Source organism: Panthera leo, chromosome F2 (assembly GCF_018350215.1).
Source record: "Panthera leo isolate Ple1 chromosome F2, P.leo_Ple1_pat1.1, whole genome shotgun sequence".
In the NCBI taxonomy this organism is placed as follows: Eukaryota; Metazoa; Chordata; class Mammalia; order Carnivora; family Felidae; genus Panthera; species Panthera leo.
In genome coordinates, this window is record NC_056695.1 from 62,782,725 (window position 1) to 62,854,813 (window position 72,089).

At 39.2% G+C, this 72,089-nt stretch overlaps 1 protein-coding gene across 1 annotated transcript; it reads left to right on the top strand.

Annotated features, from left to right (window-relative positions):
• Nucleotides 1-7,370: 7,370 nt before the first annotated feature.
• On the top strand, nt 7,371-46,521 carry COLEC10 (collectin subfamily member 10). The gene is made up of 6 exons (XM_042923670.1): nt 7,371-7,611; nt 28,861-28,932; nt 30,306-30,377; nt 40,146-40,199; nt 41,834-41,929; nt 43,773-46,521. Exons 1-6 carry the CDS (start codon nt 7,464-7,466, stop codon nt 44,162-44,164), a joined length of 834 nt encoding a protein of 277 aa, XP_042779604.1. The 5' UTR covers nt 7,371-7,463; the 3' UTR covers nt 44,165-46,521.
• The last annotated feature ends 25,568 nt before the right edge of the window (nt 46,522-72,089 follow it).

Consider the following 72,089-nt stretch of genomic DNA (forward strand, 5'->3'; position numbering starts at 1 on the left):
TTTCTATCTGTAAAATCTTGCTTTTTCTAGAAATGTAATGTAAAAAGAATCATCTCGTACGTAGTCATTTGTTTCTTAATTCTTTCACGTAGCATAATTTGGAGAGGAGATGTCATCCATGTTGCTGCATCTGTCAGTCGTTTTTCCCTTTTATTATTGAAGAGCATTCCATTGTACACATACACTACTTGACAGGCGAAATGCATTCACTGCCTGATGGACATGTGTATTGTTTCCAGTGTTTTACTACTATGAATAATACTATTATGAACATTCATGTACAAGTGCTTGTGTGGACACACTTTTTAATTTCTCTTGGTTAGATATCTAAGAGTTGAATTGCTGGGTTATATTTTAAGTTTATACTAACTTCTTAAGAAACTGCCAAACTGCTTTCTAAAGTGACTGTACCACTTTACATCCATACCAACAGTATATCAGAGTTCCAGTTTATTAGCCAACACTTACTCCTGTCACATTCTTCAGTATTCTGACTAGTCTTCTCTGTGTGTAGTGGTATCCCATTGTGATTTAATAAGTGATGACATAGGGCATCTTTTCCTACGTATATTAGCTATTCATCTTCTTTGTAGATGTGTCTGTTCAAGTACTTAGGTCATGTTTCTTAGTCATTAGTATTCTTATTATTGAGTTAGATAAAAGTCCTTTATTGGATGTATGATTTGCAAATATTTTCTTCCAGTCTGTGATTTGTCTGTTTTTTTTTTCCTTAAAGATGTGTGCGTGCATGTGTGTGTGTGTGTTCGAAGCATAAATATTTTACCTTTTGAATTGGTATGATTTATCAAATTTTTTTTACGAACCATGGTTTGGGTGCAATATCTAAGAAATTTTTCCCTAACCCAAGGTCACAACGATCTTCTATTATGTTTTCTTCTACAAGTTTTATTCTATACCCAGCCAAAATAGTCATAATTTGGAGGTACAGTTATCATATTTTCAGATGTGCACTATCTCAAAAATGTATATACAGCTACATGCTTTATAAGAAATTACTTATGCTACCATAAAATGAGAAAAGAAACCAACTATGAAACCAGGGAAAAAAAGAGGTGGATACAGGAAAAGGAGCTGTAACACATTGCTAGACAATGGCAAAGACCCATCCCAATTGAATAGCTCTACCAGAAGCCTAAAGAATATCCAGTCCAGATGCAGCAAAAAGCATGAGTGTTCCAGAATAAGTATTTCTTAGAAAAGCAATGAAAACTAATTGGACATTTTGCATTTTCCACGGAACTGACAAATCTCAAAGAATTAGTAGTTATTGTGGGATTGGTACATTGAAAGCTATGCAAAAGAAAACAACCCAATTATTAAACCTTGTGAAAACAAAATTAGTACAAGAAACAGAATGTAATCATAATGCACCATGTGATTCGGCATGAATAATTGTTATAGCATCCTTATGATATAAACATTGAATATTATATTAAATGATAACATTATTAAATTACCAAGAGAAAGAAAGGAAATGTGTATGGAGGGGGGTGTAGGGCTAAGAATGAAAGAGAAAAAAATCTCCATCTTCCATATTAAGAAGACAATGAGTATCCAAATTGAAACAAATAAAAATCAAGAACATTAGCATAAATTTATTTTAAAATATGGAAAAGATAAAAGAAGAAGCATTACAATTATTAAAATAATTTTCTTACAGAAGTAAGAATCAAGAATGGGATGGGAACAGTAGGAGGTTTCTATTTAATCTCAGAAGCCAGTTAAAACCATTTTTTAAAAATATGTTTTTATAAATATGAAATTTAAAAAGTGAATGATAATAAAATAATTTTATGAGTGTGTTTGTTAGCATGTTGTTTCCTAACTATATGTCATTTTAAAAGCTATTCAACTAATTCCCATTTTTTTTACAAACTGCATTCAATTGAATTAACTCACAAGAGAGAACCTGAGTCCAGTAAGATGCTTATGTGATTGGACACATACAAAACCAAGTCCAAAACGGAAGTATAGCAATTTGTCAGGAGATTCCTTCAGGAGAGGAGGGTGTCATTTTGTTGCCATCCTGAAGACAGCCTGAGTTCTGCCTAGGATGTGCTGGTTTCATATGTATTTCATCTCCCTCCAGATATCACATAAGCTGGATGCATGACAACTAAATGCACAAGAATAGATGTTGCTCGGTCTCTGTCAGGCACTGAGTAAATGTTTTGATGTGTCATTCCTTCCAGTAACTGTGCATGAATATCATAAGAATGGTGTATTAATTCCCTAGGGCTCCTGTAACAAATTACCACAAATGTGATGGCTTAAAACAAGAAAATTTGAGGGGCGCCTGGGTGGCTTGGTCGGTTAAGCGTCTGACTTCGGCTCAGGTCATGATCTCACGGTCCGTGAGTTCGAGCCCCGCGTCGGGCTCTGTGCTGACAGCTCAGAGCCTGGAGCCTGTTTCAGATTCTGTGTCTCCCTCTCTCTCTGCTCCTCACCTGTTCATGCTCTGTCTCTCTCTGTCTCAAAAATAAATAAACGTTAAAAAAAAAAAAATTTTTAAAACAAGAAAATTTGAGGGGGCACCTGGGTGGCTCAGTCAGTTGAGCATCCAGCTCTTTATTTCAGCTCAGGTCATGACCTCACAGTTCGTGGGTTCAAGCCCAACACCAGGCTGTGTGCTGACAGTGTGTGTGGAGCCTGCGTGGGATTCTCTGTCTCCCTCTCTCTCTCTCTCTGCCCCTCCCCCACTCATACTTGCTCTCTCTCTCTCTCTCTCCCCCCCCCAAATAATTAAACATTAAAAAAATTATTAAAAAGAAGAAAAATTTATGAACGCACAGTTCTGAAGGCCCGAGGTGAATCAAGGCATCAGCAGAGCTGCATTCCTTCTGAAGGTTCAAGAGGACCCTTCCTTGTCTCTTCTAGTTTCTGATAGCTCCCAGTGTTCCTCAGCTGCATAACTTCAGCCTCTCCAGACTCTGTCTTCACATGACCTTCTCCTTTTCTCCCTATGTCCCTCCTGTGGGTGTCTCCTAAGGACACTTGTCACCATCACCCAGATGATACAAGATTATTCCCTCTTGAGAGCCTTGGCTTAATTACATCTGCAAAGACCCTTTTGCCAACTAAGATCACATTTACAAGTTCTAGGGATTAAGTTGTGGGCGTATTTTTCGTGGGCTCACCATTCAACCCCATGAAAAATGGGTCAAAGAATAAGAGTGGGGAAATATCACATATCATTCACTTTAGTGGAATGTTGTATTCAGACAAGCACAAAACCAAGCCTGAAATTTCAATGCCTTGGGAAGAGGAAGAGAAAAACATTCAGGAAAATGTGGAATTACAGAGACAGTTTCATAAGCCAGTCACTAAGTCCTGTCTTTTTAGTTACCATTAACTTCTTCCAATTTTATACCTGCTGAAAACTTGATAGGTTTATTGTCTATTTCCAAACCATGTTTTTCTAAAAAGAAAACAATTGAATTGTTTTACATCTCAGTAGAAATTCTTTGGGGCATTAGGTATCTGTCTGGGCATTAGGTATATTATTCACACACTAAAATGAATACACTTAACATAATTTGACTACTTCTTTTCATTTATCCAATCACCTGACCTATTCTATTTTATTTATTTTTTAAAGGTTATTTATTTATTTATTTATTTATTTATTTTGAGAAAGAGAGAGCAGGGGAGGGGCAGAGGGAGAGAGAGAGAATCTTAAGCAGACTCCATGCTGCTCATGCCCCTTGCCTCAGGAGTAATATCTAGAAAGAGCTGTGATGGCTGATGTCAGAGAAATTACTGCCTGTGCTCTCTCGTAGGATTTTTATGGTTTCAAGTCTCACATGTATGTCTTTAATCCATTTTGCGTCTATTTTTGTATATGGTGTAAGAAAGTGGTCCAGTTTCATTCTTTTGCATGTAGCTGAGTAAGAGCTCATGAAATTGTGTCCCTCTGTTTTTCCTGCAAGTTCCCCATGCCTGGGGTGCCTGGGGTGGGATCTGGTCCTCCCCTCTTTTCACACCTGTGGTGTTCCTCCCTCTCACAGATAGTACCAAGGGTCTGTATGCCTTCTGACCATGTCTCTGCCCTTCCCACCCTCTTCAATGTTGCCTCTTCTCTACATCTAGCTGGAGAGAGTCTGTTCTACCAGTCTTTGGGTCATTTTCTGGGTTATTTAAACTGAGTGTATCTAGATGTATCTGTGGGATGAGTGAGTTTAGGGTCCTCCTACTCTGCCATCTTCTCTGGAAGTCTCTATGAATTGTTGAACTAAAAAAAAGGAGCGGGGTGGGGGGGAGGGAGAGGTTGGAAAAAATAGGCATAGGCTATCCCAAGGAAAAGTACTAAGAACTATTATTTGCTTCAAACTGCTACCAGTGGATTTCTACATATAAATGTAATGAATGTATTTCACTGTTTGCCAGGAAATGCTTGAAAAAAAATGAAATAGATTTAGAATAGTCTAAACAACTTAAATAACACCTCTTCTCAGAGTATCTTAGAATTAAGAAAATACATTATATATCAAGTCTAAACTCACTTTATATGCCTTATAGCAATTGAAATTGAGTGTTTTGCTCTATGTCATTTGTCTGGTTATGATAGATGTGGAATTTGAGGTTGCTCACACCATTCTATGGATTCCCACTATTATCCCATCACTGTTAATATGGCAAATGAAACTATTTTGACATTTTAAGAATATGTGAAAATTAATGCATCTTCAAAGCTTAAGCTTATTCACCTTTATGGAAGACAAGTAGCATTTTAAAAAGCAGGAATTTGGGGAAGTGATTTGTATTAGACTTATTTTGGTCCCTTTTTCATTTTTTTTTTTCGTTTTTTTAAATGTTTATTTATTTTTGAGAGATACAGAGAGAAACAGAGCACTAGCAGGGTAGGGGTAGAGAGAGAGGGAGACACAGAATCCGAAGCAGGCTCCAGGATCTGAGCTGTCAGCACAGAACCTGACATGGGGCTCCAACTCACGAACTGTGAGATCATGACCTGAGCTGAAGTCCAACGCTTAGCCGACTGAGCCACCCCGGCACTCCTTTTTTGGTCCCTTTTTCAATTGGTGACTATTAATCAGAGTTCTCCAAGGAAACAGAACCATCAAGATATGTCTGTATCGATATCCATATTCTGTATACATCAGTATTATCTCCAAATTGAGAGATGGAAGGATTTGTTATAAGACATTGGCTCACATGATTATGGAGGCTGAGAAGTCCCATGATCTGCCATCTGCTAGCTGGAGGCCTGAGAAAGCTGGTGGCATAGTTTCAGTCCAAGCCCAAAAGCCTGAGAATCAGGGAAGTAATGGTGTTAAGTTCAGTCTAGGTGCAAAGGCCCAAGACCCAGGGAGATGATGCTATGAGCTCCAATCCAAGTGCAGGAAAAGACCGAAATCTCAGTTTCACCAATGAGGCAGAGAGGGAATTCTTCCTTCCTCTACCTTTTTGTTCTAGTAAAACCCTCAGTGATGTGGATGAGGCCTACCTGGATTGGGGAGGGAAATCTGCTTGACACAGTCTACAGATTCCACTGCTAACCTCCTCTGGAAACAGTGACACATGCAGCCCAGAAACAATGTTTAGTCCAATACTTGGGCACTCTATGATGCAGTCAAGTTGATACATAAAATTAACCTTCACAGTGATGTTAAACAGAACGCTTATCTTTTTGAACCTCAAGTACTTTGTCTGCAAAATGGGCATTCCACAGGGCTATCTTAAGGCTTAAAAAAGATACACGTAAGAGATCAACCCTATTTTGCACGTAATGACTATTTGATTAATGCCAGTTCCCTTTCCTCTCTCTCCTCGTATTGCTAATAAAAAGGTCCAGTTATGTCATATGATAAACCTTTTGTTAGGGGTTGAATTGTGTCTTCCCAGACCAAAAAAAAAAAAAAAAAAAAAAATTCATATGTTGAAGTCCTAAATCCTAGTACCTTATAACATAACCATATTCAGAGATAGGATTATAAGAGGTATTCAAGTTAAAATGAGATCATTGGGGGGCAGCCCTAATCCACTAAGAATGGGTAGGCTTATAAAAAGGGAAACATTTTGACATTGAGAAACACACAGGGAGAAAGCTGTGAGAAGACTGGAGTTGTACTGTCACAAGCCAAGCAAATACCAGAAACTAGGAGAGGGGCTTGGATTAGATCCTTTTCTGGTGTCTTCAGAGCAAGCATGGCTTTGTCAACACCTTGGTCTTAGACTTCCAGCCTCCAGAACTATGAAAAAGTAAATTTTTGTTTGCTTAAGCCACTCAGCTTGCAGCACTTTGTTAGCAGCCCTAAAAAACGAATACACCTGTATTTCTTACATTGAGCATTACTTGTAATGACATCTCTTAGAAATAATTCTTCATTAGACCTTATCAGGATAAGGTCCTGATTTTTAAGCAACAATAATAGGGGCACTTGGTTGACTCAGTCGGTTAAGTGTCTGACTCGATTTCAGCTCAGGTTATGATCTCGCGGTTCATTAGTTCGAGCCCTACATTGAGCTCGGCGCTGACAGCATGGAGCTTGGGATTTTCTCTCTTTTCCCCCGCTCTCTCTCAAATAAATGAATAAACTTAAAAAAAAAAGAAATATAATAATATAGAATCCCCCTCATTTTAGCAAAAACTTACTACAAACATCATTTTAATAATGTTGTCAAATTGTCATGTCACACTCTCTCATATGTTTGTTATTTACTATGATTTGCCAGCCATAATGTATTGTTAGGCAATTGATGTCCCTTCCTCTTTTTGCCACATTTTCTCAAATAAAATACTGTCCACATTTCAGAACATTTTCTTAAAATAGTGTAACAGAAAGGCAATAACTGGACCAAAGGCTATAAACATTTTTAATATTCTTGGTACTTATTGCCAAATTGCTTTGTAGAAAAGCTGCTGTTCATTCCTTGGGGGTTTAATCCCAAGACAACTCTTTGTAATGAGAGAAGGAAATAAGGTCATGAAGAACACTGGGAGCCCTAGCTTTCAGCTGCCGCCAACAGGTAATGAATATTTCCTTAAGAAAAAGCTCAAAGCCCTGCATAGTGCTTCCATGTCATGCAGGTGATTCAAGCAGTCTCTGACACCACCTTTCTGGAACCCAACATATAAATGCAACATAGGATATTAAGTTGTCAGCTCATGTACTGAGCAGAAGGCATCTCTATCCTCTCTGCTCTCTAGGTTGTTTCTACTGACCTGCACACTAGAGTGTTTAGCTCAGAGATAATTTTCAGTAAACTGTTGTCACTTGAAAATAAACAGTCTGGATAATGTATGGTCCATTTGGAGCACTGAGAAAATAAACAACCTAGGATATGCTTTCTTCTTGTCTTTGTAGCCCTTTTTGGAATGTGTGCTCCAGATACACTACCTTCTTCCCCAAAGCACAAGTTTTATTTAAAATAAAGCTGCTTGTTTGGCACTTCTGGGCAATCATTTTTGAAGAACCACAGCCATGAGTGGCTTTGGAGCCCTACTTGGAAGAAAGCAGTTCATCCTTCTGGTGCTTTTTCTTTTGCAAATTCAGAGTCTGGGTCTGGACATGGAGAGTCGTCCTACCACTGAAGTCTGTGCCACACACACTATAGCACCAGGACCCAAAGGTGAGGAAAGAAAAACAAAATGTTCATATATAATAAGCGAACTCTCTTTTCTCCTCCCTCAACCCTACTGGAGCTCTCAATGACTTTCTTTTCTCCCTCTTCCTCCTTCTTTCCTTCTATTTTGCAAAACCTGTTATTTATTTTAAAACCTCCCTTCATGTTAGGCAGGAGAATGTGGGGAGGGGGCAGGACGCGCCCAGGGCAGGGGAAAATTCCCTCCTCTGTGCTAATTTTCCAGGGGAAAAATTGTGCTATCTTCCAGGGGAAGATACACAAGCCACAACTTTGGTCTTTCAGGGATACTTTCCTGAAGATCATCTCTATTCTTGGGCTGCTCTATTCCAATGCCTTTCTCAGTACTGATTTTGCTAAAGCTACCAGGCAAAAGCTCAGTAAAGAGAAAATTAAATATTTCATATATCTCATAAATTCGTGGGGTTCTGGCTTCCAAGGAGGAGGAAAATTTTTGTTGAAGATTGCAGGTAGTACATAAATGAACATTTCTTCATTGAAAGTGGAGTCTTCGGGGCCAAGTGCCTTCAGTAGAAGGAGGATAGACTATTGCAAAATTTTTTCAAGTAGAGCCAAGGTCTAAATGTGCTTCAAGCAACTGGTTGATAAAAAATGCTGCTGTTTTCCTGGTTTCAGTTCTGACCCTTTTGTTCTGAAAGTGGTCACTGCAGTGTAGATCGGTGCCCTTATTAGTAATTCCTGCTATGTTTCTCCAGGCTATAGGGTGGAAGAATCGCAGCTGCTTAAAATTTTAAGCAGAAAAAAAGGGTCTTTCAGAAAAAGCAGAAATACATCGCCCTATGCTTGTCTGTTATTTAAATGTGTATTGCTTAAAGTGCATTTTTCTTAATCAGTGAATTAATTTCCTCCTAAGATTGCAATCCAAGCTTTAACCTTTGATACCATAAAATAAATGCAGGGAAGAACAATGAGACCTTGGGGCTTCCAAATAATTTCTTGGGTGAATAAATGAATAATGTGAGGGCAAATGTTCAGAAAAGAAAGTTTTGATTAGAAATAAAAGTATTTACTTAGAACTATTAGTGGCCTTTCCATCAAGAGTATAAGAAACTTTGTGCCATTCCTGGGCTCTCATGGAAAATGCTGAAAATTAAGTTTTCTTTGTTCCTGCAAATGGGAGAGTCCATTTGAGAATAGCACTGTTGAACAATTTTCCTTGCAGAGAAACTACAATGTTCAAGCTATAAGAAGAATGGGCAAAGCTCTGCCAAAATAATATCCAAAATATAATGGATTCCTATTCAACAATTCTATTTATTCCAATCAGCCAACATATATTGAGTACCTATTAAGTTCCAAGCATTGTTTTAGGCATAATAGATGCATTCAATAACATACATCAGTGTCATGAACAGTAGAGAAAAAATTTAGGAGAGACGGAGGGCAATTAATATTTATTGCATAGCAGCAGCCTATTTGCCATGGTCTTCTTACCCTCATTTCTTAATGCAAAATTTCCCCCTTCCTCCTAGAAACCTTGCTAAGATTTCAAACAATGTAAATCTCCTTCACTCTCTTCCTGAGCCTTGTAGAAATTATGAGATGATTACAAGCAAAAATATGACAGAATGAAGAAGTAAGTCTTCCTGGGTGGAGATACTTGGAAAGGAGCCCTCTAGAACCCTGGGTTCCAGAACTAAGTCTATTAGGGACCTGGTATGATGTCTTCTTCTTTTCCCAGAGCCTGGGGACTTCGCATTAAAATGAATTTTAAGTCCCTTCTTATAAAAGAGATTCCCCAGGGGCACCTGGGTGGCTCAGTCGGTTGAGCGTCCGACTTCATCGGCTCAACTCGGCTCAGGTCATGATCTCGCAGTCCGTGGGTTCGAGCCCCGCGTCCGGCTCTGTGCTGACAGCTCAGAGCCTGGAGCCTGTTTCAGATTCTGTGTCTCCCTCTTTCTCTGACCCTCCCCTGTTCATGCTCTCTCTCTGTCTCAAAAATAAATAAATGTTAAAGAAAATTTAAATAAATAAATAAATAAATAAATAAATAAATAAAATAAAAGAGATTCCCCAATTCTGGAACGTACTGAATACCTATCACATCTCAGGCCTCATGTTAGATACTAAAGGTTTCAAATGAAAGCACTTGTCCTAGAACGTGTCTTCATTTCAAGCTATCAGATTGCAAACTCTTGGACTCAGGGCTCAATTAATTCCTTTTCTCTTTGCAAATTGCCTGTATGCACGCATATGGAGCAACTTATCCATGTTCATCCCTGCCTTTCTGCCACTCGAGGCCCTGTGCTGGATGCTGTGCTTACAGGGAAAAACAGGACTTAGTTTTTGTCTTCTCTCAAGGTGTAAACTGCCATCTACCCTACCTCATTCCTTAGTGAAAGTGAGCATAGCTCCTCCCCTCCCAACAAGGCAGATTTGCATATTTGTTTCCACCAAAGGAAGGAAGGAAGGAAGGAAGGAAGGAAGGAAGGAAAAAAGAAAAATAAAGAAACAAGCCTGATGGATAAAGAAACATCTTAAAGGACTGAACTATTGCTTCTGTTCAATATATCTTCCTACGAGCAAGCTGGTCTATATTTTTCTTCAAGGCTAATCACGTCAATACCATAGTCACTAGTATAGCACGCAGAAACTTCTCTAGATACCCTGAGAAACATTAAAAGGAGTTTTCCCTAAATTCATTTGGGAGACTGGGAGCTAAATACATCATTTAGAGTTGTACGTGGAAAACCAGTAATGCTAATGTGTCATATAATATGTTTTCCAACATACACTGATCATTTTTTACTGCATTATTTCCTGAGCATGACTTGGTGGTAAGAAAGACATTGAATTCAATCTGATCTTCAGTATGTTATTACACCTATTGAGTTTTTAGTTTCTTTATTTGCAAAGTGAGCTTCATCAGAGAACTGTTTGAAGAATAATATAAGGTAAACAACGTAAACTTTAAGCCATGTAGACATCATAAATAGATAATTAAATTCTACTTATCTTTCCTTCCTCTCCCTGTTTATCTAAGTCTGTTGAGTAACAATTTTGGGAATAAGCATTGTTCCAATTATCAAAACTTCTTTGTTGAAAGTCATCTTTTCTTTCTGTGCCTTAAGTTTACTATTGTATGCTGTTCGGCCAGAAAATGTTCTTTCTTTCCTACCTATGTTGTTTCTTTAAACAATTCGTGTAAAAGTCTGACCTCTAGTGGTTTTAATTGAAAACAGCAGGGGTGATAAATTTTAACAAGAAATGTTAAAAAGAAATGTAAAACAATAAATATTTGAGTGATGATTCACAATTTCCAAAGTATTTTCAAGTAGATTATCTTGTTTAATTCTCACAATTTCCCTAAGTGGTAGCAATTACTTTAAACTTAAAGATAAGGAAACAATCTCAATGAGGCCAAGAGGAACTCTCAAACTCTTTCACATACTTACAGAAAAGATATGCAATTTTAACTTTAGCCCTGGGCGTCTGGCTCTGGGTCCAGTGCCATTCCATGACATCTGCTGGTTTCTGTTAATTTCTTTAACATTGATGTATTTTTGAGACAGAGAGAGACAGAGCATGAACGGGGGAGGGTCAGAGAGAGAGGGAGACACAGAATCTGAAACAGGCTCCAGGCTCTGAGCTGTCAGCACAGAGCCCCACGCGGGGCTCAAACTCATGGACCACGAGATCATGACCTGAGCCGAAGTTGGACGCCCAACCGACTGAGCCACCCAGGCGCCCCCACTGGTTTCTATTAGAATCAGATTTGGAAGTATATTCCACTGACCCTTGCTGGTAAGAAATGGATGCAAGAATGCCTAAGAACACAGTGTTCATGCAACATCACAGCTCAACATTGTACCAGTATACGCTGAAAATAATGATTGCCTCCCGTTTGATAATCAACTCCATTACCTTATTAGTTTGCTTGGAAATTAAAGGTATTTTGCCTAACAGCTTATGTTGGCTTCCATTAGTTTTCTTTTCTTTCGGAGATTTTTGCTTTTCAATGACTTTTGTGTGTGTGGCCTAAAAGTTCCTTTGCGATCCATCTGGCTTCTCCCTACTTGTACCACATGAAACTGCTTCTTCACCTGTAGTCTGCTTCAGGCGCCATTGCTTTGTCTCTCATTCTTAATCCAGAACCTTTGTACTCAATGCTCCCCTCTGTCTGGCGCAACTTTACCCCAGTCCAGATTTTCCCAAAGATAGTTCCTTCTCCTCATTCAGGTTTTAGCTCAAATGCCATTTTCACAGGAGGCCCTACCTGATACCCTTCATTTTCTGGTCCTGGTAATTGGCACAAACTCGAGTTGTTTCCGGGAATCTTCTCAGTCTCTAGTGCAAACAAGCCTTCTTGTGGCTTCCCCAGACGGATGGCCAAATATGCCCAGAAATGTCAGGATCACTTTCACAGCCAAATTGGAAGTCTCACTACCTGTAATGTAACTATCAGAGGTAATTTGGTTTCATCCCAAATTACAAATTTTACATTCGTTAAAGCTGAAGCCCAGAGAGGTAGAATAACTTGGTCTAGGTCACACAGTGGTTAATTGGTGGCAGGGCTAGAACTGGAACTCATATTCCATTTGTCAGGCCAGTCATTGTTCCATTCTACCATGTTATATCATCATCCTCACATTCTGTCATTCTCATTAAGCATGAAATGATCCTTCCCTTAGTTTTATAAATTAACATTAGAAAAGGAGTTCTGTGAGGTCAATGTATAAACATGGTACAGAATTGTTTTAGCTCGGTCACCTTGATATAAATTAAGTTGCTAATTTCTTTCTGGTGACTTTATCAGAGAGGTTAAGCAAGTAGGTATTTTCCCAAGACCTTTATATTAACGGCTTTAATTCACTAGATTCTTTCATTGAGAGTTTTAATATGCATTCTACGCCTAAAGACAAACCAAAATTTTAAATGGTTTGGCCAGGTTGTTCTGAACGATTTTTCCTCTCCTTTTCCTTTTGGATAGTTACCAAGAAAGTACTTCAAGGTTAAACCAGAAAAAGAAGAGTAAAACTCCAGTCAATCAAAGTGTGGGCAAAGACGAGTCAGGAGGCCCTGAATGACAATGATTTAAAAAAATTAGCTTGTTTCGTTTTAATAAGGATGTGTCCTTTACTCATGCCCCCTCTTTCCCCAACTCTCTTGCACAGTAACTTGACCACCTATTTGTCACTGCTAGGGCCACAGTAGTAGGCACCTGCATGTTGGTAAAGATCATGGACTTTGAATTTGAGCTCCACCACTTACCTGCTCACGAGACCTTCAAGCCTCAGGGCCTTCATTTTTAAAATGGAGATAATGACATTGTCCATGTCAAATACTTCATTTGAAAATTAAAACATGTTCGGCATACAGCTTAGCCATCCTCCTTTTTGCCGTTAGCTTCCATTTTCGATTACCAGCCACCATAAGCTGCTTCTTTCCCCCATCCTGACAAAAGGCTCACAGACTGTAAAGTTGGCTCTATGAATAGAAACCACCCAGGAAATGCCACCGTCTTCCGCAGGTGGCTGCAATTTCCTGCCTAGTGTAGCCCCAAGGCAAAGTCCACTCTTGTTCATCAGGAGCTCACAAACTTGAGACCACCCTTACCCTTCACTAATGTTGCCTTCTTTCCGCAGTTGGCAGTTCTCCAACTGAGCCTGGTAATCTTTATCCATTAAATAGGAATCACAATAGTGTAAATACCCCTATGGATGGGATGGGATTAAATGAGTTAAAACCCACAAAACCAAAAGTCAGTTTTCTTTCCAGTAAGAAAAGATGGGATGATAATAGTGTACTCACACTATTAGTGGTGAGGAGAAATGAGTTAAGCCACACAAAGCACTTAGCACTGTCTCTCACATATTGCCAAGGACCCTTGAAATATTAGAAAACCGTGGATTAGCAAAACTCGAGAGAAAACAGGAATGTGTTTCTTGTGTTGGGGGTCTTTTTTTCTTCCTTTAAGGAATGTTTTCCCGTGACCCAGGCCGGCAGGTTTGTTCTCCTTGGATCTTGACCATATACGTAGGCCAGATACAAACTTAAGTCTCTCACTCTTTTTTTATGTTTATGGGATATACTTCTGTTAGAAATGGTGTGTTTTGGCCTTTTCGCATATTTTCAGGATATTCCAACCTATAACCAGTCTGGCTGGTTTTTGCACCACATACTTGATCTGCAATATTCTATACTTTCACAAAATTCGTTTGCAACATTCTCTGCTACAAATATGTGCAGTGAAAATACGACACTCAAAGGCTCAAGTGAAGTAGCGGCTAAATAATGTAATTGTTTGCAAATTATTTACTGTAATCATTCTTGATTTGAAAACTCTAGAACCATCGTTTCACGTCTCTTGTGGCCACTTGAAAACACTGGTATCTGTTAAATAAAGTATACGAATACGAGTCTTTAGAATTTACAAAGGTTTATCAATTATTTTTCATTGGCTGTAGTGACATACTACAGGAATCATTATTCCTATTTAAAGAGAAGAAACTAAAGCACACTACTCTTGCCTGTGACCCTTCTGAGGGTCATTTATTTGCTATCACCCAGGGGTGACTGTATGTGCAGACACTGCAGTCTTGAGTACAGTCAAAAATAGTTTAAATGATGTTGCTCTGCCTGGCTTGAGATGAACAAAAATCTAGAAAAGGATTTTGACAGGCAGCACCAAAGTTCCCCACCCCACCCACTCCTCAGACCACATGCTCTGTGACCAAACAGACCCTTATGTCCAATGGCAGATGGACAATATGCTCTAGTAAGTAAGCAAGTAAGACAATATGCTCTAGACCAAAGCAAAAGTCCCCAAAGAGATGGAGGGACTTTGACATATTACACAGGAGGTTCTCTGGAATGCATTTATCAGTGTTACCCTAGCACTTGAGGAGTAAGGCTGGGCCAGTGATCTTAAGGCAAAGTCAGTACTAGTCCATAGACACAGACCAAATACACTAAAATAATACTCACATAGAGTGTGCAAAAGCAAGGGAGATGACCTACTTTCCTAGGTTAGAGGACCATTAAGATAACATTTTATTTTTCAAATTAGAATGGGCTCGACATTTTGATTAATCTCTCTCTCTCTCTCTCTCTCTCTCTCTCTCTCTCCCTATCTCAACTGTCTCTATATTTTGTCTCCTCATGATCAAAGGAGGAAATATCATGTTAGCATGTTTTGAAGGTGACCCAATCATGCCAATGTGGAACTTTCTCCTGCTCCCTCTTCCTGATTCTCTAACATTTTAACTCTGCACAGATGAGTGTATGCAAAATTAAAACGCTCAGCATTCATTGATGCCAGGGTGTTTCTGCACCTGCCTATAAGGCTTTTCTATTGAGAACTGAATCTCCCAAATGCATCACTCTTACCCCCTGTTCTCCTGTATTCCTTCCTATCTTACTTTTTGGATTTAGAAACATGGGTGGGTGTGGGAGGTTAGGGTATAGTACTCTGCCATGTCAAAATGCATCACTAATGCAACAAAGTTATTGACTTAATTTTCTGGTCAGGGGCAACTTACTCTTGGAACAGGGGTGTCCACTCGAGGAGAAACTAAGTGTTATTCCATCTCCTTTTATTAAAATCAATCTTTTAATAAAGTAGAGCACAGAATGTTTTCCCTATTCCAGCTCCAAGGGCTTCATTGTAAATGGAAGCTCATTACATTTTGTTAACCTAATTTTCATTATACCTTGGGTTTTCTTTCTTCTTTTTTTTTCTTTTTTCAGTTTTCATGCTATTTTGTAGAAGTTGTAAGATTGTATCAGGTCTGACTAGCCAAATGATAGTTTAAACCAGAAGAGCCATTGGAAGTCTGAGTAGGAGAATGAAGCAACTTAGATTTTTTTTTCAGGTAGATGAATCTCTTGGCAAGGTTGAAGGTAGACTGAAACACTGAAGGATGTGAGAAGCTCCCAGTGGGATATGAACTAAAAGCAAGAGATTAATGAGGGCTATTGGGATAAGAAGAGAGGGGGAGATTAAAGAGAGATTTCAGAAGCAAAACTGGCAGGTTATAATGAGTTCTAAACAGTTTGGGCTGCCTCTGGACATTCAGATGGAAAAGTCCAGCAGACAGTTGAAAATAGATATCGCAAACATTTTTTAGGCATTTCTTCTCTACAAAAACAAATCACACTATTTGTCTTGACTCATGGTTTTTGTGACTTGTCTCATTTAGGGGAATCATCAGGGAGGAGGATACCGCCATTCTCACAGATAGGTGGGATGCCCATGGATTGGGATGCTGGGATATAATCGCACAGTTATTACTTACAATGCTACTCTTTTTCTTCAAATTAGTTTCTGCCCCACTTTGTACTGAAAAGAATTTTAGACAGAATGTTGTATGTTACATCTACAGAGTGTTGTGAACGTTTCAGTGCCAGTGGCATAAATCTCTGGAAGCAAAAATACACTTCAGCCAGGGAGTTGCAAATCTGCACAGCCAAGGAACGGGCTAAAAGAGGCACTGCTTGCCCTTGGCCTCTTCTTTGCATCCCTCTAATTTCTACTGGCTAGAAATTCTAGGTGGCTATTGGATGATACTGTTATAAATTTCTCCAGTGCTCACCTCATTCCAGGCGCCATTTGACCCTTCATGTGAATTATCACATTACTCCCCTCAACAACACTGTGAGGGAGATATTTCACTACTCTGATTTATAAACAACTTAGACTTGTACAATTTAAGTGGGTTGCCAGTGAGCCAGTGATGGATCGAGGACTTGAACTGAGCCCTTAGATCCCAGATCTTCCACTCCTAACTACCGCACTGCAGTGCAAAAGCACTCGCCACTTAGTCCTGGATGGATGGGATTTCTCCTTGCATTTGTTTCTACTGACATGGCTGTGAATGAATTTTAATAGTGAATGATATGTGCAGACAGGAGAAACCTGCCCAACAAACCTTGATATTGTATTTTTCATTAAGTACAATGTTAGTTGTTGTTGGGTTTTTTTCTTCCTGTTACTCAGACATGCAGTGACTACAAAAGACTTGGAGGTTCCAAGTAGTAATTCTTTTTAAACCAAGTAAACCTGAAAACAAGAGGAGGTGCTTTATAATCCAAGTAGGAAATATTGCAGGATATTTGAAATCTTCACTTTTCTTTGCCAGGTCACACAGGAATGAGCTGAAGGAGGAATACAGGTTTTTCGGTCTCTGAAACTGATGGGGCACAATAAGAGAACTGGTTGATATCATGGTCATGCACGTCAACAACCTGGGTTGGATCACAGGAAGCCCCCAGTAAACACAGTTGTTATCATTACTGACATTGATATTGTTATTAGATGACGTAATTATATGTCCTTATATATGTTATTTCCTTGCATTACTTAGCATATTAATATAGAAAAAGCACTTCTTTTCTGTTTCCTTATTTGACACATTATCTTGTCATCTGAGGAGAGAGCAGTAGAGTTGAATAAAAGCCAAATCTCCTTACTCCCATATCACCGATCTTTTCAAAATCGCACCCTGTTAGGTGCCAACAACACACATGACAATTTCCCTTTCGTAATACTCATGACATTTAGAAGACCTTGTTTGGTGTCTCCTTCCAACCAAACTTTTAGGCTTAGATCATGTCTAGTCTGAGACCGTGCCGTATGCCTAGGACTCAACACAGGACTTAGTAGTTAGTAGAGACTCAATAAATATTTGTTCAAGAATGAGTGAGCAAATTGTGAAGTTTTGAGCAGCTCTTGAGAACAAAGTGTAAAATATCTGCCCTCATCACAAGGAACTTACCCTCCAGTTAAGGAGTTGACATTAATACAAAAAGTTAAATAACAGTGCATTTTAAAATAATACTCCAAGGCAGCAATTATAGAGTAGTAACAGGGAAGCAGATGGTGAATTACCAAGGAAATAATTCTATCAATAAATTCAGAGAATTCAGAATTTGAGACAGACTGATGGGTAAAATTTACAAAGGAGAGAAGGGCCATAGTTTCTTTATATTATTAATGATTTATTTTTTAAATTGAAAGAGTATTTTATGCTTGTTAAACATATAGCATGTATAAATATATGCAGAATAAAGATGTGTAAAGAAAAAACTAATGATTTCACATTTCACTGTCACTCTTCCTTTTCCAGACCCACTTCTCCCATGTAATCATCATTAAGAGCTTGGTATTGGCACTTTTCTCTATATTTTTTCTGTTTATTATTCTTTCTTCTAAGTAAGATCATATGCATGTGACTCTCCAAGAGACATTCTTTATATACTATAACATGGAGCTCTTGCTTTCTCCAGAGGTCTCGCTCTGACTCATTATTTTTAGTAACTGCACAGTATTTCTCCTTGTATTTTCATCAGTTCCACGATGACAAACTTTCAGATTGTTTATGGTTTTTGTTTTTGCCACAGCAAACAAGTGTTTTCATATACGTAAATACACACACAACACACACACGTTCTTACAAGTAGTTTTTAGTTCTTACGGTTATTCCCGTAAAATAGGTTCCCTAAGGTAAAATAGATGGTTTGGATTCTTTATTTTAATCCTTATTGACAGACTAGCTTCCAGAAATGGTGTAGCAATTGATGTTGCCAGAAGCAATGACTGAGTGCTCTCTGCATCTGTGGCATCGTTTGATGCTGCTAGTCTTTTTAGATAATTACTAAATCTAAAGGCAAAGTACAATAAAGACATTTCCATAGGTACTATTGTTCTGACTGATAGTGAGTACGGGCACTTTTCATCTACCATTTATTACTTATATTTTTAGATCATCTTTTTATTTCACTTATTATCTTTTTGCAAAACCTTTTTGCATGTTAAGAATATTAATCATTTTCTGTATCTTAGTGCTTGATTTTTTTCCCTTGTCTGTCATATATTTGTTTATAAACTGTATATATTTACGAGGCATCTTTTATCATATAAAAACTTTTAATTTCTCATGTGGTCATATATGTTTTTCTTTTCCTTTATGACGTCTGTGGTTTTTTTCCTCTGAAGAGACGAACTTCAAACAGAGAGAAAAGTGTGTGGCACTCAATGGAGGCATGAATTGAAAGACATTTTAATAAAAAAAATGAATAACCAAGTTGAACAGGAATAGAAGGTTATGCAACTCAATGACAGAAAATAACACCAGAAATTTCCACCGATGCCAGTCTGTGAAAGTCCAAATGCTAGACTAACTAGTTTGGGCTTGGCCTATAAACACAGAGAAACTGCTGAAATGTTTTGAATGGGGCAGTTTTATAATGAAAATGCTATTTTATAAAGATTAATCTGCAAGATGGTTTGAAAAAGTGAAGTTCAGATCTAAGGAAACCAGTATTTAAACAATTATTCATTGAATAGACACTGTTCTAGGCCCTTGGAGTCACTGGTGAATAAAACACCATGCAGACCATTTAGGGACCACCCACAAGCAATAGGGATTATATGAGGACAGGAAGAGGTAGAATGATGGCAGTAGTGTTAGGAAGAAAAAGAAAGGACACATGTGAGAAAAAGTAAGAATCAAGGTGGAAGTTAGGAAGGAGGAATAGCCAAAGCCAATCTGGGTACTGAGCCTGGGAGATTAGAGCATGGTGGCAACACTGGGAGACACGGGCAAATTAGAAGAGGGAACAGGGATGCCTGGGTGTCTCAGTCGGTTGGGCATCTGACTCTTGATTTCAGCTCAGGTCATGATCTCATGGTTCATGAGTTCAACCTCTTGGGATTCTCTCTCTTCCCCTCTCTCTCTGCCTCTACCCCGCTTATGTGCATGCACTTACTCTCTTTCCCTCTCTCAAAATAAATGAATAAACTTAAAAAAAAAGAAGAGGGGAAAAAAATATGGGGTGGAGAGAGTAGTAGAGCCAGTCTGGCTGCCTTCCTAGATTACAAGCCATCACACAGACCTTTCTCAGCTGACTCCAGTCAATTCATTAATCAGCCATTTGAGAGAATGACATTTCAATCAATTACTAATTTATTTAACTGTATTCTCATTAAGCTCACATTTATCTATCTTAACTTTAAGGGTGTTATTCCCTTTCTTTTGAAAACCTTTGTTGAGAAAGCACCCATTACATCTGAGACGCTGTGCCAAGTGCTAGGGATACAGAGAAAATAGTGCATATCCCTGACCTGTCCCATCACGTGACACAGTGTGGTGGATGCTTTGAAGTAGGAGGGGTGTTCCCTTCAGAAAATGAGATGATCCTGACAGTTAAAGAGGGAGATGGCAGCAAGAAAGTCTGTACCAGGAAGACTCCTGGGGAAAGGATGTGACACGTGAGCGGAACCCATAGGATGCATGGTTTGGATGGAAAATAAAAATCCACATGAACTTTTATTGATGAGAACAGTGTAGTAACAGCCTGCCCTCATATAATGACAAATTTGTATTTTATCTTATTTTCTTTTTCACTTAAGTTATAAATTTATTCTGGTGGAGCCCAGTGCAAGGGATCCCATTTCTTCCGGAGAAAGAATAGGGGAGAGTTTCAGGTGTAAGCAGGTAAAGGCAGGTGTTTCCTCCATTGTGCTCCCATAACAGCTCCTCTTCTAGCATTTATCACACTAATTATATGCTTACATGCCTATCTTCTCCTGAGGTTTTGATTTCCTCATAGGAAGGCCCTTTTTTCCTGATCTGTGTCTAGTAGACACATAATATAAGTTTCCTTACATTAGTAAGGAAGTAAACTTAAACTGGTTAGTCAAACAAGCAAACAGAGGAGAGAAGGGGAATTCATAGACTCATGTAACAGGGAGGGATTCAAGCTGCACTAGATCCAGTCCGGAGTGAGGTGCTCAGGACTCAGTCTTCATACCTTGCTTCTGCTTTCCTCAATAATGACTTCACTTTAAAGAAGCTTCTCCCTTCGTGGTGGTCAAATAGATTCAGATATTTCAATAGTAGTTTATCCTCTCTGCAACCCTTGCAGTAAGAGCAAGTCTCCATTTTTGAAAGTGATAACTACTTGAGTTGTTGAGGAGACTTATCTACGAATTGAGACTCACTGGCTCTTGGTGAGTCACATGTCCATTGCTGAACCAATCACTGTGGGTTAGGTTTAAAACACATGGACGTAGAATAAGCAAGCGTGGTTTCCTATGGAAATTTGTGGGACTGGTACTAGAAGCACAGAAGAAGATACCAGGAAGGTAAAAGCAAGAGATCCCCACTATACACTCAACATTTAGTGGATCATTAAGGGCACACTCAATGCACAGGTATCCTCTGTGAAATTTGCCATCCATAATATCGTTTAATCTTCAAGCAACTCCGTAAGAAAAATGTAACTATCTCAACTTTCTAGTTTAGGAAACTGAAGCAGATAGAGTACGCACTATACTTATATTAGTATAATATGAAAGCGCTGTTAAGTGGAGATGTAGGAGTTGAGCCCAGGTCTCTGTGACTATGAATTAGTCTGCTAGGGCTACCATAACAAAATACCACAAACTGAGTGGCTTAAACATCAGGAAGTCATTGTCTTGCAGTTCTGGAGGCTGAAAGGCCAAGGTCAAGTTGTTGACAAATTTGGTCTCTCTTAGCTAAGACCTCTCTCCTTGGCTTGCAGATGGCCGCCTTCTCACTGTGTCCTCACATGGCCTTTGCAGGGATTTTTTTTTTTTTTTTACATTTGTCCTTGTATCCTTTTGTATGTCCAAATTTCCTCTTCTCATAAGGACACTGCCAGATTGGATTAGGACTGCCCAAACAGCCAGAATTTAACTTACTCATCTCGTTAAAGGCCTTATGTCTAAATACATTTGCCTTCTGAAGTACTGGGAGTAGGGCTTCAACATGAAGGGCTCCAATATGAATTTTGGAGATGAGGAAACAATTCAGCCCAAAACAGGCTATAAAACTCCTATTCTTCCCATTGCACCAAGCTTCCAAAGACCTGTGGTTCTGAAGGCTGAGACCCTTGCCAAATTGTATCTTGGTTAAGAGCTGCTTTCTTCCACGGAAGATTGTCCCTTGGACAGCTTTTCTCCTTAGAGGCAGGCAGCTTCCTATGGACTAAAATGAACTTAGTTCTTTTGTAATCATATCCCGACTGTAGGACCAAAATAAACATTTCGCAAATGCTTTAAATGTATTGGGAAAGATGTTAATTGTTTTACAAGGATGGTCTTATTTCATGCACATTCTTTATAACTGGGTGAGATAATGTTAGGGAGGAGCTCAGAAAAATCTCTTAGAGGACCCTTGCCCTACTGTCATGGAAAGATGTTTTTCCATTAATGAGAAAATTATTATTTTTATTTTTATTATTATTTATTATTTATTATTATTATTATTATTTTGCTGTTCTTCTTAAGCCAAGATGGCCAAGGTCTGGGTCTCCCTTGACCCACAGATAAGTTGCCTCATGGCAGTGAAGATGCAAAGTAATGTCTACACATCATTCTTCCTTTAAAAACTATGCTTGCTCATTTTTTCTGCTTTCATTAAAAGAAATATGAAGAAAACCCCCTCCATGTCTGAAATGGGGAAAGAGAGCTGTGATGAAATGTCACCAAGGGTCTGTAATCTCTCCACAGTTTATGACCACTATCTTTGAGGGTCAGTGAGCCATGCTTGCAGAAGCCTGATTTTAAATTACAGATCACCTTCTCCTGTTGGTTCCTGTTATCCGAGTGTTTGTTGCCAGTCCTAGGATATGAGACCATTTGGAGAGCTGAAAAATCCCAACTTCAAGGAATGGGCAGGTAACACTAGACATAACCTGGCAATACACTGGATAGGGGAAAAAGAAAATAAGAAACCTTTGTACTGATTTCTTCCTCTACCTGCAATTTCCATCACAAAGCTATTGAAATGAAAGAAAAATATCATGTGTTTCAGCATAAGGAAACAGCCCTCAATTCAGGAGACTAAACAGGTAGTTACTCTATTTATTTCCATTTACAGACAAAACAGAAACTTTGAGAGGTTAAATACCACACACACAAAGGGATATAATTAGAAATTGAATTCAAGATCTGTAAGAATGAAGCCCATGGATTTTATCAATATATCCTCCCAGCCTCACAGGGACTGCAGTCTTCTATGAATGACCAATGGAAATGTGTCTTCTCCCAGCCACTCTGGTCATGACAGTTTCTTGATTTATTAGGAGTCCTTTCAGAATTAAAAATGGAATTTTTGTCATGATTTGTTTTCAGTGAACCTAGGTTTATTCCTCTGAATGTCTGTCTTTCTTTCTAAGGGCTCACCTCTTTTTATTAGTTTATATGCAGCACAGTAGTACAGGCTCAAGATAAACGAGGTCACAGAACTCTATAAAGATGGCTTTAGCAAATCCCGGTAGTCAATTAAAATTTAAGATTGACATAATGATATTATGTGTACACAGGAGAATGTTCCTACCTTTTAGAGACCTGCTGAAGTATTTAAGGAAGATATGTCGTGATGTCCGTAATATACTTTTTTAAAAAAAATCAGTAAAAATACATAGATGAAGCAATGACAACATGTTAATTGTTAAACTTCAGTAATGGGTATATATATATTTCCATTTATCTTTAATTGTGTGAAAATTTACTTAGCACACATAGTTAAGTAAAAAAGTAAGTGACGATTGTAGGATAAGGATTGAGGTAGTGAATACAAAGGAAAGTTTAAAAGAAATGTCATTTCTGGTGGTGATGATGATGATGATAATCATTCTTACACCTCCCTTCTATTCTTGTTAAAAGAAGAACAGATGAGTTTGCCAAGCACTAGGCACTGTGCTGCACACTTTTTATGCATTGTCTCCATTAGTCTACAACAATCCTATGAAGTAACAATTATTTTCTCCATTTAATGGATGGCACTGGGATTCAGAAAAATGATATAATTTGTCCCAGAGCTCTCTTCACAAAAGGAGGGCAGTCCCTTTGCCTTAGGGAGAGCTGTGTAGGAGTGACTGAGTTGAAAGAATTCAGGATTAATGGGGAGATAAGTAAAGGCACAGAGGGACTGATAAACAGAGGGACTGGGGAGAAAGCAAAAGTAGTAGGTCCCAAGGATGGCTGAATATTTCGGTAAAAGGATGAGGTGGTGATCCAGGAGGTAAAAGTACTGGGAGATAGTCCATTTTATGACTGTACTAAGATATGTGGTGTATATGAGAGGTCCAGGGAATAATCGATATGACAACAGAGCTTTCCAAGAATGAGAATGTAATTGGCAAGAAGGTGTAGGTAGAGACGAGAAGGATATATTTTAGAGAAGAGTGCTGGCCCCGTTAATAAAGCACCCCATACCACCTCCTGCACTCAATTCAAAGGCTGAGCAGGAGGAGGATTGCTAACAACCTCCTCCTAGTCTATAAGACTATTTTGGCAGTGGGAAAAGTTCAGCTTCTAGTGATCTTTCTTTAGCATTTCCAAAACCAATTCGCTAATTTTTAATAATTGCTTCCTTTGAGCAGGGGGTACTGACCTAGGTTCAGCAATTTCAACTCAAACTAGACTTTAATTTTTAAAGACTTTTTGCTTGTTGGGGGAAAAAAACCTTTCCCTTTCCCTAAGAAAAATTAGTCAGCTGTGCGCTCTGCTGGAATTCTGGTGGAGAGATTATCACAGCAAGCTGGCGGCCTGGGGGGGCCAAAACAAATCATTTTTGTAAAATTGAAATTAGTTCATTTCAATTGATAGCTTTTCATTTAATTTTAAAATGTAAGTAGCTATTTTTAAAAGGAAAAAAGAAAGTCTAAATTGCACTACTAATCCAATGAAATATTGCCAAGAGGATGAAAGCAGACAACTGTGAGCCATGTGGGGGATCCTTTCCAAAGCTTGCTTTTATACCTCTCTTCTGTTCTCATTAAAGCAAGTCTTAAAGATCAAATGAACCCAGGGTTCAAGCTGAAGGCAAGGGCACGAGTTGTTTACTTCATCTCTGCCAGCAGCCTGCTCAGCACCGGGCTGGGATGCAGGCACACAGGTCAGAAGAATAATAATCCTATTTTCACCCTCCCAGGTCTCCATCAGGAGCCACCAGGGAGCAGTAGATGACTAAGTCCCTCATCTGGCTGCTTTCAGTTAGATACTTGCTTGAAAACGAATGGGAAAGCTCAGAGGAAGGTGGAAAAGAAGGAGAAGTAATAATGGCACCAATAATTTTTGTGGTTTCATGATTCACAAAGTGTATCACATACATCCCTGCCTTTGATCTCACTTTTTGGTGAGCAGGACACGTATCTTTGGTCCCATTGTACAGAATAGCAATCCAAAACCCAGAAATGTTAACAAGAATTTGTTCCCAATCAGACAGTTTGTTCAGAACATGGGCTTTGAAGGCAACTGCCCTGGTTTGAATCCTGGCTTTATTACTTACAAGCTCTGTGACCCTAGGAAGTTACTTAACCTTTCTTTGACCCATTTCTTCATCTGTAGAATGGAGCTAAGAATAATATCCATCTCAAAGTTGTTGTAGAGGCCAAATGATAAGATGTATATCAAGTGCTAGGTACCCTTTGGCCCATAGTATTCAATAAACACTATCATTACACTTGTAAAATGTTTTATGGCTCACAAAATATATCCAGCTCAACTGTATTTATTAGGCACCAGACACAAACAATGTGTTAATTTATGAAGATGCTACAATAAATCACCCATAACCCCAGCCATCCCACAGGTCACAGATGAGTGTAAGGAATAACACAGAAAAATGGACTCAGGATAAAGTGATATTTTCAACAATGAAGGTAATTAAAGGGAGGATTTAGCCCAGCCTGAAAGTGTTAGAAAGGGCTTCCTGAAGGAAAATACTTTTCTAATTTTACCTTGACTAAAACCCTCTGAAGCTCTGCAGAAGATAGTATTTTGTCCATTCTCCAAATCAGTGAATCAAGGCTCAACAAAGGTCAAGGACGTCCCAAGCTCCGTCAGCTAGTGAGTGGCAAAGCCAGGTCTCAATTATACTGAACTACCTCAAGGATACATTCCCTGTGGATTAAGTCATTGAGATGCTTGGCTGTTTTTTTTTTTTTCTTTTCTTCCCCACTGTTTCTTTTTTTAAAAAGGAACAAAAACAGCCATTCTTTCTGCATCTCTCCTTTTCCTCCCTGAAAAATTTGACACAATATCAAATTATTTAAAATCCACAATTTGCTAAGGGTCACAGAATCCTGGATTGGAAGGGATAAATGGAGGGATCTGGTAGGGATCTGGAGGCACAGAAATACACATGTTGAATCCTAGCTCTGCCATCCACAAGCTCTATGACACTAGGCAAGGAACTTAACCTCACTGAGTCTACTTTTCCATTCAAAAAATGGCACAATAATAGTTTTCACCTCCTAGAATTGGTATGATGATCAACAGTTCTGGCATACATTATAATAACTCAATAAACATTGGCTACTAACTTTATCTAAAGAAATGCCACTTTGTCCATCCACTTCACCCCTCTGGTCTGATCATACAAATCATCTGTTTGTTCTTTTTTGAAAGCTTCCCCGGAAGGAGATTTTAGAGCTTCACGTGGGAAGTGTTTTAATGCTTGACCCATCTCATGACCTGGAAACCCAACCGTTCCATACTTGGCTTTTTGACCTGGAAATCCAACGGTTCCATACTTGACTTAAGCTTTCATTTAAAATATTTACATTCTGCTGTCAGGAAAACATAGAGAATGGCTGAGCATGCTTTTTCTGGACAAGTAAATGACATCTCAACTTTCTCTCTCCCAAATTGTCTAATCTGAGGAGCTTCACTTTTGTCTTTAGAAGTTTTTTTTTATCTACTTCTTTCCATTAGTGATGGACAGGACTCCTTCATATCCTGAGATTGCTGTGGTGATAATTCAGGTAGCTGGTCATAATATCGTGTGTGTTGTGCTCTTTATTTTCAGAGCACAATTGCATACTTACCTTGTTGATGCTAAAACAACTGAGAGAGGTAGGGAAGGCAGGTATTAAGTCCACATTAAGGATGAGGACACTGAGATATAAAGAATAACAATATCCACCATTGCTAAGAACAGATTATGTTCCAGGTCTTTTATGTATTTGATCTTATTAAAGTTCTTATAAGGGCCCTTGTTTTGTAGGCATTATTAGCTCAATTTGTATGAGGGGAAATCGAGACTCAGAAAGGGAGATCACATACCTAACTTTCTCCAGATAATGAGTGGTCAAGTGATAAAGTCCAGATCTGCCTTATTCTAAAGCCAATAAACTCTATCACTGACTTTTGAAGGGTTGCTCAACCCATCAGAGACTAACATGACCTTAGAACCCAGGGCTCCTGATTTATGGTCCAGGACACTTTTCATTAAAACACTCATTCTGTCCTTGACTAGATGGGGTGTGAGAGCTAGATCCACCTATGACTAAGATAGTTGCTGCCCACCTGGGTGGCTCAGTTGGTTAAGGGTCCGACTTCAGCTCAGGTCATGATCTTGTGGTTTGTGAGTTCGAGCCCCACATCGGGCTCTGTGTGAACAGCTAAGAGCCTGGAGCCTGCTTTGTATTCTGTGTCTCCTCTTCTCTCTGCCCCTCCCATGCTCATGCTCTGTCTCTCAATAAATAATAAACGTTAAAAAAAAAATAGTTGCTGCCCACACAGAACTGCTTTGCAGCTGTTCCTGTTTCCTACCTGTCTTCTATTCTTAGCTTCCTGGTCTATGCCTACTACTTGGGGTCTCTCACACATGCAGTCCGAGAGCAAGAGTTTACAAAGTATAAGTTATAATTTATATATTTTATAATTTGTATATATTTATATAATTATATATAAGTATAGAATATTATTTATATATGTATTACACATCAATATACACGTTTGAACATGTACATGCTTCCAGAACTGGCCAAATTCACTATAAAAATAAAGACTTGTCATGCCAGATATGATACACACACACACACACACACACACACACACTCACACTGGAATATTACTCAGCCATAAGTAAGAGTGAGATCCTGCCATTTGCAACAACATGGATAGACCTAGAGAGAATTATGTTAAGTAAAATAAGTCAGACAGAAAAAGACAAATACCATATGATTTTACTTATATGTAGAACCTAAAAAGCAAAATAAATGAGCAAACAAAAAGCAGAAACAGATGTAAATATGGAGAACTAACTGGTAGTTCCCAGAAGGAAGGGAGGTGGGGAGATGGGAAAAATGGGTGAAGGGGAATAGGAGGTACAGGCTTCCAGTCATGAAATGAATAAATCACAGAGATGAAAGGTACAGCATAAGGAATATAGTCAATGGTATTGTAATAGTTTGTATGGTGATAGATGGTAGCTACACTTGTGGCAAGCGTAACATGACCTACAGACTTGTCGGATCAGACTTGTATACCTGAAACTTACATAAAATTGTCAACTATACTCAGTTAAAAAAAAAAAGAGGGGAGCGTGGGTGGCTCAGTTGGTTAAGCATCCAACTCTTGATTTGGACTCAAGTTATGATATCATGGTTTGTAAGATCGAGTTCCACATCTGACTCTACACGGACAGTGTGGAGCCTGCTTGGGATTCCCTCTCTGCCTCTCTCTCTCTCTCTGCCCCTACCCCACTCATGCACATTCTCTCTCTCAAAAATAAATTAACATTAAAAAAAAGATTTGCAAACTTCTCAGGAATTCACCAGCAAAGACATTTCTTCAAACATAAAGTTAGCTAGGTTTGCAAACTTGAGAATTTCTTGGGAAAAATTTGAAACTGCCCTCCTATCCTACCTATACTGAGAGCAAGGGGAGACGAAGGAAAGAGGCAGACCACTCCAGATCGGTAGGTGGTGATGTGAATAAGCAAGGGAAGTTACATATGAATCTTGGCTTCGGTGGTGGTAAGACAAGAAAGTTTCCACACCTGCCTGCCAGAATCTCAAAAGTTTATATAGATGCCTTTTCAGGGTTCAGTCACATATACCTGCCAGATGGTCGCAACAACACCTCACTCTGTCAAAGCTGCATCCTTGAAATGGCTCCCACTGTGGGAATGGTGGTCATACATTGCAAGATAGGGAAAGGGGTGAGTAGCTTTTAACTGATTTCCTGGGTCTGGTTCAGAGGTCAATGGGTGGTCACATCCCTTTAATGACCTCCCCCAACAGCGTGGGAAAAGTGAAAGAGTAAAGATACCAGAAGTGTCCTCTCCTTCCCTGACTGTCCAGTCTATGTGGGCCCATGAACATAGTCACATCAGAGTTATAAGGCAAGCCCTTGGCTGAGGAATGGATTCCAACCATGTTCACCACCATATCCTGGGGAGGATGTGCTATGTTATTATTCGAGCTGCTCCACTCATTCATTTTCCATTTCCAAAGGAGATGATGGCGAAAAGGGAGATCCAGGAGAGGAGGGGAAACATGGCAAAGTGGGACGCATGGGCCCGAAAGGTAAGTGCAATGATGTGAATGTGACACTGTAATATTAGAATTGCTTTCCTCTCTCTACTGGCCTTGTCCTGGAGATTGGCAGCTTTTGGAACACTCTCGGCTCCAAAGATGAATGAAAGGTACTTCAGATATGAATGTACTTGCTACCAGAGAGCTCCTATGACAGTGGCTGTCAATAAATCACCACACATTTCTCAGGCTGCCTCCTTAGGATGAGCAGGGGTGGGATATTCCAGGAGACCTAGGGAGGAGCAGTCTCCAGAAATATCTAAGAAACCACGAGTTTTAGAAACACAGCTGGGTTCATAGCTGTGTCTTTTCTCAGAATCCACTGCTAAGCAACTCCTTTTGGCTGACCTAGAGTGTAAGGAGGGGGATGAGAAGAACAGAAAGAGTTGACTGATCCGTTGGCTTACTCACCTTTCTAAGATCTGTCAGTAGATGATGGAGTGGGAGGAACAGGGCCAAGGAAGATGAGAATGACACAAAGGCCATTAGGGAGTGTTTTTACTCATAATGCCAAGAGTAGCTTCACCAATACATAGCTTGTGGATTGTGGTGTCTAAGCGTGTGTCTTCCAAGCACTGGACATATTCTCCGTCAACTGTTACAAGGTGGTGGCCCTAGATCACTGACTTCAAAATCTTTAGCAAGTTAAAGAGAAGAAAAGACTCACAAGCTTTTGAAACCTCAATTTGAGAAATGCTGATTTATACTCTTCCTATTCTATAAATATGTATAATATTCTATAATTATGTACAATCAGTTGCAAAATTATACAGCTTTATTACTGGTAAATGTTTTTTAGGTCATCATAGAAAAAAAACAAAACTGATAATTTTGGAGGAAATCATGATCCCGATCATATTTTTGGGGGGTAAAAACTCGGTAGGGCAATCTCTGATGTCCCCTTGATCATGAAGTTTTACGATTATACATTCTCTCCCCTTCTTAAAAATGGCTAAGATAGTCAAATCTTGTTTTGAAATAGGGAGGAAACAGAGTTCCCAAGTGAAGCCCAAAAGGATCTAGAAAGGAACAGAATTAGAATAAAACTCAAGAATTCTTCCACTCAGCCCCTTATTTGACCTCTAGATTAGACATCCTCTGCTATAGACCTTTTAGGAATATCGTATCAGGAAACATTTCAGTACCATTGGGTCCAGGATTTTCATTCTTACCCACATTTAGTTTTCGTATATACACTACAATGCTATTAAGATAGATAATAAAACATAGGATATATGTTCCATACCACAGACAGAAGAGTATGCTTTTTGGATTTCCTTCAAGCGGATATCATGTACTAGCCACATCTTCAAAGGGAATTTAAAACCTTAGGATGTAAAGATGACACATGCTTTGCTTTTCAGGAATTAAGGGGGAGCTGGGTGATGCAGGAGACCAGGGCAACATTGGCAAGACCGGGCCCATTGGCAAGAAGGGTAAGCTGCATTTTTCTTTCCTCCAGTGGTAATTTGAGGCAAATCAAACATACCCTTGATATATTCCAAAACGTTCTGTATCATGAAAATGACCCCTTGTCTTTCTTTTAAAATATGAGTTTTTTTCTTTCTTCATATCTTGGCTGTTCCTTCTTTACATAAACAATGTATCTAAAAAATAAATAAGGGGCTTGAACAAAACTAAACAGAAATTCAAGGACAGAATCACATATAAAGTTCTGGTAGCCTTGGGACGCCCGGGTGGCTCAGTCCGTTAAGCAGCTGACTCCTTGATTTCGACGCAGGTCATGAGCTCATGGTTCGTGAGTTCCAGCCCCGCGTCAGATTCTGCGCTGACAGCATGAAGCCTGCTTGGGATTCTCTCTCTGTCCCTCCCCTGCTTGTATGCATGCTCTCTCTCTCTCTCAAAATTAATTAATTAATTAATTACTTAATTAAAAAAATAGTATTGGTGGTCTCTACATTGAACTATTTCCTGGGATCTGCTGGTTGTAATCCTTGATACAGTTAAAATGGGTATCACCACCATGATGCATGTTCAGTAACAGAAAACAATTATTCCTAAAACTCAATGCAGTGAAGGGCAGTGGAATTTTCTTTGAAAAAATTTTTTAATGTTTATTTATTTTTGAGAGAGACAGAGACAGAGACAGAGAGACAGAGCATGAGCAGGGGAGGAGCAGAGGGAGAGGGAGACACAGAATCCGAAGCAGGCTCCAGGCTCTGAACTGTCAGCGCAGAGCCCAACGTAAGGCTTTAACCCATGAACGGTGAGATCACGACCTGAGGTGAAGTTGGATGCTTAACGGACTGAGCCACCCAGGCGCCCCTGGAATTTTCTTTCTTAAACTGAATGAAATAATAAAGATTCTTCATCTGGAATTTATTAACAGGTTAGAAGCTTTGAGTGTATGTATGTATTTTCTTTTGTTTTGCATCCTGTCCCCATCCTGCACAAAATTACTGCTTTCCTCTTATACAATAGGGGTGGCTTCCTCTTTATCATCTGAGCACTCCTCCCTCCTATCTTCTTATAAAGCCCCACAATGACAGCAGGTTCTAACTGTTCCTGATGGTCAGCAGTTCATGCTTTGTTCCACTTGGTTTGAAGATACCAAGCTGAATGAGAATCCCAATTTTCTTGCAAGAAGTTCATAGACTATTTGGGAGGACAGGACTTGCTCAGAAAGAATCATAATTCTGAATAACTAAAAGACTACTATAAGAGCCAGGTGGGAGAGGAAGGCCTGACTGATATAAAGAACCTACCTAGGTCTTGAGGAGCGGTGACGTGTATGGAAATGGAGGGAAAGACATTTGAAGGGGAGGCAAGAGATTCTAGTGCAAAGGTACAGATCCGGGGAAACTCAGTGCCACAGGCGACGGGACTCCGCAGCCTGGATGTGCACCCGGCAGCCTTCCTGCCATCCGCGTCCCCAGCAGCGGCATAGTCAATATTGTGCCCCCGGTCACCAGAGGTGCGTTCTTGAGCGGTGAACTGGCGCAGTGGGAGAGAGGCTGCGGTCCCTCTCCATTCATCCTGGAGCTTGGTTATCTCCTCTCTCCCATCCTTTTCCAACTCATTCCTTTGAGAATTTTCCCTCAGCCTGCATTTGAGGGCAGGGACAGAGGGTAGTGCCACTGAAAAGAAAGTGCTGTGCTTTTTTTTGATCCCGTGGCTTATAGTGTATGTTTGCCTGTGACTGAAATTCTCGTAGTTGGGGAAGAGCTACGTGGACTCCTCAGAGATTATGACTCTTCCCATTTTATGTATTTGGGGTGGTTTTACCATGAAACGAATGAAGCTTTGGCTTTGGAGCCCCACACTTATTTGGGTCCTTCCCAAGACCCTGACAAGGAGCCTTAGCAATGGGTACACATGTCCGTATGGCTTGGGAAAGTTTGCGAAGTAAGGCATTTATCCTCAATTGGTTAAAATAGTACCCCTCAACATAAAAACAAACAAACAAACAAACAAACAAACAAACAAAACAAAACTATTTCCTCCCTTACAAGCCTTTTTATGCGTATTTTTTTCTAATTGCCCTCCCCTATGAATTTTTAATACCATCCATGGACTATATATCTATTATGTATTATGTGTATATTTGTGCTTTATATATAAAAGAGAGCAAGATTTTTCACCCTTCTAGAACCGACTTTTATATCCTTGAACTGGTATTGTCCTTATCAAGAATGCGCAGGTTAACACTACTGTCTCCTTCCTTTTTTAAAAAAATAATAAAGTTTGTTTATTTACTTTGAGAGAGAGAAAGAGGGAGAGAGTCCCAACCAGGATCCACACTGTCAGCACAGAGCCTGATGCAGGGCTTGAACTCACAAACCATGAGATCATGACCTGAGCTGAAATCTAGGTCAGACTTAACTGACTGAGCCACACAGGTGCCCCTACTGTCTCCCTCTGCTCCAGCTTCCTTCCATCAGACTTCTCTTTGTATCAGCTGCTTATGGGAGTGGACACAAGTATTCAGGGAGCTCGCCAAGAGGAATCTGAGTGGGGGAAAGAAACATTTAGTTTGGACTTCATGGGATATACTTACATAGTGTGCAGTTACTTCCAGGTACAATTAAGTTATTGCTAACAATATCAGTGTAGGAATTGCTTCCAAGAATATTCCTACCACTTACTGCACAGATCTATCTGAAGTCATGATGAAAAAGTGCAGAGATCCAATCATCACAAGAATGTGTCTTGGGACCCCAGCACAAGAAATGTGTGAGTTGCAGAAAAGAAACAACATTTGAAATGTACAGGGCAAGAGACAGGCTGTGGAAAATTTTTCTAAATCCAACAGCTCCTATATGGACAAGACTTTACAGAGGTGTTCTCAAATTTGACAATATTCTTAATTTACATACATCATCAATAATAAGTTGTAAAGGTGAAAGAAATTTCTTACATTATTAATAATAAAACAAAAGCCAGATTTCTGCTATAAGTCATGAGAAATTCACTTGCATTAATTCTTTAAGAATGACTACCTAAGGGGCGCCCACGTGGCTCAGTCAGCTAAGCATCCGACTTTGGCTTAGGTCATGATCTCCCAGTTTGTGAGTTTGAGCCCCATGTAGGGCCCTGTGCTAACAGCTCAGAACATGGAGCCTGCTTCGGATTCTGTGTCACCCTCTCTCTCTGTCCCTCCCCTGCTTGCACTCTGTCTCTCTCTTTCTCTCTCAAAAGTAAGTAAACATTAAAAAAATCAAAAGGAGGGGCGCCTGGGTGGCTCAGTCGGTTAAGCGTCCGACTTCGACTCAGATCACGAATTGCGGTCCGTGAGTTCGAGCCCCGCGTCGGGCTCTGGGCTGATGGCTCGGAGCCTGGAGCCTGCTTCCGATTCTGTGTCTCCCTCTCTCTCTGCCCCTCCCCCGTTCATGCTCTGTCTCTCTCTGTCTCAAAATAAATAAATGTTAAAAAAAAATCAAAAAGAAAAAAAAGAATGACTACCTGAGTCAAAAAAAAAGGAAAAAAAAAAAAAGCAAACAACCACCACCAAAAAATTAAAAAAAGAAAAAAAGAAAAGAAAAAGAAAAAACCACAAGACAAAACAAACGGGAGAGGTACCAAATTGAATAGGACTTTAGGGTCTTGATCTGGAGGAGAAGGGAACCACACTAAGATGAGCTATGCATTCTATTCTAATTTTCCTTTCAAGTTGTTCATCAATTCATGAGCGAGGCAGCACTATGAGACTAAGAAGCTCAAGCAGAAAGTTGCTCAAACTGAGTTGGTATTCAAGGCCTGCCAAAGAAGGGTGGCCCAGGAAAATGGTACTCTTTTTCATTTCAAAAATCAACATTTTCAGTTAGAACTCCAGAAATTCTGAAAAACACTGAATTAAACATAAACCCATTCACGTTTCAAAAACTATTAGCAAGCTAGAAATAGAGGGTAACATATTCAATATGAAAGAGAACATCAAAAACAGCAACAAAAACCCATTAAAAATCATACTCAATAATGAAACCTCGAACACTTCTCTCCTGAGATCTGGAGCCCTCATCACCAATTTTAACCAGCATAATAGCAGTGGTTCTAGCTAGAGTAAAACTGCAAGCATGAGAGAGAAGAATCACAATCATTGGAAACAAAGAAACAAAAGGGTCATTATTTGCAGATGATGTGACCGCATGATCAGAAAATACAAAAGAATCTACAGATTGGGGTGCCTGGGGTGGCTCAGTTGGTTAAGTGTCTGACTTTGGTTCAGGTCTCAACCTCATGGTTCGTGGGTTCAAACCCTGAGTCAGGCTCTGTGCTGACAGTTCAGAGCCTGGAGCCTGCTTCGGAATTCTGTCTCCCTTTCTCTCTGCCCCTGCCCTGCTCTCTCTCTCTCTGTCTCAAAAATAAAATTTTAAAAATTAAAAAAAAAAAGAATCTACAGATTAACTATTTGTATTAAGTTTTTTACACAGTTTAGCCACACAAAAACCAATTTTGTTTCTATATACCAGAAACAGTTAAAAATGAAATTAAAATGATGCCACTTATTACAGCATTAAAATTCTCAAATATCTAGGAACAAAGCTAAAACAGAAGGTGCTTAGTCTTCTTCAACAAACAATACATAATGATAATGAGAGAAATTAATGAATGTTTGAAAAAATGGAACTAAAACTACATTCAGAGATTGAAACACTCAATATCGTTAAGATGATCAATATTGTTAAGTTGATCCCCAAATTTATGTATCGATCAATGTTATCTCCATCAACATCCCAGAAGCAGCTCTCTTGGAATTTAATAAGCCAATTCAAAGTTTATTTGGAAATGAAAGGCGCCAAGAATACCCAGAGACAATCTTAAAAAAGAAAAACAAAGCTGGGAGCCTGAATTTAAACATTTATTTTAAAGCTACATCCATCAAGATAGTGTTAATTTATGCAGAGATTGTTAAATACACCAATGAAAGGGAATGGAATATGCAGAAACAGACACCTAAATTTGGTTTATGCAAAGTTGACATTACTTGGCAATGGGAAATGACGCAGTTATCAATAAATAGTGCGAGGTCAATTGGATACTCATGAAAGCAGCCAAACATATGCAGGCCATAGGTATGAAAAAAGAATTATAGAGGCACAAATTTATTAATTAAAGTGTTATGATTATTAGTGAATTTTGTGGTGTTTGCCTACTTTTAAAGTTTAATGATTTGTTTTTATTTCTTATAAGTATTCATTTTTATACCACTTTTCTATTTGTAATTGTGTATTATTTTTCTTAAACAGGGCTCCCCAAATTGTATAAGTTTCAGATAAAATGAATCGTGGATCTGCCCCTGGCTATATCAGTTTCATGTAGCAACTAGTTAAGAGGAGGAAAGATGTAGCCAGAAAGTGGGATGCTGGACTTCAAGATTTCTGAGATATAGCCATGTTCAGTAAGGTTGAGATCCTAAGTATTTCCCTGGAGATGAGCAGAAGTGGAGGCGGAGGGAGAGTCACGCTCATGAACACGTCCAGAATTCAAGACTTCATTTTCCAGATTTAAGTGTGTCAAACACAGATGAGGCTCCAGCTAGGGGAATTGGAGTTCGTGATCTTGAATCAAGTCTTAAACCCTTCGTAGAATAAGACGATGTGTCTTGGGAGGGTGGTAGATAACAGAGATGATGAAGAGTCGAGTTCAGTATGATTATCTGAGCCTCAGTGGATGAATTTCCACAAATGTTGAATAAGTAACAGTCTGGAAATTATAGGGTTAACTAACCTTATCTTCTTCAAGCCAATTCCATACCTGCATACCATTATTACTTTATTCATTGTCATGGCTTATTAGCTTGTCTTTTTTGCCCCCTCTAGACTGTGAACTTCTGGAAGAACAAATGAATGAAAGATTTACTGGTTCTATTCACTTAAAGATCAGCTCTATGTGGGGACCCTACCTTTTAATCATTTTTATCCTAGTGCCTATTATACAGTGGAAACTTTCTAAATGTTTTTTGCATTAAGAATGAAAATGTGAATGATAAAATATTTTATTTCCTGTGATGTGGCCCTCTTTTTGACTCTTTGTTTCTATAAGTACTACTGTCCCTTAACATCAATTTCCACCATTCACTAATTTCTTTCTCTTCCAGAGATATGCCATCAAAATTTATGAGCATGTCTCGGAGTTTAAAAAAAATTGAGGTTTAGTGTTCTGGCTCACCTGGATTAATTTCATTTTTAATCTGTACTTTGAAATTTATTGTCCTCATTTTGTCAGGGGCTCTTCTAAATTTTTCACTGACTCAGATTAATCTCAACTTTCTGGGATGACCTTAATGTTGTCACTTGCATGGACAAGGTAGCTTTCTGGATGTCGATATTTCATTTTAGGAATAAGAGAGAATGATTTAGTACAGGCAAATTCAACCTCATAGCAAAATAAATGTTTTTACCTAAGGTCAATAATCCTTTTACAGTGGAAGCATTATGATTTTTTTTTTTTTTGTTTTTTAAATGCAACCTCTAATTCTTCAAGCTTAAGACAGTTATTACTGACACGTTCCCACTCATGGGCCAAAATAAGTTTTTGTGTATGGCCTTAAACCTGAATTCATTTTCAGGGAACAGGCATTGTAAGCTCACATCCTCCATGAACCAGCTAAGTATGTGGCAGAAGCTCACATTGGTTGAGCAGCCTCTATGGCTTAAGCACAGAGCTAATCCCATGATAAGACGACATTATCCAAGGAATCCTCCTTAATAATCTTCTGATTTTAGGTGCCATTATTTTCACTTAAAAAATGAAGAAACAAAGGCTTAAAGAAATTAAGTAACCTGGGCACATTTAGCTAGTGAGCGGCAGAGCCAGGATTGAAGCCCTGGTTTTTCAGACTGCCTTGGTTGTTCACTCTACCACACTGGTTTGACTTTCCCATCTGTCAAAAAAGGAAAGACATTCATGGGAAAATACTGGAAAGTAGTCACAGTGCTTACATCTGTAAACGTATATGCTTCCAAAAAATGCCATTTTTCAATTCAAAAATCCGTTTTCCACATTATTAGGATCCAGCTGAAGGCTCTTGCTTCAGTGAACATCTTCTCTGCCTGGATCCATGGCCATTTTGGCCGAAAACCCAGCAGGCATTTCCTTTATTTCATTCTGTGAGTAGGTAATAGTGATCGTGTCCCATTTCCTTGGTCTGCGATGTGTGCTTTGTTTTCCTTAAAACCCCATTACTTTTATAAAGCAAATACTCCATTTAGGCTTCTTTAATGTCCACCACTGGGTTTAGCCCAGAACTAGGATGATAGCAGGACTAGAGTCAACTTTCAGCCCATGTTGAATTGAAAGGGATCCACATATAAAGAAAACACACTGTTTTAAAAAGATAGCATATTAAACTATATTCATATGAACTTTTAAGTCCATATTGTGTCTCGTGGTGACAAGGACTTGGCACGCCTTTCAACTACTGAGAGCATTTTTTAAATACTTCACTTTCTTTCATTAAATCATTGGTTCACTCATTTGGGAAGCGCCATGAACTAGGGAGTCAGAAATGATTGGGTTTCAATGCCAGCACTGCCACTGAATTGCTAGATGTCCATGAACAAGTTATTTTGCCTCTAGGATCCTCCATTCTTTCAGCTGTAGAATAAAGATAATGATAATAGCTAGCTTAATGGATTTAACTTGATAATATCTCTAATAATATGAATATCTATAAAGTATCTGGAACAGTACTTACAAAATGATTGGCACTTAGCAAAGGCATATTCCTTTCTTCCATTAATATGTCCTCAAATTCTATTTTTACCTTTAACAATTTACATAAAAGAGAAATGGAGGCATTTGCAGGACACCACTTAGGTGTGAGCAGATCAGTCTTCCTCATCAGGGTGCATGGCATGTTTCCCATGCTTTTTCCAGTGTACCTCTGTTGGACATTGTCCCCTAACTTGCTCCCATCTTCACCTGCTGAAGTTCTTCAGAACCAAGCTCCAATGCTGTCTTCTTCATCCCTCCAGCTGAAGTACTGCCTCGTCTACCTCCCCCAACCAGAGGATGTTATCTCTGTCCAATGTTCAATGTCTCTCTTACAGCATTTATCACATTCTGTTGTCATGGATTTCATCATTGCCTTATTTCATTCAAGTGCAAGTTCTGAGGCTTCCTCCTACACACTTAAATTGCATTTTGGGTTTCAAGGACTGCTTTTTCTTTTTGGGGAGCCCATGACCATCTGGCATCCCTGTAAAAAGAAGTGTCCACATGGGTCAATTTGGAAATGTTCAGCAAATTCCTGGGGCCTGGGCAAGCGGGCTTTCCTGAAAGATCAACAGTCAATATGTACAGGACTCCTTTTAATCTTTGTTTTTGAGAGAGATAAAGAGACAGAGTGAGAGTGGGGAAAGGGCAGAGAGCAAGGGAGACACAGAATCTGAAGCAGGCTCCAGGCTCTGAGCTGTCAGCACAGAACCTGACACGGGGCTCGAACTCACCAACCATGAGATCAGGACCCAAGCCAAAGTGGGACGTTTAACGGACTGAGCCACTGAGGCGTCCCCAATATGTACAGGACTCTTAATGAAAGGCACTCAGCAGACAGTGATGAAAAGAATAGCTAATGAGCAGGCAACATGGGCCACCCTACGGGTTTTAGAGTGGCTCCCATTTTTTTCCCTTTTGCTGGTAAAGGATGGGGTTAGGTAGAACCTTCATGCTGACTCCATTTCCATTCATATTGCCCCTTTGGGGGACATAACTAATTCCCTGGACTCACCAAACTCCTACAGAGATAAGCCCCATACCCTTCTGGCCTGGATGACCTTCACCCTATATTCATCCTTCCCAAATTCCTTTTTTTTTTCTTTCTTTTTCTAGTTCACCATTGAAGCATAAACTCTATTTTACTTCTATCAGGGTCTTCTCTTTTGATTCTCAAGAACTTCAGCCAAACATTTCCTCTTGGAAATCAAAAGCTTTTGCTTTCAATTATTGTGTCTGATGTAGGCTTCAAGGGCTTGTTTTGAAGTTGAAAAAAAAATCAACATTTTTTTCCTCTCTGCTTTAATACTCCTGATTCTCTGAGAGTTATTTTGTGGATGCTTCTGACTGAATAAGAAAATGGACACATACAAAGAAGAGCAGAAGAGAAAATTATCAAGGTTGATATTTTGGCGTAATATATTTGACACAGCTTTATATTACAGATATTTGCATACATCACATCTTTTCCAAAATGTATAAACCCCTTCAAGTCAGAAGTTTAATCTTGTCTCTCTTTATACCTTCTCAAAGTACCAAGCCTTTTGTCTTGCACAGTGTAAGTAATAAATAGTAAATATTTGAATTAAATTGGAAAAGCACAATATATGTTTTTGAGAAGCCAAGGGTGAAGCCATATGGGAGAATTGGGGCACCACAATGTGCTAATCAACTGATCCAGGTATACAAAACAATGGTGCTTTTAAAGTTAAAAATATGCAGAGCATTGTATTAGCCTTTCTCAGAAGGCCACGTTAGTAGGGCAGGTGACACAAATTTAAATGTTCCCTAACCATTCTATCGGAATTCTACAATCTAAATAAAGGATGACTTGTTTGATTAGTCGTACCTGTGCAGCCAACGCAAAATCAAATTATTTACATAAAACCAAAGAATATTAGTTGGCGACACTACAAGTGGAATTCAAAAACTGTTTCCTATGATTTTAGGTGTATAAGATATTGTCTGCCAGAAGCAATCTGCCATTTTAGTTCATTGTTCTTTTCATGGTGATTGTTTTTATTCAGGTGACAAAGGGGAAAAGGGTTTGCCGGGGATCCCAGGAGGAAAAGGCAAAGCAGGTAAGGCTTGCTCATTTTTCTCTTCAATGTCTGGCATCATTCCAAATATATTCATCTTTAAAAATAAATACATTTTCATGAAAGAAAAAAATAGTCCTCTCGGTGCTTAATCTGGTTTTACTCGGGCTGGGGGAAAGGAAAGAAGGGAACTTTCCTCTCCATCTGCTGGTGACTTTCCAAGCCCTGGGGAAGGGAGTGATGGCACATTCCATCCCAGTCATGCTTAGTGGGAGAAGCAAACCCAGCACATCAGGAAGCAGCCCTCATTCTCCCAGAGCCAGAGGAAAATCCACGTTGGCCGTGGCAGTGGGACCGAAGCGGCGTTCCCTGCATTCCACCGGCATCTCAACCAAACGGAGGGGAGGCCCGCAGCAAACTGGCCTGATCTAGAGAGACCCCATGGGTACAGGACACACCTTCGGTGGCCAGAAAGAGTCTTCCTGAGTCCTGAAAGAGTTTTGTTTCCAATGCTCTGTGCAGGGAATGTAGGTAGATTGCTTCGAGGGGAGCTCACAGAGGTGCAGTGAAGACTAATTGTAAGAACTGTTTTAAATTCCTTATATTTAACTGTGAACACAGAGAGGTAAAGCCACAGATTTCCCCCCCTCTTTGGGTAATAAAATTTTTTTGCTTCTCAATTGCCAAAAAAGAAGGCAAAAGGAACTGATTACATGAAGCAGCCATTAAATAGAAAAAGGGAATCATTTGAATTTCACATCACTTCCCTTACAATTCTTTCTCTGCCTCGGCGTCAGCAGGTAGTTGAAAAGGTAAATGAGCAAAGCGGGAATGAATGGTGGAAATTAAAATCAGAGTTAATCCACAAATGGGGGGACTGGCTCTTGAAATTATAAGTTGAATCTATTCACAAGATTTAAATTTAGTCTTTGAAACATTCAAGGATCATTCAAGCTATACTTGAAATGGATAATCAAAATTACCATTGGATTTCATCATGAAAGTTTTCTCCTGTCTTGGGAGAGTTGTGTGAGCCAGTGAGCAATGCAGTAACAGAAGAGAAGACTGGCTAGAAATTTGTTTTAAGAAAGCTGTAAAGATTCTATTTTGAGATTGGATGGGCACATTCTGTGTTCAACAAAAATGCCAAGTGGTCCACAGTGTGTGTGCAGTGGTTTGCCACAATTTACTCTTCACTTTAAAAATCTGGCTTAGGGCTGTGTTTTAGCTCATCTAAAATACTTCAAAAGATACTCTGTAAATTCCTGAAGACAATGTTAATTGGAAACTTTGTTTTATTTATTTATTTATTTTTATTTTTTTATTTTTGAAACAGGGAGAGACAGAGCATGAACAGGGGAGGGTCAGAGAGAGGGAGACACAGAATCTGAAACAGGCTCCGGGCTCTGAGCGATCAGCACAGAGCCCGATGTGGGGCTCGAACTCACGGACCGCGAGATCATGACCCAAGCCGAAGTCAACTGCTTAACCGACTGAGCCACCCAGGCGCCCCTGGAAACTTTGTTTTAAATAAAAGACTAAAAGTATAGCCATTCACAGAAAGACACAGCCAGACTAGGAAAAGATGATAGTAAATATTGAGAAGAGAGTCATTGTCCTTTCCAACTGAACTATGTGTACTTCAACATGAATTCACAGTTTTTGTCATTTCAAAGGCACTGTCTGTGATTGTGGAAGATACCGGAAAGTTGTTGGACAACTGGATATTAGTGTTGCTCGCCTCAAGACATCTATGAAGTTTGTCAAGAATGGTGAGTATATCCTCTTTTGCTTTATGCTGACAATTCAACCTCTTTCAACACTAATTCCAGTATTCAAGAATACAATTCCAAAGTATTTCCAGTATTTTAGCGGCAAATACCTTGGGTCAGGCAAAGGCCTACTGAGATAGTGTCACCACTTTGCAGGTCTCTCAAATGCTAATTATCCCTTCAGACTCCAGGACACTACCTACATATATTCATACATAATACATTCATTTGCCTATGGATAGAAAAAGATACTTTTTGGAGAAAAGGGAATGGAGAAAAGGGCAGAGTTTAGCAAGCCATGCCTTAAGAATAAAAAAGGACAGGAAGAGTCCAACAGAGTTAGCATCTCAGAAAAGAGAAGTAATAGTAAAAACAATAGCTACTTTCTTGAGAATTTGAAATAGCGATCGCCATGTGGGTATTATGTTTACACTGAAGCTTAGAGAAATTACCTTGCCCATAGATACAGAGCTAATTAACAGGGGAGCGGGGATTTGACTGTGGGTTTCACTGATTCCTCTACCCTCAATACAAACCAACAGATCATTATGTGTTTCTCAGAACTGTGCAACTTCCCACGCTAGCCATTTTTGTTATCCCTGGTCCATTTCCCCATTGTAGTTAGCGGTGAAACCCTTAAAGTAGGGCCTATGTGTTCTCTTCCGAGACAGTATGAATGAAGAATCTATGGTAGTTATAGTTGAAATTGGCTTCCTTTGCTACACTTTTATTTACTGTAATCCAACTATGTTTGTTGTACATTATTAGAAACACACATATGCCATCTGTGTTCCTCTTCATCTTGTAAACTACTCTTAGAGATGTTGTCTCTGACATGGATTCTCATGAAAACCCCAGACCCTTGAGGTTCAACACAGAGCAACAGTTTTTGATCTATATTGGCATGGTCACAGATTTCTTGGCAAATTTTAATTTATAGACCCTAAGAAATATATGCAGATGTCCCTGAAACCTAAAACATATTTACCGTATTATGAGCTCAGGATGATTCTGAGTCCCCAATTCTGCCCTGAATCTTATATAGTAGCTCAGTACTTCATGTATCAGGAGTGAACTATGGACAATTTCAATCTATGTACACGTTCATAGCCCAGAAATTCGGCCCCAAACAGACACATTTCTGCATTATTCCGATATCTGCTTGATAAGCTTTTATCATCCTGGGCACTATTGCAGGCTCTGAGCCTACAGAGTGGTAAAGACACAGACATTGTCCTCAAGACACTCATAGTTTAGTACACGAGACATACAGACAAATCATTAGACTGGAATGCACTGAGGGATACACAAGAGAAAAAGCCAAGAGCAGTGGAAATGTGGGGAAGGTGCACAAGAGCCCTGTGTCTGTGCGGGGATGTTAGAAAAGCTCGTACAGGAGGAAATACTTCCACTTAGATCTAATTGACAAGGAGTTTTCCAGGTAAATCAGTGAGAAGACTTCCCAGGCATAAAAGTCACTGAAGTGGAAGAGAGAAGGACAGGCTGTTGGACTCTGTATGGCAGAGCGTAAAGTAGGACAGGAGAACAGTCTGAGAGGAGCTCAGTGCAGTTCATATGACAAGTCTTTGTCAAAACAGTCTCTTCTTCACAGTCGCGTGGGAAGTTAAGGAGGAAGGACAAGGAGGGCAAATGGGAAGGCTTTGTTCTCCATTTGATAACTACGAGGGTGATAAAAATATTAAACCAGTGCCTACCTCATAATAGGGGCTTGCAAAATAATTGTTGAACATCGAATACACGAATTTAATCACAGCAATATTATATACTTGCTTTTTCCCTTTTTGAGATACATAATCTTGCTCATCTTTTCCTCTCTGCCAAGTCATCGCAGGGATTAGGGAAACTGAGGAGAAATTCTACTACATCGTGCAGGAGGAGAAGAACTATAGGGAATCCCTGACCCACTGCCGGATCCGGGGTGGAATGCTGGCCATGCCAAAGGACGAAGCTGCCAACACCCTCATTGCCGACTATGTCGCCAAGAGTGGCTTCTTCCGGGTGTTCATCGGGGTGAACGACCTTGAGAAGGAGGGACAGTATGTGTTCACAGACAACACTCCACTGCAGAACTACAGCAACTGGAGAGAGGGGGAGCCCAGTGACCCCTACGGTCATGAGGACTGTGTGGAAATGCTGAGTTCAGGCAGATGGAATGACACCGAGTGCCATCTTACCATGTACTTTGTCTGTGAGTTTGTCAAGAAGAAAAAGTAACTTCCCTCGTGCTACACATTTTCTTTCTCTGCGACTACCATTGCAGTTATTTGTATCCATCCTTTTCTTTCTAATTATGCCAAATTCATTCTGACTCAAAACAAGTAGAAAATGCTGAACTGAGGTTTGGAATCTCCATTGCTGTCGTCTTCTCTGATGATCTTGAACATTTTCATACACAGTATATTATTGAGTCAGTAGCTCACCGAGTTACATGGATCCTGAGAGAGAGTTTGAATTACTAGTTGTGCAGAATGTGGCTATCCATGTGTCAGATGAAGTGTTCTCTTGGCATTTGCTCCGCTGTCTCTCCTTAGGTTCCTAAACCACTGTCCATTTAACCCAGTGGATAATTGGACAGCTGGTTGGTGACGACTAGGCTAACTTACCCTTGCTCAAAGCCAGATGCATCGGAAGGCCTTCTGCTAGGGGTGCAGAGATGTTATCTGTCTTTGAAGCCGAGATCCCCTATTCTTTTAGTGGTCACCCACCATGCCTGTAGCCACACTTGCAAGGTCCTCTTGTTTGCTCAGACATAAGATTATTTTCAACCCCAAGCCTCTGTATGAGAAACTTCTAGCCCATGACCTGTTCCAGACCGTAAGGAATCACACAGAGAACTGTGCTTCTGATTAACAGCGTTCACTGAGATCTACCAGGAATTTGCTTTGGTCTCTTTCTATAGGCCCACAACTTAATCCTAGGGCTCCAGGTTCTGACTCTGATTTGAGGAAAGGGGAACTTTAGAAATTGAAAAGAAAAAAGGAAGGGAGAATTTTTTCCCAAACAGTATTATTTGTAAACCTGTTAAATTGCCCCTTGCTACTAATATCGCTCCATTTTTCTGTGTCTTGGGTTTATCCATATCAACTTTCTTCCCCTTAGGCATGGGGAACAAAGGAAGGAGTTTGTGAAACCTTCAGAAAACTCTAGAAGCTTCAAGGTGCTACCAATGTCAAATTGCTAAGTCCTCTCCTTCTTGCCTCTAATATATCACTTATGGTGACATTTCATGGGAGACCTTTTACTTTCCATAACTGTATGTTATAAAAACCCCATACCAGAGATGCTCTTTGTCATGCTCTGACATCATAGGAATGTGGCGGGTGTGGAGCTTGGAACTTGCCTAGAACTCACATTTATTGAGCTGGTAAAATTCTACTTTGAACTGCAGATCAAAACTCAAAGCAGCTTTTGTTTCAAATTTGAAAATAATATAGTCAACAAAACTCTAGATTTTTCCCCTTCTAAACTGCTGTGCCAGTTATAGTTTGTGACATATGATCAGACTATTCAAAATGCTGGCAAAATGGTTAATGAAATAAGAGAAACAGATCAACAACATATGTTCACCTTCAACCATCTGTCCATGATTTCACCCATGACTAACTGGTTATGAGATAAGATTTAATTAGGTTATTTCTGTGGGTTTATTGAGAGTCACAGACTCAGGTCCTACAGGGGCCATACAAGATGACATAAATAAATCAAGCGGAACGGGTGGGGATCCCAGTGCTGAACACAGCTTATTCTCCTAAAGAAACCGGCTGCTCCTCAGTCACTGCTGTTTTTCCTACGGAAGATCCAATATCACTACATGCTCTGATATTTCAAGAGAAGTCAGAAACCTGCAACTTCATAATGTATATCCATGTTTGAAAATACTGCAATCAGTCCATTTTTAGCCCAAATATCTAAGTTATACAAAACAGTCTCCTAGCCAAAAGGCTGAACTTTTCATTTCTCACCTCTGAGGAAAAGTTCTGAAGGTTCTAACCATGTCGAATGTCATTAGGATACAATGACATCAAAGTCAAGGTCTCCCATTTGTACTTCAATCAGTTCAGCTCAATGACAGGAATTTGTCCAGGGTTTGCCATTGATGGAGTTAATAAACTCGTTACTTAATCAGACTTTTGAGAATGTGGCATATGATATTTGGAAGGCAAGACAGTTTAATAAAAATTACAAAGCAGGACACGATATCAAAGCCGGTAACCTTGGATGGAGCCTAAGGAACAAGAACCTAGAAACAGTTGGAGGAAAAGAAAGAAATAAGAAGAAAGGAGAGAAAGAATGGACAGCAAGCATTGCTTAGAGGTCACTTGCAGTGAGATCCATATTCTGATTTGTTCTCAGTGGCAGAAATATGAATATTTATTGTGTGTACTGTAAGCACTATTATTAGTTATTATTATCATTGTTACTATTAAAACATTTCTTTCAATGACTCATCTTTGCTGCCAATGCTTTTAAGAGAAGATGACAGAATGTCTAAGGTACCACACATTTAGATTTACTATAAAACTTGCTTCAGTTTTATGAAGCCCTGTGTGCTTTACAAAATAACAAAACAAATTCCCTTACACACCACTTCTCATTTGGTCCTGATACGCTTTGTGCAGTAGGAAGGCATCCCATTTTGCTGCCATTTTCACAACGAGAATACTGAAACCCAGGAAAGCTAACCAATTTACCAAAGTCAATTCATTTGGGAGAAAAACAAGACCAACCTGCTGATCAAAACTTCCAATCCAGTGTTCTCTCCAGTGCTCTCTCCAGCCTGTTTACTGATCATGTTAAATGGAAGCTCATTCATGATTCTCTCATGATAGTGGGCACTCAAATTATCTCTCTTGATTACTTTCCAAAGCTAAAGATTAGAGTCAATTAACAGACATGCTGGAGATAGAGAAACTTGCCTTACAAATTTGGTGTTCACTAGCTTATTTTTTAATTCATAAATGTCTTTACATGGCCTTAGTGCTGGGGAGGTGATTTAGTACGACCTCCCTATAGTTTTGCAGATAACTACTGCTAAAGGAAAGCAGAACAGATATATGAAAATCAAGATCTGCTCAAAGTAAAGATGAAAAAATAATTTATTTGCCCCATAAAATTCATAAGAACTCCCTTAAATAATTAGCATTTAAAATCAATTTTATTCTCAAAAAGTTAAGTTTATACTCAACTTTTCAGGGGTACATCTGTGTACTTCCCAAAGACTACATAGAGTTTCCATGGGAAGAAAATTTTAAAAATACATTGACAACTTCACAGCACTACCTTCTCAGAGGAACACATTCCATAACTAGGTGAGAAGAAATATCATTGAGTTATTGCCCAAACACTGTGGAAAGGTGTATACCCAGAGTTGAGACATATATAACTGACATTGATTATACTTTGGACACCTCACCCATAAAAACTTGGCATTAAAAATATGTGTGTATTTTGTCCTGCTTGGATATATATTAACCAAATATGGGCTGATTTGATTGTTACTAACCAACTAATTTTCAGCTCTCTGGATTGCATACTTTGAGACAATAAGATATCTATTGAATAGGAAAGGTTAATTAAATAGCAGCACCCACTACATTGTCAACAGTTTTGAGACTAAATGTCTGCGGGTATTATCTCTAATAAAAAAATTATGGGACATCTGGGTAACTCAGTCAGTTAAGCTTCCAACTCGAGATTTTGGCTCAGGTCATGATCTTGAGGTTCGTGAGTTCAAGCCCCACTTCAGGCTCCATGCTGGCAATGTGGAGCCTGCTCGGGTCTGTCTGTCTGTCTGTCTCTCTCTCTCCCTTTCCCTCTTCCTCTCTTTCTCAAAGTAAATAAATAAACTTAGAAAAAAGAAAGAAAATCATGATGGGATTCCATGTAAAACCCTGCAGCTTTGAGTATCACTTTAAAAGTAAAAATCCAGGGATGCCTGGATGGCTCAGTTAGTTAAGAGTCCGACTTTGGCTCAGGTCATGATCTCACAGTTTGTGGGTCCGAGCGACGCCTTGGGCTCTGTGCTGACAGCTCAGAGCCTGGAGCCTGCTTTGGATTCTGTGTCTCCCTCTCTCTCTGCCTCTCCTCTGCTGGTTCTCTGTCTCTCTGTCTCTCTCTCTCTCTCTCTCTCTCTCTCTCAGAAATAAATACAAATTTAAAAAAAATTAAAAATCCAGATCTGGTGTCATGATGTCTTGAATTCCAATGCCAACTGTGCCACTTATTAGCCCTATTAAGGGGGAAATTTCCACGCTCTAAACCTCATTTTCCTAATCTGTATAATTCCTCCACAGAGTACTGTGACAATTAAAGACAGGATGTGTAATGAGGTAAGAACCAGGGTACCAGCCAGGCACATTACAGGGGTGCGATAAAACTTGACCATTACCATCAGCCACATGTTGAAAAGAAACAAGTCATATTCTAAGATACAGGTTTCCCCCTAGTATCCGAAAGTAGAGCATTCCCATGAAACCTTTTTGTGAACTGAAATGGTGTGAAGAAACAATTACCATTAATGTATATGGAATATTTTTTGAGTGTTCCAGACCTAAAAAAAAAAAAAAAAAAAAAGATCACCTGTCTTAGGCTTTTTTGATGCCTTTGGACACATCTTGCTAATGATCCGCAAAACAAATCGAGGTAAAGTCTAGATGCTCGTGGGCACACGTCAAAGCTCTGGCGGTTGATGCTGAGATGTTGAGTGTAGGTCACAAGGGACGGAGCTTGGTGGGACGACTCATGCTCCTCAGGGTGTGGCTCCTTCTCTCCCGGATCCTGCAAGACCAACGCTGAACGCTGTGTTCACTTTCCAGATTTTTTCCCCGGGGAAGTGAAAATTCTCTGCAGATTCTTTCAGTTAGTGAAAGCAGATACTAATGTAGGTCTTCTGTAAAAGCAAAGTGGCACAATGTGAACTTTCTTAAAGTGGGGGATACCTATATACATTTTATACACAAAAAATTACTTAAGTGAAAAAATATATGTATACAGCATATACGCTATATGCATGTATTTCTGTACACATTATACACATATATATACATTGTATACGTGTGTGTGTGTATATATATATATATATATATATATATATATATGAATGTGCTGTATATGTGTGTCTGTGTATGTATACACAGGCAGATAACTTTTCTTATCCTCATTTCTAGAGAAAATTTTCATCCTCAGGGCAGTGAATAAATTTGCTGATTAGAATTAGTGTTGAGGTTCATAACTGGATATGATTGATTCCTAAAATCATTTCTACTTTTCCTAAGATGCGGTTCATCTGAACTCATGTTGATCACATAAAAAGTAACTATTTTTTAAAAAATTAAAAAGGAAACCATCACCTTGAGGTTGTAAGGCCTTCATCATCTAGCTGCGTCCCTTAAAATTTGAAGGGAAAATAGTCATGTCCTTTAGAGTGAAGATTAAAGGAAAGGAACCATTTGCCACAGATATTCTATACACAAATCTTTTTCTGAATATAGGAATTTCTTTCACTGCACTTGTAACAGATGGTAATACAATCCATATTTGAATGGTTTTGGTAATTCGCTAACCCCATTAGAGAAATTTTCCTGATGGTGAACTAAAATCTTCTTCCTTCTAATTCCCACCCATCGTCCTTGTTATGGTCTCTGCTGTTTATACCTCTGAAAGTTCTGGCCCAGAGACAAGCTAGAGCAGGTACTTAATGAAAGTACGAATCAGGGCAGGGAGAACTGTCCTCACTATGGCACTGACTACTAAGGTGGATATCCAGTTTTACACGTTTCTTTAAACCTAGATGGTATTCTCCACATTCAATGAATTCAAATTTTTTTGGTGAGGCATGAGGGGCACAGAGGTAGAGTATGAATGGTGTTCGAAGTCATGTGGGGCATCTCAGTCATAAATAATCTATTTATTAGGAAGGTGCATGGGTGCACAGGGTTCAACCCCAGGAAGGATACTGTTAAAAGGTAGATGGTGGGGGAAGGCCTCGATGAGAGGGTTCAGAGCAGGTGTCCCAATGCTAGTGGGAGAATGAAGTCCAAATCAGAGTCCATGTGCATAGAGCCTACACGATGAGTAATTGGCCTGGGTGGATAGTAAAGTTCATTAATTTATCAAATATATTTACGGAGCATTGAATATGTGTTAAGTGGCAGGCACTATGATAAGGTTGGAGACACAATGGAAAAGAAGACAAATCGGATTTCTAGACTGATGGGCAGAACTCCCTTCATGCTCATTGAACATCAAGTCTACCACGCTGAGGCCCAAGATTTATTCCATTGTCAGGGATGGAATATATAAATCTATCCTATTTTTATGTGTACTTCCTCTTCAACATAACACCTCTTCAAAGATCTCCTGAAATAAGTTGGGCAAGGAATTTTCATGTCACAATACCACATTACCCTTTCTCAAAGAGTAACACAGACACATTCCTTTGAATACATTTACACATCCATTTTAACTGACTCATTTTGAGGTGAACAAAAAGCTCTCATATCAGTGTCTATGCTCACCCACATCACTTCCTCACAAAGATAGAATGTATCCTTGAGGTTGTGCATAAATGAGCATTGATACCTGGTAAATGTCCCCTTGCCTTATTTTTTCCTGGCGACCTATAGCTGACCTTCAGTGAAACTCAGATTTGCCATAGATTGTCACTTTCATAATAAAATAGGGACACTTAGGAGGAAGGGACGAGAAGTGAGTCAGACATTTTGCAATTCATTAAAATGTGAGTACAGCAACCCCAAATTAATCACTATGTTAGCCTCTGCATTTGAGAGATAATGGAGATTAATGTGTGTCCACGCAATTTTAAAGCTATATGACCCTTTGGCACATGTATTTTTCACTTTAAAACCCTTAAGCAGACTAATTTATCAATAGGTAACACTTACTCTTTGTGTAAACCTGACTGGTGGGCCTTTGGGAGAGGGGATGGAGATGAGGACTGTCTACAGTCAACCCCTGGGTATATTGATAGAATGTCAGCTCCAGGGACGAGTACTCATAAGCTCTTTCATGATGTGTGAAAAGCCCAGGCAGGCATAGGAACATCTTCTAAGTCTTGAGAAACTGAGGTAAGGAGAGATGTAATTGCAAACACATTTAATTGAAATCCAATAAAGTCTAGATGAATATTTTTATTAAGTACAGTTAACATGGCAAAGAATTATGGGAGACTCTTCTCATAGTAGGTAACAATTTCACATGGATATTTCCTAAATCAACTTGGAGAGGGTGATTCTGGAGAAGGCTACCAGGAGAAACATGTGTTGTATAAGTGGATGATTTCTGGAAATGTTTATGTTTAAAAATATCTTCCCCAACCCCGTTTTGTGTAATCTTATCTCTGAATTTGATGAGCTTGGTATTTTACAGAGACACAACCTTCAGGGTGGATGAGGATTTTTGTACTAGCAACTTACAAGCACTATAATTCCCTCTTGCACAGAATCGGGTTATTGTCTTTGCCCTAAAGGACCTTAGAACTTAAAGAATAGAGTGAATGAACACAAGAAGTTATTTCTAATTTTGGTCTCTATACTTGAGAAAAGTGATAGGTTGATATGTCCAAAAATACATATGGAGACACCAAAATAAAGTACCAAAAAGCGCAGTTTTTAAAGAAGCTTGAAAATATTTTTTCTGGGTTTCTTTCTTTTTTTTTTAACTTTTATGTATTCATTTATTTTTTAATATAATTTATTGTCAAGTTAGCTAACATACAGTGTATACAGTGTGCTCTTTGCTTCGGGAGTAGATTCCCATGATTGATCACTGACATACAACACCCAGCGCTCCTCCCAACAAGTGCCCTCCTCAGTGCCCATCACCCATTTTCCCCTCTCCCTCGCCTCCCCCATCAATCCTCAGTTTGTTCTCTGTATTTAAGAGTCTCTTAAGGTTTGCCTCCCTCTCTGTTTGTAACTGTCTTCCTCCTTCCCTTCTCCCATGGTCTTCTGTTAAATTTCTCAAAGTCCCATCCCATTCCCAATAAGAGATTATCTGAAAAAAGAAGAGCTTAGGTAGTTTTCCTTTTGCACTTACAAAGGTGGAGATACAAACCCACATATTTACCCCCTTCCTTACTTTTTTGTTTTGTTTTGTTTTTAAATAAAATCTTACTATGCCGGTGCGCTTGGGTGGCTCAGTCGGTTAAGCGTCCAACTCTTGATTTCAGCTCGGGTCATGATCTCACAGTTCATGAGTTCAAGCCCTGCATCAGGCTCTGCGCTGATGCACAGAGCTGCTTTGGATCTTCTGTCTCCTTCTGTCTGACCCTCTTCAGTTCGTGCTCACACACTCTCTCTGTCAAAAATAAATAAATATTTTTAAAAAGAAATCTTTAAAATAAAATAAAATAAAATAATAAAATAAAATAAAATAAAATAAAATATTTAGTGTTAAGAAACCCAGAAGGATTCATAGAGAGCTTTTTTGTGTGTGGGGCTTGAACTCACAAATCTTGAGATCGTGACCTGAGTCAAAATCAAAAGTTGTTCGCCACCCAGGTGCCCCTGCATGGAGAGATTTTATTTAAAAAAAAAAAAAAAAAAAAAAGGAAGGGGGTGAATATGTGTGTTTGTATCTCCACCTTTGAAAGTGCAAAAGGAAAACTACCTACGCTCTTCCTTTTTCAGCTAACGTCTCATTGGGAATGGGACGGGGCATGACACTGCTGCCTCTCCTTCAAAATGTTATATTATCAGTTTCCCTCCTTCCTGCGTTTTCAAAAATTCAGTAGCTCGGTATGCATTAATGTTCTGGCCTCACCGATTCATACCACTACCAATTATCAAGATAATATTTACAGGGTGAAATTATACACACCAAAGAATGTGTTCCTCTGAGCACCATAAACACGCCCTCAGATCCGTATGGATAGAAATTACGTGATATCTGGGTCCTGGTGTGCAATCTCCTTACACTGGAAATATTTACTGTTAAATTTTCTGCAAATACTCCTAAATAATTTTAGGAGTTTAAGATTCTGAAACATCCTTGCATTTATCATAATCTTTATGGCCCCTTATTTCCTGGGCATTTCTAGCCATAGTTGTTGGAAAATACCCTCACACTTTCCTGAAGTATAATAACGATGTAGCCACTGGGATTATAGGTCCTTAGTTCCTTTACTGTTAGTATGGTTTCTTCTATTGGTCCCCAATGATGATGAATTTGTCAACATGAAGTCATAAAGGAACTTAGCAGAAGACATATCAGTAGTATGATGGAGGCAGAAGACAAAGTACAGTAGGGTTGATGGAGAAATGGGCTGCAAGAAGGTAGAGATGATATAGAAAACATCCCAACATACAGAATTCCAGGAAGTAGATCATTTTAAAAGTACCATGTGAGGGGCGCTTTGGGTGGCTCATTCGGTTAAGCATCTGACTGCAGCTCAGGTCAGGAACTCGCGGTTTGTGAGTTCGAGCCCCGTGTCAGGCTCTGTGCTGACAGCTCAGAGCCTGGAGCCTGCTTCGGATTCTGTGTCTCCCTGTCTCTCTGTCTCTCTCTCTCAATAATAAATAAACATTTAAAAAATTTTTTTAAATAAAAAATAAAAAAATAAAAGTGCCATGTGAGACACATGTTTTAATTTAAAACCACAGGATTTGACAGAAAAGGGAAGTCACATCTGCTGACAAAAAATATTTTTAAGAAGCTTCTGTAAAGGAGAGTTAAAGCAACAAGATCAAGAATGGTGGTTGGACATTGTCAATCAAAACAAAGGTAATAACTGATGTAACTCGAGTGTTATGCTAAGCATTTTACATGCGGTTTGTGGTTTTTAATTGAATCCACAAACCAACCCTATGTGGTACATACTATTATTATCTGTGTCTGCCTATGGGTAAATTGGGACACAAAGATTAAGTAACATCCCTAAGTTCACCCTGCTGACATTCCATGCAGGCCATCCAGTCCAGCGTTTGCATTATTTATCACTGCACTATTCTGTCTCACCATAGGATAATGGGCATATCTGGAAGGTCCAGAGTTTCTGCCTTGCTACTCATGTTCTATGCGACTGCTCACAATTCACATAACTTTTCTGAGCTTGTTATCTGCGTATACAATTCACGTATTGATGGATGTATGGAAAAGAGGAAAAACTGTACAAAGCCCTGACTGTTTCACAATACCTCCATCAGTTATGGATAGGTTGGAAACTCAGGAACATTTCATCCATTCCCCAAAAAGAATAAACAGATATTTCAAGAATTCTGAAGACAACTCTTTTATTCTGTCCTTCAGAAGGCAAGGAAAAATACTGCCTCACATAAAGGAAAACATTCTAATAGAGATAGATTCTTCCAGGGGGATCTGGTTGAAAACACTTAAAACCAAACATGAAGTCTCTGAAAAAAACCTTGAGAAGCAATTGCTCTAAGAGAAGGAAAAATGACATAATTGGGGTCCCCTGGGCTGAAGTGATGTTATCCTGGGATGGAGTGTGACAAGAAGATGGAGAACACAAGATCCTCCGTTAGGACACCATGAGTGCCTCTGGAGGGAATTCCATGTGGTGAGGACATCAAGTCCTCTGTTTGGGCTTCTGAAAGCATTCGGGTCCCTCTGCTGTATAGACAGTATTCTAGACTGGGAAAACAACCCCCTAGCTCTTTTAAATGATTGCTGTCTCCCTCTCTTATTATTGTGATGTACTTAATATGATATGTTGTCTTTATTTAATTTTAAGAATGCAAAATCACTTATTCCATGATGGAAGCAATTTTTTAAATGTTGCAGGTATAAAGTCACTTAACTCTAATGTCCAATTATATCTCGTACCCATAGTCTTATAGAATAGAGCCACACAATCAAAAAGAATGAAATCTTGCCATTTGAAACAACGTGGATAGGACTAGAGTGTCTTATGCTAAGCAAAATAAGTCAGTCAGAGAAAGACAAATATCATATGATTTCACCCATATGTGAAACTCAAGAAACAAAATGGATATAGGAGAAGGGAAGGAAAAATAACACAAAAACAGAGAGGGAGGCAAGCCATAAAAGACTCTTAAACACAGAGAACAAACTGAGGGTTTCTGGAGGGGGGCGGTCGGTAGGGGGATGGACTAAATGGATGACGGGCATTAAAGAGGGCATTTGTTGGGATGAGCACTGGGTGTTATATGTAAGTGGCAAATCACTAAATTCTACTCCTGAAACCATCATTACACTATGTGTTAACTAACTTGGATTTAAGTTTTAAAAAAAGAATAGAGCCACAAATTCATAATATAATGTATTATCAAACTTGGATATTTGATAAATGAATATCCACTCTTTGTAATATGGCTTCTGCCAGCCTTTTTAGTCCCTCCTTATGCTACCCACTTCCAGGTGGGTAGCAAATCTACAAATCTACAAATCTACACATGTGCTAGAAGTTTCCACAACAAGTTCATCTCTCTGATTTGTGTGTTTTGCCCTTGTGTATTGTTCCCTGTTTTGTGTTCAGCAACCTCTCATGCATCTAGTGGGATGCGGCTCACAACCTCGGCTTCCCAAAGGCCTTCAGGGGCTCTCCCACTGTTCTGTAAGCCCAGCTCTACATGTTCCTGTCATGGCATCTTGTGTTGAGAACAGGGATTAAAGGCAAAGGCAAAGTGTCCAGGATATAGGAACTAACCAGTGCATGTTTGCCCAATAACTATGTTAAAAGTGGCGAATCCAGGAATAGAATTCAAGGTCTCCTGGTGCCCCACTATGTGCAGGGCAGAATTCTAGAAACTAGGGGTGTTTCAATCCGGGTTCTTATGGGAAAGACATGTCACACATAAATGAGGTAATTGAGGAGTTGAAAGGGAAACCTTCCACAAAGGTGTAAATAGAATTAAGGGAAACCATTAGGGGTCATGAAACATGAAGGGCAGCAAGGCCTGTAGGAGCCAGTGTGAGGGTCAGCTTACCAGATGTGGAAAGAGCCACAGGTGAGAGATACCTGACAAGACCTATGGCCTTAGCAGCGAGGTCCCACTTCTGCTGCTGGGACCACAGGGAAGCCAAGAGGTCATTAGCTGACTCATATCTCTCACTGTTCTCTGTTTTCATAAAAATGCTTCCCGTTGGCCAATCCCACCTGGGAGCCAGAGGGTAAAGGATCCAGTTGTTGTTGTCATAGACTCTGGGTCTGAAGTTCTCTCGTGTCCCGCAAGAGAGCGGGATGCAGGATGAAAAGCGAGACATGGCTGATGTCTGGGAAAAGACAAGAACCCCGAATAAGGGTCCTTGCCCTGTATTTATTAAGATCAGGAGGCTTAAAAACATGATGGGTGTGCACAAAGAGACAATGAATCGGTGAGCATTAACTCATGGGCATGAGGGAAAAGGGGTTTTGAAGATATACGGTGTTTGGGGTTTGGGTCAATATAAAACAAAATCCTGGCACTGGGCAGATGGGCAAATGGTTGTTAACAGCAGACAGGAGGCGCCGTGTCTGTTTATCTTAGCTAGCCTAGGGGATAAGACAGATAGGGCAAATAACCTCAGGGTTAACAAGGCACCTTTTCTTTTGTTAACCATCTGTGCTCTGGGCAGCATCACCCACAGCACAGTGCAGTGGTCTATGGCTGTATTTATCTGCTTACCTAATTTCGTCCTTCCCTCCTGTGAAAGCAGCTTTCTGCTATAATACTAAATTGGGGGGCATTTTCGCCCTGAATGCCCAATCTTGCTTACCTCATATACCTTTGATTTGGGGGGCCTTTGCCCTTCTCTCTATTCTGGGTGCCTTTTCACCCCCTCTCCATTCTGGGTGCCTTGCACCCCCCTTTCTATCCTGGGTCTTAATCTTGTTTATCCAAACTTGAGAAAAGAAGCTCTTCCAACTTCTCCATCTCATCCTATGACTTTGTACTTCTTTATGCCTTGTTAACCCATTGGTGCAAGCCTAGGGAGTTCCTAATCTTATTCCCCAGTTGTAAGCTATAAAATTCAGCCTTCTGAGGCTTTGAACATGGTGGAACCAGATAGAATTGGAACCGAAGGTTGAACAAAGGTATCCAGCACAGAGACTGGAGTCCAAACTCTTCTTCAGCAAGCAGTCTGATGATGGTTTATTGTGGATTCTGGGGACCAAGATGAGATGGAGAAGTTGAAAGAGCTTCAAAATTAGAAAGTCAACTAATAGTGTACAGCCAGGATTAGTATAGTCAATCCTCATAAAGCATCAGAGCTAGTAAAGAGCTAGGCAGATTTCTGGTAGAAGTCAGATGTGAGCCAATGGGACAGGAATCCAGAACTGAGTAGTTTTAATGAAATACAGAAGGTGTGGCCAGGATAAATTATCTAAAACAATACAGTTGGTTGTAGTGCCTTGTTTTCAAAATATATACAGATTTACTCGTAGGTGAAGAAGGAGCTGGTAAGTCTACAGAACTGGTTTTGGCAGATAACAAAGAGGATTAAGATGTGACTCCTTCTTTATATGTTCATCAATCCATGGACATTTGGGCTTTTTCCATAATTTGGCTATTGTGGATAGCGCTGCTACAAACATTGGGGTGCATGTGCACCTACAAATCAACATTTTTGTATCCTTTGGATAAATACCTACTAGTGTAATTGCTGGAAGATGTGGTATATATATGCAATGGAATACTACTCGGTGATGAAAAAGAATGGAATCTTGTCATTTTCAACTACGTGTATTATGCTAGGTGAAATAAGTCAAAGACAGATATCATATGATTTCACTCATATGTGGAATTTGAGAAACACAATAGATGAACATAGGGGAAGGGAAGGAAAAATAAGATAAAAGTAGAGAGGGAGGCAAACCATAAGAGACTGGAGGGGAGGTGGGTGGGGAGGTGAGTTAAATGGGTGATGGCAATTAAGGGGGGGCACTTTTTGGGATGACCACCGGGTGTCATATGTAAGAGATATATCACTGGGTTCTACTCCTGAAGCCAAGACTACACTGTATGTCAACTAACTCGAATTTAAATTAAAAAAAAAAAAAAAAAGATAGGACTCCTAACTTTAGGAACATCCTAAATTGCTAAAATCAAAGGGGCTGGACGCATTCCAAGAGTGCTGTCTACCCCTTGGCATATCTTAGCATCTCAGTTCTATTACATCTCTCTTGTGACCCCAATACTTGAGAATTATTTTTGAACATTTCCAAAAGACTCTGAAATTCTTTGACATCACAGCCATCATGCTTATAAAGTGGATATATATATATATATATGCACATATATAACAACAATATAACAAATGATTAACATTATATATCAATTACACCATTATATATTAATTATATGCTAATTATAATAATATATTATTATAGATTTTATCATTATAAATATAAATATAATATTAAATACATAATTAAATACATTATTAATATAATTATGTTATAATATAATTATGTTATAATTATATAATTATATTATAATAAAATAAAATAAAAATATAATTATATTATATAATTATAATATAATGATATTCTTATGTTCTTCAAAAAAATTACCAGTGAGTTGCCTTTTTGAATGTTATCTAAATTCTAATAAAATCTCAACACATCAGTACAATCAAGAAAAAGGTCTTTTGGAAAAGTAATGGTTTCTCCAGACTACACCCGTTCCCTCTGCACCACCAACTCTTGTAGATGCCTTCTCGTTCTGCTTCAGCCCAGAATCTTTTAATGGGAAGAAACAGAAACTCAACTCAAACTAATTGAAGCAGGGAAAGAAAGTGGGAAACACAAGGGCTAGACTATGACTCATCTGGATCCAGGCCCTGGAAAGGCTCTGTCTTCTCTGGGTTCTCTGGTCTTTGCTCGACTCCTTTCTACAGACTCATCCCATGATAAGAAAGATGATCCCTTGCAAGCCCAGGTCCCCATTCTTCCACTTTACCAACTGCAGAAAAAAAATACGGTGTGCCCTGCTTTCTGCGGCACAATGTCCTGTTGTTGTCCCCAAGTAGCTGGGTCTTGTGCCACCACGGTGGCAGGTGAATGGGTGAAATGGTGATTGGGGGAGAGGAGTCATGTTTTAATTAACTCATGGGATCTCTCTCTTTCTCTGTGTCTCTCTTTTTCTTTCTATCTTTCTATCCATACATCCATTCACTTACTTATCTAGAAATCAATATACCTTTGTCTGGAGTGATAGCATTTGGAATCATGTTCATTTGAACTGAACTGAAGGACTTAAGGAGAGAAAGGGAAAGAAATGAAAAGGGACAAAGGGCACAGGTGTGCCGTTACTCCATCTTCATTCTGCCAGGAGGGCATCATGCATCATAATTACTTGGAACATTCACCCTTAGAAATCCCAGGCCTGAATTTTGTTCTTCTTTCCAGTGACCTAAGACCACTGGGATTTAGATATAAATATCAAGAAGCACCAACCCCCACTCTGCTAAATTGTAAGATGCCTCCTACACCCCTTCTTTCCTTCTGTTCTCTCTCACCTCCCAGCTTCTTGGTTAACTTAGACACACAAACTCGTTCCTGCCAAATGATTCAGCCCAGGGAAGCTGAAGTCTATGGATAATGCAGAAATAAATTTATTTGCAGTTCTATATCTTATCTCAAAAACTCATCTAGATGCTACAATCTCATCTACAATATAATGTTTTGGTTTTAAGGTAAAAGAATGTATCTACCAGTCATTTAAGTAAACTAGTAGTAGAAGAATTCCGCCCACCATATTTCTCCTTCGCCCTGCGCCTCTTCTGCACCCTTCTCTGAATACCTTCATCCAACAGACAAGGCTCAGCTTCCTACCTCACACAGAAACCAAACGTGGGTAAGCCCATGGGGATATGCCTGCCAGTCAGAGATCAATCCTGTGTTCCAGTATCACGTTCATACTAAAATTTCAGTTCCCGGGGCGCCTGGGTGGCTGGTCGGTTAAGCGTCCAACTTCGGCTCAGGTCATGATCTCATGATCCATGAGTTCGAGCCCCGTGTCGGACTCTGTGCTGACAGCTCAGAGCCTGGAGCCTGTTTCAGATTCTGTGTCTCCCTCTCTCTCTGTTCCTCCCCTATTCATGCTCTGTCTCTCTCTGTCTCAAAAAAAATAAATAAACGTTAAAAAAAATTAAAAAAATAAAATTTCAGTTCCCCTAAGTGTTTTGACAATTACTAGATATTTCCCAAAAGAGGAAAGAGCAATTAAAGTTTTTCAGAAAGCAGCTGCCATGAGATATTTAAAATTATTGCCATGTCCATGGTGATCTTATTATCTGTTATATATATATTTTTTTATCAAGGTGGCATTTTTGAGGTGAGAAAGCTGCTGTTTTATGATTTAAGGCAAGATATCGCTGTTAAATTCACACACTGTACCTGGCAATATGACAGGGCATTCAGCCAGTTTGAGAACGTGAAGTTGTTCAGGGTGCGGGAATAAGGGCACGAGTACTCTCTTGTTCTGCTGACCCACTGCTCCTGCTCTACTCCCAGGGGGTGTATTTGACCACTGTTCTCGGCTGCCCCTGGTTCTATCTGCAGGGAAGTTCCTCCTTGTACCTTATTCTTCTTGGATACAGTCTGATGTGGGTGTAAGAGACAATGTCTTCTTTGGGGGCCTTACAACCTTTGAAGCCTGATTCTTTTCTTGAGTGTCTCCCAAAGTCTCATCTTTAACTATCTGGTTGCATCTTCTCAGCAGGACCCCGTTTTCCAGAATCTATTCTCTTTCAATTCTGCTTTCATGCTGGCCAGGTATCTTCTGATTTTTTTTTTTTTTTTTTTTTTTTTGGGCACTAACCTTTCCAAAGGCAGCCAATAATAGCCAATAGACACTAATTCTCTAATCCCATTATTCTATTTCTTTTAACGTACAAGTTAAAGACACTTACTCTGTCTCCCAAGTTACTACAGGCAACAGTTTTTTCCAGCTGCTTCCACAGTATGAAATGGAGAGTTCGTTTCTTATATATCCTCATCTCTCATATTGGCCTTACTGTTGCCTAGCAATGAAGCCAATGCCATAGATTACTGTTTTACGTTAAAGCAATATGATTCAAAATACCAATTTCTTTGTTAGCACACACTAAGCTATGTCTGAATAAGTGCACTCTTAAATAATAATAGTTTGAGGTAATGAAAGTTTATTTCTTATTCATACATAGTTGAAAATAGGTCAGGCAGCCCTTTTCCATCTGATAGTGGCCCCCTGTGGTCCTCTGTGGGCCCTGGTGGTCCCCTGACTTCCTAAGCTGCCACAGAAGAGTGGGAGGACTACATACGGTGATTTCAAAGGCCAAGCCTGAAAGGGGAGGTTACACCATTACCTACATTCCTCTGTCCAGAACCCAGTTAACAGGCCCCATCTAGTTGCAGGACAATCTAGGAAATGTAGCCTCTCTGTGTTATCTGAAAAAGGAAACGTTGTAGTAAACACATAACCGTTTCTCTGCTATAGGCAACTACAAGCTAGTAGTTAAGTGTCCAGGTTCTGATTTCACCATGCATAGGCCATGGGCCATTAACCAAGTTACTTAACCTCTGTGTGCTTCAGTTTCTCTCTCTGTAAAATGGGCTAATAAAAGGATTAGTACATGGTGGGCAGTGGGGGGGGGGGTCATAAGTTTATACAGTAAAGCCTTGGATTGCAAGTAACTTGTTCTGTGAGTGTTCTGCAAGATGAGCAAACATTTGAAATAAATTTTAACCTGATAAACGAGCAATGTCTTGCAATATGAGTAGTATGTGACACCGAACATCACATGATCACAACTGAGCCAATGGTTCTCTCTCTCGCTCTCTCTCTCCCTCTCACTGCAGGATTGTGGGTAATCTTCTCCCATGCTTGGATGCTAAGTGTCAGGCCACGGTGTTTGGCAGGAATCAGTGGTTTTTCAGAACATTGGAAGATGCCCACATCTGGCACTAGTGTATTTTTTGTCACTTCAAAGCACCCGTGGACAGTCCTTTCTTTGCTTGCTTTTCCATACAAGACGAAGCTTAGGAATACTTTGCTTCATTCTAGTTCAGGCTGCCTGCAGATTGTAGATCCTTTCCTCTGCTGCCTTATCCCCAGTTACATTAAATATAGCATTTGACACAAGTTTATTAATACTGTACTGTAGTCAACTTCCGGCCAAGTGTATACAATGGCCCTCGCTCAGAAATAGATTCCATTGAGCCAATAGATAGCAGTGATTCTCATAGGGATAGTGAAAGTTGTCCTATACAATAACCCTCCTCTCGTTTCCCTCACACCAGCCATGGAGGTTTTCAAAGGTAAGTGCAGGTTGATGTGTTTATTTTTATTTTGTATTTTATTTATTATTTTGTATTAGATTACAGTATTGTAATCATTTTTATATCAATATTTTGGGGTTATGGAACAAATATCTGAGTTCCCATTCTTTCTTATGGGTAAATTTGCTTTGATATACAAGTGCTTTGGATTATAAGCATGTTTCTGGAATGAATTATGCTCACAAACCAAGGTGTTTTTGTATATATAGGGTAATCCGAATAAGTCTTGTCCACAGGAAGTGTTATGTAAGGTTATATAAGTGTTGGATAACAAACTGTTAATATGTCAGTACAGAGCACACCAGGATAATTAGCAAGTGTGCCATTTTCTAGAAAGTCTAGTTGGTTAGGAAGTCGGACATTTAAACGTCCTAACCCATATGGCTTTAAGGCCAAAATAGTGCAAACCTTCATAACTCGTTTTGTCCTTTTACTTTAGCTCATTTCAATTTTGCAGGATTTATTTCAGATTATGTGTTAAACCAGTGGGATGAGACATTAGTGAAAGTTCTTCAGATGTGTTCTCAGTAGAGGAGTTCTCCCTAAAGACACAGAAGGAGTCGTCTGATTGACGACTGCCAAATTTACCAAGAAGTGAGTCTGCACGAGAAGATAATTGTCGTTCATTCATAAAATAACTGATTCATGTATCAAAACTTAATAAGCACTTAGCACGTGCCAGACACTGAGCTAACCAAAAAAAGCTACACATAATGGATTCTCCCTGTGACAGTAGAAGGAGACGGTATGTCTGTGGAGTAGCATTTATTATTATCTACATTTTTACAAAGAAGGAGGCGCCTGGGTGGCTCAGTCAGTTAGCATCTAACTTCCGGCTCAGGTCATGAGGTCACAGTCCGTGAGTTGGAGCTTCGCGTCAGGCTCTCTGCTGTCAGCACAGAGCCTTCTTCAGATCCTCACCACCACCACCCCTCCCCCCGCTTGTGCTTTCTGTCACTCTCAAAAGTAAACAAATAAACTTAAAAAAGAAGGAGGAGGAGGAGAAGGGGGGGAGGGGAGGAGGAGGAGGAGGAGAAGAAGAAGAAGAAGAAGAAGAAGAAGAAGAAGAAGAAGAAGAAGAAGAAGAAGAAGAAGAAGAAGAAGAAGAAGAAAAGAAGAAGAAGGGGGAGGAGGAGGATGTGGAGAGGTACCTGGGTGGCTTAGTTGGTTGAATGTCAGACTCTTGATTTTGGCTCAGGTTGTGATCCCAGGGTCGTGGGACTGAGCCCCCCTTTGGGCTTCATGCTGAGTGTGGAGCCTGCTTAAGTCTCTCTCTCTCTCTCTCTCTCCCTCTCTCTCTCTCCCCCGTCCCCTCCTCACACACACTCTCTCTCTAAATTTAAAAAGAAGAATGCAGAGTTTGAAAAGATACCACTGATGCCTGCTTTCTCCACTTACTATAGGAGAAGAGTTAAAATTTGCATCCAGGTTGTCTCATGTCAGTAGCTCCCCTCGTTTCACCCCTCCAGCAGGAATGCTGGCAGGAAATGGCTGGTGCACTCAAAACGGGTAAGTCAAGGTGAGTTCTCAAAAGGGACTACAAATAAAAATGTGGGCAAAGTATGGGGAGACACCAGGGGTAATGTCATACAGTAGGGCTGGTAAAATCTAACTAAAGTTCCTACCTGTAGGTTTGAAAGGAAGAGAGAAGGGATGGTTGCCAGAAGCCAGAGAGAGAAGGCTCCCTGTCAGAAAATGAGAATTTCGGTCCAAGAGTGTAAGCAACCTAATGTGATCCCACAGGGAAGGAACCGAGGCAAGAAATACTCAATACTTCCTTCTCTTTGATTTCCTGCCAGGGACCCTCACTGACCAAAACAAGCAGAAGTCAGAGATCAGGGGAGCCCGTTGCTGAACGAGTCCATGCGAGTCAGCCTTCCAAAGAACCGAAGAAGAGAGGGAAAAGAAAGAAGAGTGAATTTGTGGGGGGCATCAGATGATATCACAGGTGAAAAATGGAGGAAAATGAATCTGAGGTAGAAAACAAGGTGGCCACCACAGCCACTCTAAAATTGGTTCACACACCTAATTGCACAGCATTTAAAAAATTATATTAGCCAAGATTTTACAATGGATTTAACCTAATTTTCATATAAACAACTCTCGTTTACTGTAAATATTACCTCAGCTTATTAATACTTAATTATTTTATTATAGTAATAAACGACCTGGCCAAACCAGGTTTGGGAACAAACACATCACCCATTTCGCTCTCAACAGGCATGCATATCAGCGGGCAATAGCTGAAGCAGCAGACGTAACACAGGTGCCTGGTCTCTGTAGGAATTCAATGGCCAGAGGAATGGGTCATTATGGTTTACCAAGTGAGGAAGTACATCAGGAAAACCAGCACATCAGATTTAAAGAAAAGAGAGCCTCTAGTGAAGTTCTATGCTGAGCATCTGACTGTTTTGCTTGGAACCTTAAATGGAGAAATATGTGTCTGGCTAGAATATTCTAGAAGTCATTTTTCCTAATCTTTTCTTCCTTGCAGTATCAAAACTCTTGCGTTTCTTATTGAAGCTGTTGTTGGTAGTTAACATCTGTGCAGGCCTCATGTCTGAAAATCTCCTGGATCAGCATCTCCACTGCATGCCTGGTCCGTTTTAAGCGACCAGTTTGGCAGGCAACATAAATGATGAATGAATCCTGTGTGGTGAACTAGCAGCTTGTTTGGTGTGTCTGGCCGAGGTGCTTTAAAACTCATTACTTGTACCTACTGAAGCCTTTCTAATGGATTTAAAATAGATTTCACCACTGTTAACATGATTCTGCTCTTATATGATCTTTTCATGTTCCTGGTTTACATGTTGTTACTTGTCATTGTTAGGCACTATCCACAGACTTACATTTTTTAAAAAGTCAACCTGCATTCCAGGTGACAATTTATTATGTTCCATTTAGAAAAGAAAAACATTTACTACAAAGCTGCAGGTCTAATCAATGGACATTTGACCCCAAGACAGCATTTTTTAAATGTAGAATTTGTGTGTTTAATATTACAAATAAAACCAGGTGTCTACTAAAGTAGAGTGCTGGAATGTTCTCTGTATTAGACAGTGGTGAAATTTGCTTAATACTTCTATGTGGTTGTGATCCAGCTACCAAATGTTAATTGGCCTCTTTCTTGCCATGGATGAGGACAAGGGCTAAAATGACCAATTAGATACATTTCTTTCTCCAACTATTATGGTTGGTTCAGAAATAGGCATGTGATGGGGCCCTTGCGTAGCCCAGTTGGTTAAGTGTCCAACTTTGGCTCAGGTCATGATCTCATTGTTCGAGGGTTTGAGCCCTGTGTCTGGCTCTGTGCTTATAGCTCTGAGCCTGGAGCTTGCTTCTGATTCTGTGTCTCCCTCTGTCTGCCCTTCCCTGCTCAAGCTCTGTCTCTCTTTCTCTCAAAAATAGATAAACATGAAAAGAAAAAAAAAAAAAAAAAGAAGTAGGCATGTGACTCCAGCACAAGTCCAGTCACTTTTTTTCAAGGTTTAGTATATTTGTATGATGGTAGAGTTTGTGCGTCTGTCTTCCTCTGGGAGTATAAACAATAAAGGTTATGGAAACAAGAGCTATCACAAAAATCTTCCTTTGCATGAAGAGAGCCATCTGCACTAGGAAATAATGGGAATAACTCATAATCACCTAGTTGGCACATGAAGAAAAAATATTACCCATTTTTTCCCTGGTGGATAGCGTAAAATCTATAATCTTCTGCATTCCTATATGACTTATTTACGCAAATTCACACTTCAGTCTTTGAGACTTCAGATGCCTCTTAGCTAAGAAAGGGCAAGGAACTCTGATGGGCATACCACCAACCATTGCCCTTAGTAGGGGAAGGAGATTGGGGTTAACAGAAGAAGAAGAAATGGATGTAGACGACCAGGGGGAAAAAGTAGAAGAAAGGGAAAAAAGAAAATGGAAACAACATAAGCAATAAGTCACCGAATCTGGATTGAAAACCAAATTGTAATCAGATTTGGTGGTTGTATAAGGAATTAAAATAATCGAAGACAGACATTAGATAATATTTTTTGAAAGATTTATAAGGTCTTGTGCTTTTAAATTTCAGGATTCTGGAAGGGCTGGTGGTGTCAACAGCCAAGAAATGTTAGAGTCATTCAGAGAAATTGGATACATTAACAAAAAAGCCAAGTAAACGGAATTGCACACCACAAATGGAAGATCATATGATTGAGTCATATTCTTGACTTTGGAGTAACTTTGAAAATACAATATTTCTGGTAAAAACTTCTAAGAACTTTGTCACTGACAAGGCATGGCAAACTTAAAGTGATACCCCATTGCACAGCAGAGGCAAACCTGGTGTTTATTGATGCTTAGAATACTGCATTACTTTAAAGGAAATCTCATTACTGAGGGGAGGAAAATTAATTGGAGAAGATCCATAAAGAAAGAAAGAAATGCATAGCATGAGAGCCCAGGAAAAGTGAGTGTTTTGTTTACACAGATATTTGGGATTAAAGTATTTCACAGAAGGGTGTCTACATTGTTGGAACTTTCCCTGTGGGGTGATCAAACTCTTAAACAATGTTAACTATTTTAGAAGACAACTTTACACACCGAATCATTATAACTTCATTTCTTCTTCAAAAGGCCACATGAAATGTAGAAACATTTTTGATAGCTGAAGTGATTATGATGAATATAAATTATGGTATTGTATTATAAAATAAAAATGCCTTGAGGACTTCTAAAGTATTTGGAGTTTTTCACTAATCCTGATGTCTGTGCATGCAGAATTTTTGTGTCTGGATATCATTATTATTATTATTATTATTGCTATCATCATCATCATCATCATAAACATTAGCCTTCTTTATGTTAAGTTACCAGTTATCCTTTCCTATTATGGGTTTAATGACTTTAGGTTCTCACTGGCTGGTCAGTACGTTTGGGTGCCCTTACTTTCTTTTTTTTTTTTTTTAATGTTTATTTATTTATTTTGAAATAGAGAGAGAGAGTGAGCAAGCAGAGGGGAGGGGCAGAGACAGAGAGAGAGAGAGAGGAGAGAGAGACAGGGAGAGAGAAGAAAGAATCCCCAGCAGGCTCCACGCTGCCAGCCAAGACCCTGACACGGGGCTCCATCTCAGGAAACATGAAATCATGACCTGAGCTGGAACCAAGAGTTGGATGCTTAACCGACTGAGCCACCCAGGTGCCTGGTGCCCTTATTTTCTAAGGAAGAGGAAGTGTATGTAAGCTGGAGTTAATGACTGACAGCTTAAAGGCACCCTGTTGTAAAGCTCCTTAGCCTTCTAAGTTGTGCTATTTGCCAGCCATTTTAGGTTCGCAGTAAACCTAACTCTCTCTCTGTCTCTCTCTCTTGCTCACTTGTTTGCTCATTCTCATTTCTGTGCATCTCACTGTGCCCCTCACATAAAGGCAGTCTCATGCATGATGTGGAAATAAATACACGTGTGTGCATCCTGTGTGCGTACTGCATATATGCACACACACAGTGTAAGGCATGAAGCATATGTTACAAGGAAGGGAAGGATTATGGTATTATGATTTCATAATAGACAATTATATTTATATACTTGAAGATATAGTAAAGTGAGTGAGATTAAGAAAGAAACCAAGACAAAGACTTTGATAGAGAAATATTAGACTGATGGCAGGATTACAATTCAAATTCTGAAATTGCAACTATAAAAGAATTGCAACGTAAAAATGGCAAATTATTTGAAGAAATGTTTGGTCCATACTATTTTCAGTGGCAGTCTACATTACATTAAACTACATGAATTACATGGTTTCAGCCATAAAAATTCAGTGCCTTTGAGCAAACAAATGACTAACATAATTTATATTTAGAGAATAATCTTTAGAAAATAATTGTAAACCGCTTGAAGCCAGGGACCAATCTTGTTCATCTCACTTCCCATCCACACCTAGCCTAGCACTGCATACAGCAGGTGCTTAGAAAGGGTTTTTGAAAGAATGACTGTCAACTCCGCATAAACTCAAAACACATGGCTGGCTGGCTGGCTGGCTATGTCGATGAACACATGCATGCATATATAGATAAATGTATTGGGAAAAAATCTTTCATTAGTTATTTGATTAATTATAAATAAAACCACTTCATTCTTTGCAAAGATATTTATGTATTGTCTTTAAGTTAAATGGATCAATGAAACTTCCTGCCTTAAAGAGGACTGTGGTTCCTTTGAATGATACAACATACACGACGACATCTAAGGCTTGTTTGTTTCTACAATATTCAGCAGCATAGCTTTTTTAAATGTCAAGTAAAACTGAAGTTTATAAAATTTTGCAATGTGATTTCTCACATTTATTACCTACTTTTATTCAAAATAGTTGATGTAGTTTGTAGACTTTAAGGTACACAATTTTATCTCTATTTTGTTTTGAAAGCGCTACCTTAGAAAAAGAGATCAAATATGAATTGCCAAGGGTTACAAAGTTAGTATGTGGAAATATAAAATTAAAGAATGTTATTTGGGGTGCCTGGGTGGCTCAGTTGGTTGAGCTTCCGACTTCAGCTTAGGTCATGATCTCACGGTTCTTGGGTTTAAGCCCCACGTCAGGCTCTGTGTTGACAGCTCAGAGCCCGGAGCCTGCTTCAGATTCTGTGTCTCCCTCTCTCTCTGCCCCTCCACCTGCTCACGCTCTGTCTCTGTCTGTCTCTCAAAAATAAATAAAAAAGCAAAACAAAAAACCCACTATGAATCTATTCATGGATATAGAAAGTCATGATGTACTGCTATGAGAAAAAAGCTAGCAGCAAAATAGTATGCACTGAAAAAAAAATAATGTATTTTTAATTATTATTTAATTAATTTAATTAGATAATTAATTAAATTAATTATTTAATTATGTAATAATTAAACTTCTATTCTACTTATTGAATTCACTTACTCATTCATTAAATGCACTGATCTCTCCAGAGTATGATTTAGTGCCTAAATTTCTTTCATTTACTTTGTATATTCTAATTTTACGAGTAACCTGGTTCAAAACTTTTGTTATTTCATTCTAAGCTTTTAAATGTCTGATTACCAAGGTAAGTCCACTGCTCAAAGGTTTTGTTTTTAAAATAATATAGGCAAGAAGTGCAGAAGTTTCCTTGTTTAGGATATATAGTCTGAGAAACTATTATCAAAATGAATTAAATAACTCGGTTAATGCACTGCCTGGAAACCAATAAATCAATGGATGACAGCCACACCTTCCCATAGTACCATTTATCTCCCCAAACATAACATTAATCAAACTTGTAATCTCTTGTTTAATATTTATATTCACGATTGGACTCTAAACCCCACAAGAACAGGGATATATTAATACCACCTGCCACTCGGTACCCATTACCACACAAAAGTGCCTGACACATAATATTCAGCCCAATAAATATCAGTTAAATGGGACAAAACTGAACAGGTGAAGCAGTATGGAAGTCATTTCAATCATTGTTGAAAATATGAGAAATTCCTACTGCAAAGAAAATTCAAACTACATCAAAGAAAATGAACTGAAGTCCTTAATGTATTTTATGTGTTATGTATGTATATATACAAATGTTGCTGTCTAAATGTGTGTGCATGTGTCCATTTTGATGCCATCTCTAGATTGCCATAGAGTTTGAATGAGTTGAGGATATAATAATAATAGTAATAGTAGCAGCAATAAATAATATATATAAACATTTATAGAGTCCTTACTATGTGCCAGGAATATGCGCTTTACATGAATTAATTCTCACAACTGCACTACTAGGTCATTGCAGTTTTATTCCTATTTTACAGAGAAAGAAACAGCCTAATTCTATAGGTAGTAGAAAATAAATGGAAAACAATGTCACCTTCACTGTTTGGCAAACTTCTTATATGACTACAGAAAAAGAAAAGGAAGGAAAGAAGGAAAGAAGGAAAGAAAAAGGAAAGAAAGAGAAGGAGACATTCCTAGTCAGAACTTGTGAAGTACACATAGGTACAGACCACTCAGTTAGAAGTCAGGTTATGCCTTCTGTTGCAGAAAGAAAAGAGAATTGGGGTGTGTTTTTGTAGTATGTACACTTCAGTGCATTCCATTAATCAACGGATTCTTTTTAACCTCTGCCTTGCTTTTTGTACTGTAGACAGTGGACAGAAATGACTGAGTAGACAGAAAATAGCAAATTGCAATAAGTTATTCCAAGATTTCAGATATGCTAAACTACAGAATCAAGCTAAGTTTATGAAGAACAGGTGAGGGGCTCCTGGGTGGCTCAGTCGGTTCAATGTGTGACTCTTGGTTTCAGCTTAGGTCATGATTTCACAGGTTCGTGGGTTCAGGCCCCGCATTGGGCTCCATGCCGACAGTATGGAGCCTGCTTGGGATTCTCTCTCCCCGTCTATCTGCCCCCCTACCCCCGATTGCTTTCTCTCTCCCTCTCTCTCTCTCAAAATAAATAAATAAAAATAAAAACAGAATGAAACCACCAATAAAAAATGGACAAAACATTTTTTTAATGAATAACAGGTAAAAACATAGAATTTATTGATCTCTTGGAATGAGCCAGTCACCATGTAAAGCGCTTTTTATTGATCATTTCATTTAAGGCTCCTTACTGCACTTTGATATAAGCATTATTATTTGCTCACTGTAGATGAGGAAGTCAAAGTTAATTACCTAGCCCACGTCGCACATAGTAAGTGGCAAATTCTAGCACCCACACTGCTTACTGCTCTCTGTCCTCTTTGGAAGCCAAGTTGCATTTGATAAGGGCACGCTGGCACGTGGCCCAAACACAATAGCTATAAAAGTTGAGGTGGGAGCAGAAAAATAAGGCAGTAAGTTACTGACATGGGTCAGGCTCAAGCTAATAAAGGACAGACCCAACTGTGGTTCTGTGTGACAACAGGAGAAAAAGCAAGAGGCAGACACAAGAGCTATCTAGAAGATTCAATGGCCAGAACTTAGCGCCCATGAGATGCACAGTGAAGGTAAAGGGGAAAACCAGGGGAATCCTTTGGTTCCTGGCTAAGTGAGGAGCAAGTGTGTGTCCTAAAGATGCATAAAGGGTTAGGCAAGTGGTTTGTTAATTATTTCCAGTAGGAAAGTGTTGAATTTGAGGTAATTGCCATTCAGCTGGAGATACCCAGAAGGTAGATAAATATGTAGGAGTGAAACTCAGGAGAGAGATTAGCCCTATAGAAAAAGACATTGGAAGTTGTTAGCTTGGCGGTGAGGCAGTTATTAAACATAATTAAGGTCACTCAAAAATGCATATAGAGTGGATAAAAAGATAGGGAACCAATGACAGGAACCCTGGAACTACCCAACATTTAAAGAGCTCCGCCATGCTTCTCAGGATCAAGTCTTGATTTCTTCAAGACATTCTTTGTTGTTTGGTTTTAATTTTTTTTTAAGTTTTATTTATTTATTTTGAGAAGGATTGAGAGTGTGAGCAGGGGAGGGGAGGAGAGAGAGGAGAGAGAATATCCCAAGCAGGCTCCGCACTGTCAGTGTAGAGCCCAACATGGGGCTCCACATCACAACTATGAGATCATGAGCTGAGCCAAAACCAAGAGTCGTATGCTTAATGGACTGAGCCACCCAGGCATCGCAATTTGGTTTTAATTTTTAAACAGTGTGGTTATACTGAAAAATTATGTTTGGCTTCCAATAAATATTACTTGTATAAAATAATATAATAAGTAAAATAAAAATAATAAAATAAGTAATATATAATTTAAAATAAAGATAAATATAAAACAACCAAATATAATGAAATAAGCATTATATGTGATATATTATAAATATATACATATAAGTAAATAAATATAATAAATATTAATAACTAACATCTAAGTTAAATAAATAAATACAAAATAGGATATGAAAAGTTACAAATACTTTTGT

Excerpts from the sequence above, each read along its gene's own strand:
- COLEC10 (XM_042923670.1), top strand. The coding sequence starts at position 7,464 with ATGAGTGGCTTTGGAGCCCTACTTGGAAGAAAGCAGTTCATCCTTCTG. Across the intron at positions 30,378-40,145 it reads CGGGCCCATTGGCAAGAAGG|GTGACAAAGGGGAAAAGGGT; the intron begins GTAAGCTGCATT and ends GTTTTTATTCAG. Across the intron at positions 40,200-41,833 it reads AGGAGGAAAAGGCAAAGCAG|GCACTGTCTGTGATTGTGGA; the intron begins GTAAGGCTTGCT and ends GTCATTTCAAAG.